Source organism: Panicum virgatum, chromosome 5N (assembly GCF_016808335.1).
Source record: "Panicum virgatum strain AP13 chromosome 5N, P.virgatum_v5, whole genome shotgun sequence".
Classification (NCBI taxonomy): Eukaryota; Viridiplantae; Streptophyta; class Magnoliopsida; order Poales; family Poaceae; genus Panicum; species Panicum virgatum.
The window spans coordinates 9240899-9308618 of record NC_053149.1 but is presented as its reverse complement, the minus strand read 5'-3'; the positions used below and the strand labels follow the sequence as shown (position 1 = coordinate 9308618).

At 50.5% G+C, this 67720-nt stretch overlaps 8 protein-coding genes, 1 long non-coding RNA gene and 1 other non-coding gene across 11 annotated transcripts in view; 4 read left to right on the top strand and 6 right to left on the bottom strand.

The window, feature by feature from the left end:
• The window catches only part of LOC120674092 (Bowman-Birk type wound-induced proteinase inhibitor WIP1-like), a 712-nt gene extending 626 nt beyond the window's left edge, over positions 1-86 (bottom strand). The window contains exon 1 of the mRNA XM_039955202.1: positions 1-86. This exon is cut by the window's left edge and continues 80 nt beyond it. Within this exon, the coding sequence (XP_039811136.1) occupies positions 1-5 (5 nt within the window). The 5' untranslated portion in view covers positions 6-86.
• A 20849-nt stretch (positions 87-20935) lies between these two features.
• Positions 20936-21813, bottom strand: LOC120675592 (translation initiation factor IF-2). The gene has a single exon (XM_039956791.1). It carries the CDS (start codon positions 21764-21766, stop codon positions 21017-21019), a length of 750 nt encoding a protein of 249 aa, XP_039812725.1. The 5' UTR covers positions 21767-21813; the 3' UTR covers positions 20936-21016.
• A 1990-nt stretch (positions 21814-23803) lies between these two features.
• On the bottom strand, positions 23804-27032 carry LOC120675187 (uncharacterized lipoprotein syc1174_c-like). The gene is made up of 8 exons (XM_039956292.1): positions 26708-27032; positions 26496-26612; positions 26244-26372; positions 25978-26154; positions 25407-25547; positions 24823-25011; positions 24552-24623; positions 23804-24450 (listed from the first exon to the last, which is right to left on the bottom strand). Exons 1-8 carry the CDS (start codon positions 26963-26965, stop codon positions 24235-24237), a joined length of 1299 nt encoding a protein of 432 aa, XP_039812226.1. The 5' UTR covers positions 26966-27032; the 3' UTR covers positions 23804-24234.
• A 116-nt stretch (positions 27033-27148) lies between these two features.
• Positions 27149-30028, top strand: LOC120673421 (protein ABCI7, chloroplastic-like). The gene is made up of 3 exons (XM_039954246.1): positions 27149-28080; positions 28593-28852; positions 29352-30028. The coding sequence occupies exons 1-3, from the start codon at positions 27235-27237 to the stop codon at positions 29686-29688; spliced, it is 1443 nt and encodes a 480-aa protein (XP_039810180.1). The 5' UTR covers positions 27149-27234; the 3' UTR covers positions 29689-30028.
• Positions 30029-30245: 217 nt separating this feature from the next.
• TRNAT-AGU lies at positions 30246-30319 on the top strand. Its single transcript has one exon. It is a non-coding gene; the product is annotated as a tRNA-Thr (tRNA).
• Positions 30320-30879: 560 nt separating this feature from the next.
• LOC120674522 lies at positions 30880-32272 on the bottom strand. Its single transcript, XM_039955690.1, has 3 exons — positions 32063-32272; positions 31841-31967; positions 30880-31751 (listed from the first exon to the last, which is right to left on the bottom strand). The coding sequence occupies exons 1-3, from the start codon at positions 32270-32272 to the stop codon at positions 30964-30966; spliced, it is 1125 nt and encodes a 374-aa protein (XP_039811624.1). The 3' UTR covers positions 30880-30963.
• A 3004-nt stretch (positions 32273-35276) lies between these two features.
• Positions 35277-35937, top strand: LOC120675502. Its single transcript, XR_005675374.1, has 2 exons — positions 35277-35459; positions 35539-35937. It is a non-coding gene; the product is annotated as an uncharacterized LOC120675502 (long non-coding RNA).
• Positions 35938-36524: 587 nt separating this feature from the next.
• LOC120674521 (putative zinc finger CCCH domain-containing protein 21) lies at positions 36525-52891 on the bottom strand. Its single transcript, XM_039955689.1, has 3 exons — positions 52838-52891; positions 37755-38451; positions 36525-36931 (listed from the first exon to the last, which is right to left on the bottom strand). Exons 1-3 carry the CDS (start codon positions 52889-52891, stop codon positions 36906-36908), a joined length of 777 nt encoding a protein of 258 aa, XP_039811623.1. The 3' UTR covers positions 36525-36905.
• Positions 52892-55045: 2154 nt separating this feature from the next.
• Positions 55046-56337, top strand: LOC120672070. Its single transcript, XM_039952361.1, has 2 exons — positions 55046-55824; positions 55925-56337. The coding sequence occupies exons 1-2, from the start codon at positions 55237-55239 to the stop codon at positions 55991-55993; spliced, it is 657 nt and encodes a 218-aa protein (XP_039808295.1). The 5' UTR covers positions 55046-55236; the 3' UTR covers positions 55994-56337.
• A 6214-nt stretch (positions 56338-62551) lies between these two features.
• LOC120676044 (mediator of RNA polymerase II transcription subunit 22a-like) lies at positions 62552-67592 on the bottom strand. 2 transcript variants are annotated; one of them, XR_005675623.1, is made up of 5 exons: positions 67352-67592; positions 67202-67267; positions 65105-65339; positions 64309-64515; positions 62995-63069 (listed from the first exon to the last, which is right to left on the bottom strand). XR_005675623.1 is itself a non-coding variant. In XM_039957260.1 (4 exons), exons 1-3 carry the CDS (start codon positions 67505-67507, stop codon positions 65106-65108), a joined length of 456 nt encoding a protein of 151 aa, XP_039813194.1. In that variant the 5' UTR covers positions 67508-67583; the 3' UTR covers positions 62552-62945; position 65105. The 2 variants fall into 2 exon arrangements, 1 of the variants encoding a protein (XP_039813194.1); XM_039957260.1 differs by lacking the exons at positions 62995-63069; positions 64309-64515 and adding an exon at positions 62552-62945 and having other exon boundaries at positions 67352-67583.
• Positions 67593-67720: the final 128 nt, after the last annotated feature.

The window sequence follows — 67720 nt, the reverse complement described above, 5'->3', positions numbered from 1 at the left end:
TTCATGGTCGCTTCGCTTGGCGCTTCAGCTACCTGCAGTTTCCTGTACAAGCTTTTGTGTCTTGTGTTCTAGCTTGTTGTGCTGCCAATAGCGCGATGGAGAGGGCTCTACTTATAGGCGTCCAGATCTGAAATGCCATGCCGCCGTAGCTCTCTCTCTCTCTCTCTCTCTCTCTCTCTCTCTCTCTCTCTCTCTCTCTCTCTCTCTCTCTCTCTCTCTCTCTCCATCCAGACGGATGGATGGATACTTCGCATTCATGCATTTTGTTAGGCCAAACTTTGACCATGGCTGCGCGAGTCGTATGCCGCATTTGTTTTTCATGATCATGTCCAACCATCCTCATCAGCTCCCGGGTCCAGAATGGACTATCATACCAGCATAATTTATGTTCTGGCTAAACAGAGCTTGCTACTGTATATACATTAGCTGTAAACTTGTTGACCTTGCATGCATGTATGTGTTGAAAGGAGCTGTAAAATGGGATGTTCTGCCTTCCCTGTAGAGCAACTAACCCCGGTTTAATTTAAAAGTTCTAGCACGTTATGATTAGTTTGAGGAATATAATAGGGTGATCCATCACATTTTCACTCTTATTTTCAGTTTGGTTTGGAAAATGAAATAGGTTGATCCATGATTGTAGTTTATTATGAGTAATGGGGTTTTATCCCACACAAATTTGTGGGGTTAAACTCATCCTGTCATGCATTCCATTCTAGATGAGGTGATTAACTTAAACCTCATAATAATGCATCTTGTCCAATCAGGCAGTGCATTTTATTTTGTTGGACTGGCTAACTACCACTTGGTGAAGAACGGCACGTCCTAGAAAAAAAGAGCAGGTGATCATTTCTTTAAAGCATCATCAATGATATAATGGTTAGTTAAATGCAAGCAGCTGTGGAAGTCATCTTTTATAGTGGTGGATGCGTGAGAATAATGAACTATTCCTTCATCTAAAATGATACTACTACATATCAGGATTTAAATTTGTACCAACGAATTTTGCAGCCACGAGTGTTTTTCGGTTGGGGACGCCGTAAAAGTTGTACGCTGGTTTTCCGATCCAATAATTTTTTGAAAGACGCCGATTTATAGCTAGTTAAATTGTATTTTTAGAGCAGCGGAAGAGAGGAAAATCCAGAAATATCCTTTGACTGCCAATTCTTTGGCTGCTGCCAAGCGCCGGCCGTCGTCGCGTCGGCGCAGCTGCTCGTTCCGCTATCAAAGCCAAAACGTTTCACACTGCCTCATGAATGCACGATTGAGTATATAAAAAAATGCATCCCAGCAGCATCTGCGTCTCGCCGCGTGGACCAGTCAGCCATTTCTGTCACGTTGTGGTGGCCCCGAAGGCCGGCGGCTATTGCCTACAAACGCCACCGGTTTGACGCCGACGTGTCGTGTGGCATGAGCGTGACTGATGCCTGTCTAGCTGCTAGTTTTTTTTAGGAAGTCTAGCTTTTTTTAGGAGGTGTGCCAACTTTACTCAAACAGCGTAGGTAGTACAAATTCCATCAAAAAAATCAAAAAACCAAATATGTCTTCCTAATGATTCATAAATCGAGCTTCTAGCTAAAGCATGGGCATCAGTGTTCGACGCCCTCCCTTCATGGACAATTTCTGCTCTTTCGAAATTCGCCATACCAGCCTTCATCTCTCTGATACATGGCCGTATCGACCCATTCCAGGCCCTGCCATGCTTCGGACAGCACAGGCGCAGTCTGTGGCAATCCGCACCCTCCTGATCATGAGGTCCGCTGCAAGGGCTAGGCCTTCACGGCACGCTAGCACTTCCGCCGTCTCCGGGTCGGATATGCCCTTCATCACTAGGGCCGACGCTCCCATGAAAGCGCCCGCCCCATCCCTCGCCACCGCCGCCATCGTCACAATATCAGAATTCTTCGAAAGTGCGGCGTCGACATTTACCTTCATCAGGCCTTGTGGGGGCGGAATCCATTTGGCATAGCCGTCTCCAAGTCTGCAATAAACCTCTCTATGAAGCTGTGAGTGGACAACGGGCTCTGAAAAATATTTTCATGAATTGCCTTCCTCCTCGCATGCCAAATTGCCCACAAAGTTACAACAAGTCTCACCAACTTATCATGAGCGAGACCTGCTATTGCTTCGTGGATCCACCCGCGTGCATTGTCATCTTGTGCCGTTCCCGTGTCGTGACCAGCATCCGGTAAGCCGATCTAACAGAGAAAACTCCGGACTTCTCGTAATGCCAGGCCCAAAAATCCTCCTACCTCCGCCCAGACAGCGGAATGCTTCTGATCAGCTCGCCATCCATCGGCAGGAAGTGTGTGTCCACCGCTTGTAAGTCCCATGTAAACGTCAGCGGGTTAATCAGTTCACTGACCTTTCCCGGCGGTGTGTCATTGATGCAGCATATTGGTCGTAGCTGCCCATCCCTCGGAAGCCAAATTGAGTGCCACACCTCTGTATCTTCCCTGGTTCCAATCCTACGAATTAAGCCTTGTTTGAGCACTTCTTTGCCATCGACAATAGCCCGCCAAACTCTAGATGGAGAGGGTCCCAGGTCTGCGTCCAAAAATAAGTTGCTCGGAAAGTACACTACTTTGAGAACCCTTGCGCTATGCGAATCAGGATCTTGCAGGATCCGCCACGCCTGTCGTGCCAGCAGTGCAAGGTTGAAAATCTCTATGTCTCGGAAACCCATGCCTCCCATGTATTTTGGTTTGGCCATCTCCTCCCATGCGACCCAGCATGTCTTCCTTTTACCCTCCTTGTTTCCCCACCAGAAACTCCGGAGTAGATTGTCAATGTGCTGGCATAGCCCCCGTGGTAGTCTGAAGCATGACATAGAAAAAGTTGGGATCGCTTGTGCTACAGACTTGATCAGGACTTCTTTTCCTCCAGATGAAAGAGTCTGTTCCATCCAGCCTTGAACTCGCTTCCACACCCTATCTTTTAGGTACTTGAATGCCCCATTTGTTGAGACACCAACATCCGAGGGCATGCCCAGATACTTCTCACTCAATGCAACATTATGGACCTGTAAGGAGTCCATGACAGCCTCACGAATGCTCCCACTAACACCTTTTGCAAAATGTATCGAAGATTTATCCATATTAATCCGCTGCACAGAGGCTTGGCAGTAGATGTGTAGCACATCCTTCACCTGATCCGCACTCTCCCGGTTTGCCTTAAAAAACAGCAAGCTGTCATCTGCGAACAGTAAGTGACTAACCATTGAAGCCGAGGCTGCCACTGTGATTCCCCTGAGGTTCGATGACTGGATTCTGGACTTCAAGAGGCACGAAAGGCCCTCTGCAGCTAGCAAGAACAAATAGGGTGAGACTAGATCCCCTAGCGGATCCCTCTAGAAGGTACAAACCTCTCCTGTCGCTCCCCATTAAAAAGAACAGAGAAAGAAACCGAGGTTACCAATCTCATAATGGTGTCGACCCACAAACGATGAAAGCCAAGCCGTAACATAATAGCCTGTAAATAGCTCCACTCTACCCGGTCATAGGCTTTTCTCATATCCAGCTTGAGGGCAGCGAACCTGCTGTCGCGGGCTCTCTTCTTCTTCATGAAATGCATACACTCATAAGCTGTAATTATATTGTCAGTAATCGAGCGCCCTAGCACAAAGGCTGACTGCTCATCTGAAATAAGATCAGGGACACCTTCTTCAGCCTATTGGCCATCACCTTGGAGGCAATTTTATACACCACGTTGCAAAGACTTATTGGCCGAAACTGGCCTAGCTCCTCTGGGCTATCGACTTTTGGAATGAGCACAATACAAGTGTTATTAAATATTGATGGATCATCCTCCCCCCTCAGTACTCTGAGGACAACCGCAGTTACCTCATCGCCGCATAATTCCCAATGGCGCTGGAAAAAATGTGTTGGCATGCCATCTGGCCTAGGCGCCTTGGTCGGAAACATTTGGAAAAGAGCTATTTTTACTTCCTCCTTCTCGAAGGGCGCCAACAGTCCCTCATTCATAGCCGTTGTCACCTTAACAGGGACTGTGTTCAAAACACGGTCCATATCAGTCGTGCCTTCTGATCGGTACAACGTCTTATAGAAATCTGTCGCCATAGCTCCCATCTCGTCCTCATTCTCAGTGAACTGACCATTTGATTTCTTGAGCTTTGAGATTTTATTTTTCCTCCTTCTTTGGCTGGCCCTAAGATGGAAGAATTGTGTGTTCGTGTCGCCCGCTGACAGCCACATTATTTTGGATCGCTGTTTCCACATAAGTTCCTCCCTGTAATTCAGCTCCATAATTCTCTCCACCACCTTGATCTCTGCATGCGACGGCCCCACGCGCGAAGGAACTGATCTCATACGGTCGAGTTCCTCATTTAGCGCCTTCAACTCCTGGAGGACATGGCCAAACATCTGTGTATCCCACAAACTGAGACTCCCAGCTAAAGATGTCAACTTGTCATGCAATTCTCTAAGAGTATGCGCCTTCCCAGCGCCCTACCAAGTTCGAGCCAACATGGCCTCAAACTCGTCGTGAGACTCCCACATCACTGTAACATCCCGAAAATCCACAAAATAAATCACGCGCTAAGTTATTTTCAAAATTATTTTTTTGTCGTTGAGCTTGAGATCCTCCTAAAGCCCTAAACCCTAGATTCCGGAAACTTTTCCCTGTCCCGAACACCCGATGTCCCATCTTCTTTTTCACGCTCCGCGCGACGCGCTGCGTGTCACCCGACAATGCGCGCGTGGCCGACCAGCCCGCGGTCGCCGCCGCGGATTTCGCTGGCACGCACATGATCTCTCTACTCTCTCCCTCTTTCCCTTTTTCTTTTCATTTTCCATTTTTCCTTTTTCTTTTCCATTTCCTCTTTTCTTTTCTTTTCTTTCTCCTCTCTCCTTCCTTCTCCCTCCCCCCTTCTGCTCTGTCCCGCTCCCCCCCCCCCCGAACGCTGCTCGCAGCCACGCCCGCTCGCCACCCCGGCCGCATCACGCTCCCGGCCTGCCCACGCACCGCGCACATGCGCGCGCACATGCACGTTGCGACGCCCAGCCCGGCCGCCTGCCCCGCGCAGACGCCCTGCCCTCACACCACCAAAGCGTGCACGCACGTGGCGCTCGGCGCACCGAGCCGAGACGCCCGCGCCACGCCGTGGCCGCCTGTAACACCCTAATTTAAATTTCAGTATTTATTAATAAATTTAATTGGCCTTATTTAATTTCCTAAGGTTTATTGTGTTTAGTTGGCATTTAATCTAATTTTTGTTCCTTAATTAATTAAAAATTTATCATAGGTTTAAATTTTTGTTGCATTCATGCTGGTGCATAATTTTATTTGAGTGTGGTTTGAATTCAAATTCAAATTTGAATTCAAACTTTGTTTGAATTAGATTAAGAAATGAGAAGAATAGGAAATAGGAAAGGAAAATAGAAAGCCCAAAACCCAGCCCAACCCCAAGGTCTGGCCCAACCCACTCCCCTCCTTTCCCCCCCCCCGCTCGGCCCAGTCCGGCCCGCGGCCCATCCCTCCGCAAGCCTGCTTCCCGCGGCCTGCCTCCGCTCCACGCGCCTCGCGCCCGGCCCGCCCGCGCTCCCCGCTCCGCTGCCCCTGCCACCGGGCCCCGCTCACAGCAGACCAGCGCTCCGCTCGCCCGACCCCGTCTCGCTGCAGCCCGGGCCCGCCTGCCAGCTCCCTCTCCCCCGTTCCTTCCTCCCCGCCGCGAAACAAAGCCCGAGATCACCAGCGAGGACGCCGGGATCCTTATCCCGCTGCGCCCCGCCGCGATCTCCGCCCGGCCCCTCTTTTTAGCCCGCAGCCGCACCCCTGCGACCTGCCTCCAACCCTAGCCGCCGCCTCCGCGCCGCTCTGCCCCGTCTCGCCAAGCTCCGCCGCGCAGAGCTCTGCGCCGCCGTAAATCCATCACCCCGCTGCATCCCAGCCACAGCCAACCCCCCCGCAGGAGCTCCGCCCCGTGCTCAAGATCCGCCCCGACCTCGCTTGCCCCGGTCCGAGCCACGTCCGCGCCAGATTTTCAACCCGCGACCGCCGCCGGTGAGTTGCTCCGCCGTGGCAATTTCACGCCGTCGGAGCACCCCGGACCACCCTGACCGTCGTGGCTTCCTTGTAGGCACCCCTGGAGCCGAACCGAGGAGCCTAGGAGCCCGGAGACGCCCCCCTTCGACCCATCCGCGCGCTCCGCCCGAGCGCCGCCCGCGACCCTCGCCGCCGTCGCCCCGCCGACGCGACCTCGACCACCCCGCGCCCTCGGTGAGCCCCCAGCGCCTCCCTTGTTGTTTTCACTAGATATCTTGGCCCGTAGACCGCTTTAGCGCCTAGGACGCCGCACGCCGGCGATGCGCCGCCGCGCCTTCCGCCCCTCGCCGTGGCGAGCCCCGCTCAAGCCCGGCCGAGCCATGCTTTCGCCTCCAGTGGCTTGCGCATGCCACGTGGATGCCAACCGACCCAAGCCCGGGTCAGATTGACCCCCGGAGCGCCGGTTTGGGCGTCTCCGACGAGCCCTCCGCCGCGGGAGCCCCCTCGCCGGCGACAAATCGCCGCCGCACCACGCCCAACCTCCCTGGGCCGCTCGATCCCAGAAGCACGGCTCAGATTAGATCGGCGCCGCATTAGATCTCGGCCGCCAGATCCAGATCCAGCGGTCTGGATCCACGCGTACCGGTCAACGTCAGTAGGTTTTGCAAAAGAGACCCTGGATTTCATAGAAATAAACCCGCCGTCCTTGGTAGTTGAAAAATAATTCCAAAACCACCCCTGTTTTTACGTTTTAGACCCTGAACTTCTTTTAAATGGAACCCGCAGTCCACCCGGCCATTGCCCTTGGTCTTTTTGCACGCTATCCCCCTGTGTTTAATGTTATTTACGTTTTAGTCCTCGGTTTTAGCAGAAAAGACCCTGGAATCCTGTTTTTCTTACAAATAAGCCCCTGAACCTTGTTTTTAGCCTAGAAAATGCGTTTTAGCTCCGTTTTTAGCGTTCTTTATATCCACGCGATCGTTGTAACGCGTAGAACAGTATTAGAGTAGTTTAGTGTGCTGTTTTTATGTATTGATGTATTGTTTCTTAGTTTTTGTTAGTGTTTGCTTGTATGCTTATTCCTGTGCATTGTTTTGGCCATGTGTTCGTGAGTAGACGCTGATCCAGTTGAGGAGCCCCAGTACCAGTACCCGGAGCAGCCGTCTTGCGAGCACTTTGAGCAGCAGCCAGAGCAGTACGAGGAAGGCAAGTATAACATGAACAACCTATCACTTTAAATACAATTTCATACTGCATTTTAATACTGTATGCCTATAAGGATTTCCTAGCCACTTTATATCCTTTATATATACCTTTGGGTTGCATTTTGGTTAGTTGTGCTAGGTTGCTGCGCTATAACACACTCTGGTCCTTTTTAATTAATTTGATTAATGTTTTACTTGAACTTAATTCTGAGAGTGGCACTCTGTGTGGCTTGAGTGGCTCACTTCTCGCTAAAAGATGTTTTTTTTAGAAACATGGTTTAGGGTGCCAGCACGGTGCTTAGTGCTTGGTTGGCCACTCTCCATAAGGACCGGTTCATAGAGCGACAACCTGGGACAACAGCGCTACCACAAGACTGGAATGGGACGGTCTTGGCTTACTAATTAGGCCATTTTGGTTCGGGAGTAACTTACCGACGGGGCATGGGGGGTGGTGAGCTTCAATGGTGGCCAGGCTACGAGGCTGGTCTGTGTGTCTTGTACCCCCTCGAGGTGGTTACCATCGTTGCGGAGCCTGATTCCTTAGCGGTTACACCTTACCAACGTGTCCTTTGTAACGGCCTCGTAGTGAGTCGCTAGTCATCTCACCTAAGGAAGTGTGATGAACAACTGGCGTAGCTCACGACTTGTGGGTAAAGTTGTGCAACCTCTGCAGAGTGTAAAACTGGTATACTAGCCGTGCTCACGGTTATGAGCGGCCCAGATCCTCCTTTTGATTAGTGAAGTTATCTCCTTCCGACGAGGGAGGTGCTTCTCGGGGTTTACCTTGGTGGCTTGGTTTCGGTTTGGTTCCCAGTAGTAACATGAATAAACTTGATTAATTACTATGTAACTGGGTTAATGGTAATTCATCAACTAGTAGTAAATAGCTTAAATAAAATCTGCCAACACTTAAAAGCTAATGCAGTTGAGTCAGCCAGCCTAGAGCCTCATAGTTTGTGTTATACTTGTTGAGTACAAGTTGTGTACTCACCCTTGCCTCTTCTCTACTTTTTCCTCTTGGCTACGCTACTGCTGCTCAGTTCCTGCCGACGCGAGGGAGTTCGCTCAGCGCTTCCAGGACTACGAGGACTTCTAGGTGCTTCGTCTCCCAGTCGACGTCCCTGTGGCGCCCCGCTTCAGCTTCGGAGAGCTTTTACCGTATTTTGTACTTCGCTTCCGCTGTATCAGACATTTTGTCATTAATGTAATAAATAACATTCGTATTCGCTTTATTATATCTTTTTACGTGATATGTGCTATGATATACTGTTCATTCTGTTGTATATACGTGTGACCTGATCCTGGCACGTATATGATTGCTCGGTTTATGTTCTTTTATAAACCGGGTGTTACAGAGTGGTATCAGAGCCATATCGACTGTAGGACGAAGCCTAGATAGAACTGGTCGAGTTTTAGGACTTCTTCTCTCTAATCCTTGTCTGCTGAAACTATTTTACTATTATACCCCTTGACTTCTATGACCTTTACCCTTCTTGCCTTGATTTCTCTCTCTGAAGAATAGTTTCGTAGATTTTGGCCTGAATCAGTCATCTGACCACCATGAGTAATGGCTAGGTGACCTTTTATAATAAAACGATAGCACGTTCTGCGACGCGTTGTGTTAGTCGAGTCTTTTGTTAAACTCGGCTAAGTTGTGAAAATTGTCTGCTTGTTATTATGCTACATGTTTGATTTGGATTTTTGAATGATTGCGTAGCTTAGTAGTTTAATTTTGCTTAAAGAAAAATCACTCAGATGTTAAAGCTAACTAAATTAATAAAATGAGTTAGATCGTTGGGGGTAAAACAGTCAACTCTATCCTGTCTACTTTATCATGGCTGAGTCTTTTTCCGCAAAGAGTTATCATATCCATCTGGGTTTATTCCTGCAATATCCTTACTCGTGAAATCTTTTGTTCAAATCAGATGGTGAACACCAGGAGCACCGGTTCAGGTTCTGGCCAGCAGCAGGGTCAGAACAACCAGGGTACTGGGATCCCGATGCCTCCGCCTTTGACTCCGGAGCAGTACTTCCTAGCTCCAGATGCAGATGATGGCTACCCTGAACAACACTGTTCAGGCTCTTCAGCACGCTCACGCTCAGCCTCCGCCTCCTCCACCGCCGCAGCCTCGCGACAGGCGTGCTGAGTTTCTGAGGGGTCACCCGCCGACGTTTTCTCACACGTCCGACCCTCTTCAGGCTGACGACTGGCTCCGTGCAGTGGAGCGTCAGCTGGACATCGCCCAGTGCGATGACCGTGAGCGCGTCTTGTACGCAGCAGGACAGCTGCGAGGTGCAGCTTTGGACTGGTGGGAGTCCCACCCAGTGCACGACCGCGAGTCTCTCACCTGGCTCCAGTTCAGGGAGCGTTTCCGCAGCCACAACGTCCCCGCGGGCGTTATGAAGATGAAACAGAAGGAGTTCCTTGCACTGAAGCAGGTAATCTTAAATATAATCATTCCGCGGTTTCTTTTGAGCTAATGCCCCTTGTTCTATCCTTATGAGTCTTGAGTTAATCTTCCGATATCTATCTGTCTTTGTGAATTCAGGGGACTATGTCGGTCACGGAGTATCGTGATCGCTTTCTTCAGCTGGCACGCTACGCCCCTGCCGAGGTTGCGGATGACCGCAAGAAGCAGGAGCACTTCATGGAGGGTCTTGAGGACTACCTCCAGTACGCGCTGCTCAACCTCCGCTTCGACGACTTCAACCATCTGGTTGACAGTGCGCTCAACACTGAGCGTAAGCACTTGGAGATGGAGGACAAGAAGAGGAAGGTTGTCCCCGTTGCTTCCGGCAGCAACACTCGTCCTCGACTCCAGCCGCCCCAGCATTACCAGCAGCAGTACCGGCCTCCTCAGCAGTACCAGCAGAGGCCACCGCAGCAGTACCCGCCTCGACAGCAGCAGGCAGGTCAGGGCCCGAGGTTACCGGCACCTCCGGCTCGTGCTGCTCTACCAGCTCCACCGGCACCGCAGGCTCCACGTCCGGCAGCTCCTACCGGACAGCAGACTCCAGCACCTCGCGTCTGCTATCACTGCGGCCAGCCGGGGCACTACGCCAACACTTGCTCCCGGAAGGCGCAGGCGGGACAGCAGGGGCGCCCAGCTCAGCCCAGGGCGCCAGCACAGGGCAGGGTGAACCACGTGACGGCCGAGTCAGCGGCCGAGGCTCCCAACGTGGTTATTGGTACGTTCATGGTCAACTCCCATCCAGCTTCAGTGCTTTTCGATACTGGTGCTACTCATTCTTTCATCACCAAGTCATTTGTTGAGGAGCATAGTTTCTTTACCACTGCATTAAAGAACTGTCTGCTAGTTTCTTCACCGGGAGGGGAGTTGAGATCCCATATTGTTTGCCCCCGAGTCAGTGTAGCCATAAGGGGGGCAATGTTCAGTGCTGATCTGAGGGTGCTAGACACCAAGGGTATCGATGTGATTCTGGGAATGGATACTCTTGCCAAGTGGGGAGTCAGAATTGATTGTGCTCATCGAGCAGTTCACCTGACAGCATCTGATGGCCAAGAGGTGACAGTTAGTGCTTCAGAGCCTTCTGGATTTCTTCACCATATGGAGGCTAGACCCACGGACGGTATTCGCGTGGTGTCTGAATTCCCGGATGTCTTTCCGGATGATCTGCCAGGTATGCCGCCTGAACGCGCCATTGAGTTTTGTATTGATCTCTTGCCTGGCACAGCTCCTATTGCAAAGCGGCCCTACCGCATGGCACCTATAGAGCATGAAGAGGTCAAGAAGACTATTGATGAGTTGCTAGCCAAGGGCTATATCCGTCGCAGCTTCTCTCCTTGGGCTTTTCCATTATTGCTGGTAGATAAGAAGGATGGCTCGAAGAGGATGTGTGTGGATTATCGTGAGCTGAATGCAGTTACTATCAAGAACAAGCATCCACTGCCCCGTATTGAGGATCTCTTCGATCTGCTTCGAGGTGCTCGTATATTCTCGAAGATTGATCTTCGTTCGGGTTATTTTCAGCTGAGGATCCGCCCTGGGGATATTCCGAAGACGGCATTCACCTGCAAGTACGGGCTATATGAGTATACAGTCATGTCCTTCGGCTTGACTAATGCCCCGGCTTTCTTCATGCATCTGATGAACATGGTCTTCATGGATTATCTGGATGTCTTCGTGGTGATTTTCATTGATGATATTCTGATCTTCTCCAAGACCGAAGAAGAGCATGAGGAGCATTTGAGGCTCGTGTTGCAGAGATTGAGAGAGCATCAGTTGTATGCCAAGTTCAGCAAGTGCGAGTTCTGGATTGACGAGGTTCCATTCCTCGGTCATGTTATCTCTCAGGGAGGCATTGCTGTTGATCCGAGTAAGGTGAAGGATGTGCTCGAGTGGGAGACACCGCAGACAGTGAAGGAAGTCAGATCTTTCTTGGGCTTAGCTGGATATTATCGGAGGTTCATCGAGAATTTCTCCAAGATCGCGAAGCCTTTGACTTCTTTGCTGGAGAAGAATGTGGCTTTTTTGTGGACTGATGAGCGTCAGATGGCCTTTGATGAGCTGAAGAAAAGGTTGACTACGGCGCCAGTCCTGACTCTGCCAGACCAAACGAAGAGGTTCACGGTATATTGTGATGCTTCGAAGGATGGTCTTGGGTGTGTTCTGATGCAGGAGGGACAGAGTGATAGCTTATGCTTCACGGCAGCTACGCCGGCATGAGCTGAATTATCCTACTCATGATCTTGAGTTAGCCGCTGTTGTGCATGCTCTGAAGATTTGGAGGCATTACTTGTATGGGCAGCGGTGTGATATCTACACTGATCACAAGAGCCTCAAGTACATTTTCACGCAGAATGAGCTGAACATGCGGCAGAGAAGATGGCTAGAGTTGGTCAAGGACTATGATCTGGAGATTCACTATCATCCGGGCAAGGCCAATGTTGTAGCAGATGCTTTGAGCAGAAGAAGTTATGTCAACATGGCCGTGGCTTTCCAGATGCCTCCAGAGTTATGCGAGGAGTTCGAGCAGTTGAGTCTGGGCTTCTTGCATCATACCTCCAGTGCAGCATTTGAGGCAGTACCGACTCTAGAGGCAGAGATCAGGCAGCATCAGAAAGATGATGAGAAGCTGCAGGAGATCCGTGAGTTGCTCAAGAAGGGCAAGGCTCCTCATTTCAGAGAGGATGATCAGGGTACCTTGTGGTACAAGAACCGGATCTGCGTGCCTGATGTGCATGATCTCCGGAAGTTGATTCTGAGTGAGGCCCATGATACAGCTTACTCTATTCATCCGGGCAGCACGAAGATGTATTATGATCTGAAGGAACGTTTCTGGTGGTATGGGATGAAGCGTTCAGTGGCAGAGTACGTGGCTATTTGTGACATCTGTCAGCGTGTCAAGGCTGAGCATCAGAGGCCAGCAGGTCTGTTACAGCCTTTGAAGATTCCAGAGTGGAAATGGGAGGAAATCACTATGGACTTCATTGTTGGATTGCCTCGTACTCAGAAAGGGTACAACTCCATTTGGGTAGTAGTGGATCGTCTGACGAAAGTTGCTCACTTCATTCCAGTGAACACTACCTACTCCGGTGCTAGACTTGCAGAGTTGTACATCTCTCGGATTGTCTGCTTGCATGGTGTGCCGAAGAAGATTATATCTGACAGGGGGTCTCAGTTCACTTCTCGGTTCTGGGAGCAGCTCCATGATTCTCTGGATACGAAGCTGCGTTTCAGTACAGCTTATCACCCTCAGACAGATGGGCAGACAGAGAGAACCAACCAAGTGTTGGAGGATATGCTGAGAGCTTGTGCTATTCAGTATGGTACTAGTTGGGATAAGTGCCTGTCATTTGCTGAGTTTTCATATAACAACAGCTATCAGGCCAGTCTGAAGAAGTCACCCTTCGAGGCATTGTATGGCAGAAAATGCAGGACTCCTCTCTATTGGGATCAGATCGGTGAGAAGCAGCTCTTTGGCCCTGAGATCATAGATGATGCAGAGCAGATGGTTCAGGCTGTGCGAGAAAATCTGAGGATTGCACAGAGCAGGCAGAAGAGCTATGCTGGATGGCAAACGGAGAGACCTGACTTTCAGTGTCGGTGATTATGTGTACCTGAAGGTGTCTCCGATGAGAGGGATCCGCAGATTTAATGTCAAAGGGAAGCTAGCACCTCGGTATGTGGGGCCATTCAAGGTGCTAGAGCGGAAAGGCGAAGTTGCTTATCGCCTGGAGTTACCTCTCAGTCTCTCAGGAGTTCATGATGTTTTCCATATATCTCAGCTGAAGAGATGTCTGCGAGTACCCGAGGAGCAGGCACCCCTGGATGGAGTCGATGTCCAGGAAGATCTGACTTATACTGAGCATCCGGTGAAGATTCTGGAGACATCAGAGAGGGTTACTCGGAACAAGCGCATCAAGATGTGCAGAGTTCAGTGGAGTCATCACAGTGAAGCTGAGGCTACTTGGGAGCGAGAAGATGAGTTGAAGAAGACATATCCAGATCTCTTTGCTAGCCAGCCCAGCTAAATCTCGGGGACGAGATTTCTTTAAGGGGGTAGGGTATGTAACACCCTAATTTAAATTTCAGTATTTATTAATAAATTTAATTGGCCTTATTTAATTTCCTAAGGTTTATTGTGTTTAGTTGGCATTTAATCTAATTTTTGTTCCTTAATTAATTAAAAATTTATCATAGGTTTAAATTTTTGTTGCATTCATGCTGGTGCATAATTTTATTTGAGTGTGGTTTGAATTCAAATTCAAATTTGAATTCAAACTTTGTTTGAATTAGATTAAGAAATGAGAAGAATAGGAAATAGGAAAGGAAAATAGAAAGCCCAAAACCCAGCCCAACCCCAAGGTCTGGCCCAACCCACTCCCCTCCTTTCCCCCCCCCCCCGCTCGGCCCAGTCCGGCCCGCGGCCCATCCCTCCGCAAGCCTGCTTCCCGCGGCCTGCCTCCGCTCCACGCGCCTCGCGCCCGGCCCGCCCGCGCTCCCCGCTCCGCTGCCCCTGCCACCGGGCCCCGCTCACAGCAGACCAGCGCTCCGCTCGCCCGACCCCGTCTCGCTGCAGCCCGGGCCCGCCTGCCAGCTCCCTCTCCCCCGTTCCTTCCTCCCCGCCGCGAAACAGAGCCCGAGATCACCGGCGAGGACGCCGGGATCCTTATCCCGCTGCGCCCCGCCGCGATCTCCGCCCGGCCCCTCTTTTTAGCCCGCAGCCGCACCCCTGCGACCTGCCTCCAACCCTAGCCGCCGCCTCCGCGCCGCTCTGCCCCGTCTCGCCAAGCTCCGCCGCGCAGAGCTCTGCGCCGCCGTAAATCCATCACCCCGCTGCATCCCAGCCACAGCCAACCCCCCCGCAGGAGCTCCGCCCCGTGCTCAAGATCCGCCCCGACCTCGCTTGCCCCGGTCCGAGCCACGTCCGCGCCAGATTTTCAACCCGCGACCGCCGCCGGTGAGTTGCTCCGCCGTGGCAATTTCACGCCGTCGGAGCACCCCGGACCACCCTGACCGTCGTGGCTTCCTTGTAGGCACCCCTGGAGCCGAACCGAGGAGCCTAGGAGCTCGGAGACGCCCCCCTTCGACCCATCCGCGCGCTCCGCCCGAGCGCCGCCCGCGACCCTCGCCGCCGTCGCCCCGCCGACGCGACCTCGACCACCCCGCGCCCTCGGTGAGCCCCCAGCGCCTCCCTTGTTGTTTTCACTAGATATCTTGGCCCGTAGACCGCTTTAGCGCCTAGGACGCCGCACGCCGGCGATGCAGCCGCCGCGCCTTCCGCCCCTCGCCGTGGCGAGCCCCGCTCAAGCCCGGCCGAGCCATGCTTTCGCCTCCAGTGGCTTGCGCATGCCACGTGGATGCCAACCGACCCAAGCCCGGGTCAGATTGACCCCCGGAGCGCCGGTTTGGGCGTCTCCGGCGAGCCCTCCGCCGCGGGAGCCCCCTCGCCGGCGACAAATCGCCGCCGCACCACGCCCAACCTCCCTGGGCCGCTCGATCCCAGAAGCACGGCTCAGATTAGATCGGCGCCGCATTAGATCTCGGCCGCCAGATCCAGATCCAGCGGTCTGGATCCACGCGTACCGGTCAACGTCAGTAGGTTTTGCAAAAGAGACCCTGGATTTCATAGAAATAAACCCGCCGTCCTTGGTAGTTGAAAAATAATTCCAAAACCACCCCTGTTTTTACGTTTTAGACCCTGAACTTCTTTTAAATGGAACCCGCAGTCCACCCGGCCATTGCCCTTGGTCTTTTTGCACGCTACCCCCCTGTGTTTAATGTTATTTACGTTTTAGTCCTCGGTTTTAGCAGAAAAGACCCTGGAATCCTGTTTTTCTTACAAATAAGCCCCTGAACCTTGTTTTTAGCCTAGAAAATGCGTTTTAGCTCCGTTTTTAGCGTTCTTTATATCCACGCGATCGTTGTAACGCGTAGAACAGTATTAGAGTAGTTTAGTGTGCTGTTTTTATGTATTGATGTATTGTTTCTTAGTTTTTGTTAGTGTTTGCTTGTATGCTTATTCCTGTGCATTGTTTTGGCCATGTGTTCGTGAGTAGACGCTGATCCAGTTGAGGAGCCCCAGTACCAGTACCCGGAGCAGCCGTCTTGCGAGCACTTTGAGCAGCAGCCAGAGCAGTACGAGGAAGGCAAGTATAACATGAACAACCTATCACTTTAAATACAATTTCATACTGCATTTTAATACTGTATGCCTATAAGGATTTCCTAGCCACTTTATATCCTTTATATATACCTTTGGGTTGCATTTTGGTTAGTTGTGCTAGGTTGCTGCGCTATAACACACTCTGGTCCTTTTTAATTAATTTGATTAATGTTTTACTTGAACTTAATTCTGAGAGTGGCACTCTGTGTGGCTTGAGTGGCTCACTTCTCGCTAAAAGATGTTTTTTTTAGAAACATGGTTTAGGGTGCCAGCACGGTGCTTAGTGCTTAGTGCCAGCACGCCGCCTAACCTTCTCCTCGCCACGCTCGCACGCGCCTGCACCCGGCCACCTCCACGCGCTCCACGCGCACGCCACCGGGCCGCCATCTCCGCAGCGCCGCCCGCCGCTGGCGCCCTGCCCTGCTACTGCTCCCACGTGCGGCGCCCCGCCACCACCGCTGCCACTTCCTGTGCTCGCACAGCGCCGCCTGCGCCGCTCGCCGCCTGCCTGAGGCGTCGCGTCACCAGTGCGCGCCTCGCCACCCACGCTGCTCCGCTCCGCGACGCCGAGCCCCATTAACACCGCCCCGCACCGCTCGCCGGCCTCCTCACCGACCAACACCGCTCCACCGCCTCATTTCGCCTATAAAAGGGCCACCCGCGTCGTCCTTCACCTCCACGACCGCCACTGCCGCTCCTAGCCTTCTTCCCGGCCCTGCAGCACCGCCGCCACACACACACCTCCGCCGCCGCCATCGGTCTCTGTGGCCAAGCCGCCCCACTACACCCCAGCTCGCGCTAGGTAGGGGAAACGGACCCTCTCCTCCTCCTCTCCCTCTTTCCCCCACTCTCTGGCCGCCGCCATGCTCCACAACGCCGCTGCCACAGCGCCGCCACTCGCCACCCGCCGGTCCCCGTGACGCCGCCGCCTCACTGTGCCCCGGCCCAAATCGTGGTGGGGGATCAATTCCCTACGCCGCCCTCCTCCTTCTCCCTCCCGCTGCGGCCGACGCCGGGGCTCGGACCGGCCGGATTGACCGCCGCCGATGCCCTAGCGCCCCCTCCCCTGTTTCCCGGTCGAAAGGAAGGGGATAAAGGGTTGTTTTGCCCTTAAGCCCCTCCCATTTCCTCTATTCAGTAAAGAGCCCCCACCATTTTAAGCCTTTTTGCAAAATAAGCCCCTCCTTGTGTTATAATTCAAAATAAATCCTTTCCCATATAAACATATTTCTAACTGAACCCCTGACCCTTTTTAGAATGACCCAAATAGTTTCTAAAATACAAACCAAGCCCCTGCCTTCTCAAATATAATTACAAACAAGTCCCTGGACCCTTATTTAACCCCTAAACCTGTATATAACCTATCATTTCATGCGCCAAACAACCTCCGATTAATCCGAAACTTTAACACGCCTTTCATAACATAGTTTTGACCGTGACATTAGGAAACCACCCAAAGATATTACTCCGGACTCCATAACTTAATTGTTTCCGATTCGAGCTCAACAATAAAACTTCTATTTCTGTTTCTTGATTGTGTGCATGTTTGTATGCGTCGTAGATCACGGTGTGAACGAGGGAGAACCCGTCGACGAGCAGTATTGTGAGCAGGCGAACGAGGACCAGTTTCACGACCCCGAACTCGAAGGATAGTGCTTCGATCAGGACCTCCCGGAAGGATTTGAAGACGGCAAGTTCCATCCCATCCTTTGATGCATGCTTTTGTCCTAGTTTTTATAAACACAACCTATTGGCCTGTTTTACAAAATTGCATATGTTTTGCCTGCTGAAAACACGGTTGGATAGCCACCCCTTGATTTGTTATAACCATTCCTTGACCACCTAGGTTAATGTCTGAATGTGTTGTTTGGACGTTAATCACTGCTAGAACGCTTAAAACCTCATACGCAATACAACTTGTTTTATAAAGAAAATGTGTGTGTGGGGGGGAAGGGATAAAAGTGGAAATTTTCGAAAGATGAGTCAAGACGAGATGGATGGCATTTCTGTGTGATTTGCCGTTTGGTGTGCTTGTGCCTGTGTGGCAGAGCAAGGAAGGGAGATATCCATCTTGTCACCACTAAGGACCGAGTTGGTGTGTTATCTCACCTAACTCCACTATCGTGCAAACCACTCGACCGTTGAATGGGCAACGGCTTAGCATAAACCCCACTAGTTAGTCTGATAGCCATCAGAAGAGCTGAGAGCAACGGGTGATCAAGGAGAAGGGATTAGCTCTGTATGACTTATGCCCCGATTACAACCTCTGTGATAGGTCAATGACCCCTTGGTGCATCCCGTGATGGATAGTCAGGTCTAGCTAAGGTGGGTAATGGCTTTGTTGGGATCTGCACCGACACTAAGGTGATCGAGTTGCGGTACCCCGCTTGTGGGTAAAGTTGCACACCTCTGCAGAGTTAAGAATCTATTCGAATAGCCATGCCCACGGTACTGGGCGAGTTACGGTGTGGTCACATAACTATGTTTATTTTGGGTTGGGTTGGAGTGAGTTGTTTCGGAAATGTGTCCGGCAGTTGTGCCGTGTGCTACGGCAGATGAGGAGTCCGGTAGCAGTTTAAAACTTGGATCCTGTGTGGATCAACCCTCCGTGTTACTCGGTACAAGAAAACTGGTTTTGGAAATGTCATTCTTCCAAATGAACCCTTGCATAAAATATTGCTTTCTGCAAAAGTAAACCTTAACCTTATCCTTAAATTACACTATGCATTATACTCTGTTTATTCCCCCTCCGTGGGTGTGGTTGGACTTGCTGAGTACGTTTGTACTCACCCCATTCTAAATTTTTACAGAGGAAGACCCCGACTTTGTTCCAGAGGACGTTGAGTAGGGTACTGTCCTGCACCCAGCCTTGCCTGTGGATTAGGGTCACCCGCAGGAGATACCGCATGGTGCAAGACTCTGATGACCCCCCCCTTTTTATATTTAATATTGTTGTGTGGGTGTGGGTTGTAATCCTCGCAATAGTGGCGCTTCTCTGCTTACTACCGCGTAGAGTTGTACGGTGATGAACCATCTGATGTAATAAATGTGTCATCAGCCTCCTGGGACTGATGTTTGTATCACATTTAAGTCTTCTCTCATGAGGGGACACTTCAATCACCTCATATCTAAACATCTTCTTCCTGTGTTTCCTTCTTCACCGCTCCACCTCCCTATCCCAGCGGAGGAGGATGGGGTCATGGTCTGAGGCAGCAGCAGTGAGGTGCGACACCTGTGCAAGAGGAAAACGAGAACATCAATCTGCAGTCGCTAGTGCTCTGTCCAGCCTCACGCGGCTGAAAGTTCCTCCTGCCACTTTCTTCTCGAAAGTCCACTTCCGACCCACAAAACCAAGGTTGTACAAACCACAAATGTCAACCATCTCCCGGAACCCCTCGATGTGCGCCCGGCTTCGTTCTTGCACCCCTGAGTGCTCATCTCTATGCAAGACCTCATTAAAATCGCCAATACAGACCCATGGTAAATTAGATGATGCCTTGATAAATTTCAACATATCCCATGTCTTATGGCGCTATGCAACCTGTGCCTCGCCATAAACACACGTCAACCTCCAGGGGTCATGCCCATTCTCCGTAACAATAGCATCAATATGGTACTGGGAGAACGGTAAGATCTCAACTCTAGTATTATTGTTCCAGTAGATACCGAGTCCACCACTGCGGCCAGCACTACTTACAGCAAAAGCATTATCATACCCTAGAGTATTCTTCGGACCTTCTACCCGTGCCTTGTGCACCTAAGTTTCGAGCACACACAGCACGGTCGGGGCAACCTTCTTCGCGAGATCGCGAAGTTCCTTCATCGTCGAGGCGTTGCCCAATCCTCGACAGTTCCAACTTAAGCAACTCATTGCTCCTGGCGGCGCTCCGACATGGAGCCCGCCTCATCGTGTGAAAATTCACCCCCCTGTGCTCGTCGTGCTCTTCTTCCTGTCTCTCGGCAAGACGTACACTGCAGCCATCCATTTGATCACCGGTAAAACCGCGCTGTCATCCTTCGTTAGCAACACCCCCTCTCGTTCCGTCTCACTGAGGCAGAGCTTCTGCTCCTCCACCTCGACGTACTGCTTCCCTATCTTCGTGCGCGAAAGTCCCGCCGCCATGGTCACTCTCATCCTCACAGATCGAAAACTGAAACCCACCAAAGCCGGGCAGCTGAGTCAGATCAGCCCCATGGTCAGCCGAGTAGGAACAGATCGAACCCAGGTGAGGAGGAGGTGCGGCGTCGGTGGAAAGTCCTTCGCCCGGCGGAGATCGCCGATGGAGTCGCCTGGAACCCTGGCGGCGGCGCAGCCAGTAATCTGTCTGATTGCTGAGGAAGTCTAGCTGCTAGCTAGCGCCGCGCCGTGTGTGGCTGGACCGGTGCACGAGCATCCTTGACAGGCCAAGCCGATTCATCGCGGCGGCAACGTTGGGCCCGGGACGTGCTATGCAGGCCGCCGAGGACCCCAAAGCCTGCATAGTTGTCTTTGGGCCGGTGACGGGGGAGGCTTTCTGAAAAAAAAAATTATTGCGAGAAGGCTTTCTGAATCTTTCCTCTCAAAAAAAAAAGAATCTTCCTTCGTGCCTTTGTTGTCTTGAGAGTTGAGACCAACCAACCGTTTCCAGGAATTTGCATCCATGATGGTCTGAAGAATGTTTGGTCTACAACTACAAGCTAGTAAGTACTTTGCAGTGTTAGTTTTATATGTTCGACTTGCCTGCTTTCAGCTTATTCCGCATTATTTTCTCACATATAGGTAGCTTCCCCCACAGACACATGGGCAAGCTTTCATCGCACTCCATGCCCATCCTCCAAGCAACCGGTAATCAACAACGACACAACCAAAAAGCACCTCCCGTGCCAAGCAAACAAAAGCCATCTTTCAAAGAAAAAGACCACTGCTCTATCTATCATTGCCATCTTTCCAGTTCACCCATATGTACCCTTCTCCCTAAGTTAAACCGACCACAATTTGTAGGCCAAGTTTTCATATTTGCACTCACAAGCACTCATAATTATTTAGCATGTTTGGAAGGAAAACGTAAATTCACAAGCTCTTTTTTGTGAATTTCATAGGAATTTTATTGTTCGGTTAATTTCCGGTGGAATGGAGAATGTTCATTCCGAATACACGCAGGACTAAATATACACAACTATTTGGTGGTACAACGTACAAGTTAACTATAGAACTCCCTACTCTTCTTGGTCTTGCTGCTGCAGTCACAGAGCAAGTAGCTCAGCACGTTGGCCACCCCCGTGCCGATGAATGGCATGTTAAGCACCGGGCTAACCCTAACTCCATGGCCGCTACCTTTCCTGCTACCACCATAGTAATAAGCTCTTGATGAACTGCCACCACCACCACCGTTACTAGCTGGCGACACTGTACCCCCGAACTTTTTGTAGTACCGAGGCCGATGGCTGGCGGCGGAGTCCGGTACGGAGGCGGCGCCCAGGCCACCGTCCCGCGCCACGGCGGCCGAGGCTGACCGGCTTCGCATCAGCGGGAACGGCGGGCACCCGAACCTCCCCGCGGACCGCGGCGCGCCCGTCTTCGCCGTCGTGGCGGAGTTCACGCTGCTGCTGCGCGAGAACGGGGACGCCCACGAGCCCGGCCGCTTCTGCGGGCACGTCTGCGCCTTGACAAGGATGCCGCCGCTTGGCTCTTGCTTGCACGGGCTGGGTTTGGGAGCGGGTGGCGGCAACGGCGGCATTGGCAGCAGCTTTCCGCCGGCGAAGAGGCGGTCGGCCGGGGCGACGTCATCGGCGGCCGCAGTGGCGTTGGCGAAGTCGAACTCCGGCTCCGGGAGCCGCGACGACGACGACACGAGTAGCGCCGCGTCGGACCGCCGCGGCTGTGCTGTGAAGTTGGCTAGATCATGGGAGAACGAGATCCTCGGGCTGATCAGCTCCGGGCCTTCCTCCATTGGCGGGAGTCTGGGAGAGATCACGAGCGAGCGAGGACAGTGAGAGGCCGGCCGGTGGAGTAGTTGGGAGGGGAGCGGCTAAATAGAGCCTGCCGAGAGCGCGGTCCCGGGCGCGCTGGGCCCGTGGTGTACAAATTTCGCACCCGAATTCGCGAGGTTGATTCGATGTCACTCGCGCCTGGCCCCTTGGCCGGTCACCTACCTTACTGAATGACACGTTCCTTTGCCGTTTTCTCGCCGATTCGACGTGAAACTTTGGCAAACAGCTCGGGCATTCCGGCGACAGCCAGCCTTGCTTGATCCACAGACCTGTCCAGGACCCCCGGCTTGCTTCACCGTGCAGTGAGTTGTAACTGCCTCTTGCCAGAAAGGCAGAAACATCTGGGAGGAGGAGCGGTGCTGCTGAGATCAAGTTTTCTAGTCTGAATGATGGAAACCTTTTGGCACTCCCAACCGAACTGCTCGACGCACGCGACGGCGATGTGATGGTGGGTTCAGCGCCGCAGTAGTACGAAGCTCCCTGCAGTCAACTAACTGCTTTGGGGTGAAAAGGAAGGCGCATTGCAATGCCGATGTTACATTGCGTGCATACCACTGTTCACGCTGCGTGGCGAGACGTCGACAGGGAAAGGGAGTTCAACACTTGCTGGGAGCAGAGTATGATGGGAGCGGTCTCTGAGGTCACTGTCTCCACCGATGGAAGGATGGAACCGGCGAGAACACGGGGGGATGGGAGCCCGATGTTGCCTCAATCTCATGAGCACTCCGATCAAGACCTCCAAATCATGGTACTCGTCGTCAGAGAGCAAGCACAGAAAGAGGATCGAGAAAGCAAGCTCTGCCCATTTCCCTTTCTGCTTCCGTCGCAGAAAAGGGGCGTCGTCCTGGCGTCCTGCGATGCGGGGCAAGAGGAGCACTCAACTGGAAATGGCGAAAAGGGCGCACCGAAAAACCTGCCCATCTTTTGCCCTACATACAGGTCAAAACTCGGCTAGGATCTTGATGGAAGAGCTGCCAATTCAGTAACGGAGCAGCTTCATCTTTCTGAACGTGACGTGTCGAAGAAATGTGCAACACCTCATCGTTGCTGCCTCATGGACGCACGCTCAATCATTCGTACGTGCCTTCCTTCGCTTTTTCTGCAGCGCTGGACCAGAACGGACTGCGAATTATTGTGCGCTGCAACTGCAAGTCACGCAGAATGATCTGCTCTGCAATTGATGTCGCCAGAAACTTTCTGCAGCCAGCCAGGGAGAATGCCTGGTGTAAATTCAGGTGATTTGCCAGCCAATCAGTCAGAGTTGACACACCTGGTACTGGTAGATAGGCTGGTACATGGATCAATCATGTAGCTACCATTCTGAATTCCCCATGGAGACAAGCTTGGCTCGGGTACCGAGCGGTAGCGGTCAGGGAGTAGGGGGCATCTGAAACAGCGCCACCCCTGAATTTCAGGTCACTATGGTGGCATCATGCATGATCTGAATGAAGAGATCAGCGAAGGGTTGGTCGTGTGGTGCAGTCATTAGGGCTCGTAGCCATACTGTTTCTGCTCAGTACAGTTCACTGTTCTACCTGGCTGGCGTATCTCGTCAGTGCCGGTTCTGATTGTGCTCGAGTACCTGTAGTTAAGGGGTCCGGTTCCTCAATCCATGGTGGTCTTTGGCACTTTGTAGCTTGTACACAATCTCTCACTGTTCAGCTGTTGTCTAGTAAGGAACAAAGTAGGGGCCGGGGATTGAGTGGATGGCAAATGATTCAAGAGTAAGTTCTGCAAACCATCTGGTCATAGTCATAGCAGATATTGCTGATGTATCATTCAGACAAACATAAAGCAACACCAGGGTTTCAGAAAAAATATGGCGCAGTTTGTAGGATTTGAATCACGTAAGGATTTTTTAAGTAATAGAATGTTTTGAACAAACAAATCGCACGAACAATTATTTTGCAGATACTATCAGCTAATGCAACTCTGATCGATCATATGTACTAAAGCAGATGCATATCAGCATGTCAGTCAGACAAACATGCAGCCAATGAGCTGAGACCGTTCATGTGATAAACCAGGTCACAACAGCTTGGCAGTTGAGCATAAACTTTCATGTTCAGTGGCAGGGAAACAAAACTGTACTACTGCTTCCATCCAACATACTAAAATAATGTAGGAAAAACTGATTACAAGCACTGGGTTTTCCTGCAACAAATGATGATGTAAATGATTGGTGAACCAACTGGAGATTGGAGGTTCGAGAAATACAAGGCCATGGAGGAAGATTCATGCATGCCACCAGCTAATGCTAGACTGGGTGGCAACAAAAATCGGTGTAGATGCTATGCCTAGGATTCCACTGCAGCACGGTCTCTGTGGAATATGTACCTGCGAGGCTGTGACTTCAAAATCTGGAAAGCTCCTGATAGCAATCTGTCTAAATTCATTTCTACTTCTACTGGTAGTGTTATTTCTACTACTAAATTTGTTTAGCTAGTCTACTCCTAATAGCAAACTTCTCGTGCACCGGAGGACGGGCAGATGGCAATGGCATAGGACCCGAAGAGTAAGCAGAGTATAATCGCCGAGGGTTCTTAAGGTGGTCAATTCCTTGTCTTCTAAGAGCGTTTGGGTTGACACCTGCCTTGTGAGCAGCGACAACTCCAATAGCTTCCCAGTAGTTCCGGACATTCAGCTGAGGAGAAAACATTCAAAGTTGCTAACAAATGCTAAGATATATGAGCTTATGAGAAAGAGACAGAATTTGGAGGATGATGAAAGACATAGGTTGCATACCGCTTCTATGCCAAACTTGTCTGGGGTATCATCAAGCACTGTCTCATTTTCCTCTACGGTAATGATTAAGGGCTGCAAAAAAAGAGGTGTGCAGTTTAGCTGACCGAGTTGATTGTGTTCTTAAAACTTTTTATGACTAGCTCCAATCATCATGCTAGCAGAAAGTGTGCTATTAACTTTAACCTATGTTTCAAGTGCATAACACACTGAAAATGCAGTCTAACTGGGTGCATACTTCATCTTTCATCACTAATTAATATAGACACTATACCTTATGCTTTCTTGAAGCTCGAGCAAAGGCTAGAGTACCCTCTCCTCCACAAGAGTCTTTTGGAAGAATAACACTGTCAACATCACCAGCCACAATACAATCACTGCCCAAGATTCCTTGCCTCCTCGTGACATACTGTGGAGCGTTGCTTAACCCAGCAAGCACACAAGGCAGAAAGGTATATCCAATCTGTTTGGTAAAGACATTAGGTATGAATAAACAAACGAAACATAAAAGTAATAAACAATCAGGCTACAAAGAAAAAAAGCTACTAAGTTTGACATGGAACAAGCACATGTCTGACATTAGGTATGAATGAATAAACAAACAAAACATAAAAGTAACAAGCAATCAGGTTACAAACAAAAGAAGCTACTAAGTTTGACATAGAGCAGCACATATCTCATATCTGTATATGACCAAAGAGGCAAAAAGGCTGCTGAAAACCTTAAAACCAGAAATTAACCCATTGCAGTAGCCTGATATATGTGTTGTATTGGTAGTAGGATTGTTATCATACCACCAGCATCAGTAATTACTTAACTCAGTTATGGTAACTGCACGAGTACAGGACATATATATACCTCTTCAGCAGCAGATCTAGGGGATACCAATGGGCTGAGTGGTGGGGGTAACACTGCAGGAGCGTGGGCAGCAGGGATTTTGAATTCTTTCACAATTAGATGACTGATAATTGCTTCAACTCCTGCCAACAGATCAACGCCCTGCAGTGACATATCAGTCAACAACATAAAGGACGAGAAGTATAAGAACATTATATTGCGCTAGCTGGGAAATGCAGAAAATGAAAGATATGCTTGCTTGCCAACAAGTGATAACTGCACCATATTCCGTTAATTGTTATAAAGTCAATAGAACTGAGATCCATGAATATACGCATCCAGTCTCATAAATGGCAATGACTTCCATATTCTAAGAGAACAGTGACATTAATTCTCTATTCACTAGTAACATTTATACCAGAATCCATTAGTTATCAGACTTCTAAAACTGAATTTCTTGAAACTTCCAAGTATTTCTCTTGATATTTCCGATCGCTACCAAAATACTCGATGCAAATGTCAATGGTAAAGGCCAAAACCATACGTATTTAAAAAAAAAAACTAGCTACTCGAGCAGGCAAGAGTTAGTTACCTTCCCTTCCCTGTAACAATCTGAATCTTCTGGATCATCGTCTGGAAAGCGTGCAACCACGGCAACCGCATTCACATCTGAATGGTTCACTAGTGTGTCAACAGCTCTCAGCAGAGAATCAGAGTTCCCAACACTTCCCGTCGATTTCCCACACTTAGGATCAAACCATGTCTTGATCTACACCAGACATTGGCAGGCCATAAGCAAACACCAAGACTTAATTACCCTTACAACTACACGTACTATTATCAAAACTGTATATGCACCTCCAGAGGAGCATCTGTGACAATGTACTCGACTACAGGCAGCCCAAGAGATGCCCTTGCGGCATCGGCAACCTGCAAGCGGCGTAGCCGGAGGTCCTCCTCTATTCCAGAATCCAACACCAAGCCTACCTAGGTTGGATCAGTTACAATGGGTCATTGATACGAAGGAAAACGCATCCTCTAGTAACAGTTGTGCCACCCTTGTGGTCCTTGTGGATGGCGAGTAATCCACTAATCCGCACAGCGCCTTACCTTGTTTTGGTGAACGGGTTGGAGAGCCCAAGATCCTTCCGCGAACCTATCAAGGGCGTATCCCTCCACGTAAAGCGTGTTGGGCATTGGCCAGTACAACATCGCAGCGTTCAGCACCTGCGATATGAAAGCTTTCCATCGCTCAGCGACCAAATTCAAATGGAGTAGCAAGTGAAGTACAGCAGCGTAAGTCTTCGGACGGTTGCAATTACGTTGGGGTGCGAGATGACGCAGTCGGAGACGGCGGCGAGGGTTCTAGCCACCGGGAGGGCGTCGCCGGCGAAGCCCCCTACGGCCGCGCCGACGCCCGTGGGGACAATTAGAACGGACGTGTAGGGCCTCCTGAAGCACGGGGTCCGCGCGTCTGCGGACGGCGAGAAGGGGCGGGCCCCGGTGCGCCGACGCGGCGCCGCCGCCTGCGACGGCGTGAAGCGCACGCCTGGGAAGGGAGGAGAGAGAGGGAGCGCCATTCGCCGGAGCCCGGGGCGAAGGGAGAGAGCGGGCAAGCGGATAAGGCTACTCGCAGCGGCACCGGGCCTGGCCCACATGCGTCAGCCCAATAGGGTGGGTACAAAGCCAGTCTTGACTGGGCTGGGCCATCCAGTTTTCCTTCCTGGCTCCACCTGTCAGTCAGTCTCTCCGATTTCCAGACCCAGCACGTTTACCCTCCTCCCTCTCCTCCCTCCGCAGACCGCAGACCGCAGCCACTGGGCAGACGAGGAGAAGCTTCGGGGACGCCATGTCGTCGCCGTCGCCGCTGTGCGCCGCCTCCTGGTCCACCGCTCCCCGCGCGCCACCGCCCCTCCTGCGCTTCCGCCGCTCGGCCGCCCCGGTCTCCGCCGCGGTGGCCCGCGCGGCGCCGGCGGTCTCCGACGACCTCGTCCTCCGCATCGCCGAGCAGCTCGAGGACTCGGTGACCTCCTCCTCCCCGCTCCTCGACCCCCTCCGCTCCGCCTCCGCGCTCTCCCTCCTCTCCACGCCCTGGCCCACCCGCCGCTCCAGCGAGGCCTTCCGCTTCACCGATATCTCCTACCTCCGCTCCTTCCCCATCTCCCTCCCCTCCGGGGCGCCCGACCTCGCGCCGCCCGCCTCCCCTTTCCCCTCCCACGTCCTCTTTTCAGACGGGCTCCTCGTGTCCGCCTCCGGCGTTCATGTCAGCGCCCTCGCCGATCTTCCCCCCGGCCGCGCGCGAGACCGCGCCGCCGCGGCGCTCGCCGCCTCCGCTGAATTCGCCCACAAGGACCTCTTCTACGACTTCAACGCCGTTGGGGCGAGGGATGTCGTGGTCGTGCACGTGCCCGAGGGGGTCAAGGCTGCCGACGACCCTGTTCACATCATGTTCGCTTATACCAATTGCGGTGTGGAGAGTATGCTGATGTCCAATCCGAGGATTCTGGTCGTGGCCGAGAAGGAAGCAGAGGTGGCCATAGTGGAGGAGCACTTTGGGGCTGGAGAAGAAGGTGGTCGTTATTGGGCCAATCCACTAGCGGAGATTATCGTCGATGCTGGCGCAAAGGTTGTTCATTCATACTTGCAGCGGCAATCGTTTGATGCAGCACATACTAAATGGACTGTCGTCCAGCAGGTGAGTCTGCATTTGAGATAAGTATTTTAAGATTCTTAAAATTGTAGTTATCAAGTTTGAATGTGATATACTCTTGAATTGGGATAGAATAGTGATGATGAGAGAACCCAATTCTGATTATTGTTATTGGAGACAGATTATCAGTATTACTAGATTGGGGGCATTGGTCATTCCAGGTTCTCATTGTTTGATCTACCTAATGCTCAAGATAGGTGCCTCCATATTGCTTGTTAATTGTGATTATGGGTATATTTGGGTACTTGTGCTTGTGGTAGTGGGTTGGACTGTGATAGTTCCATGCAGAGGCGAAGCTGCGTAAAAAATGACCCTGGTGCACACTCTACTGATTAGAAGAAAATTAGCTACTTTATTAGATGGTAAAATTGAGTTATCTCCAAGCAAAATTTTGTTTTACCATGGTAAGTGCACGTAGCTTCGCCCCAGGTTCCATGAAGCTTTGTTAAAAAGGGTAAATCAGTCTTATTTGTTGCAAAACATTATTTTTTTTGCAGGATACATCAAGTAAATATGAGTTTGTTGAGGTCAGCACTGGAGCAAAATTGAACAGGCATAATCTCCATATCCAGCAATTAGGTCCTGATACAGAGACAGAATTGTCAACACTTCACTTAACATCTCAGAATAAGCAGATACATGATCTCCGTAGCAAACTTATACTTGATCACCCCAGAGCTTTTTCACGACAGCTCCACAAGTGCATTGCTTGTGGCACAGGGAATAGCATATTTGATGGCAATATTAAGGTCAACAGGTATATTGTCATCTAAATTCTTGGATTGTTTTTTTTTTTGGTTCTTTCAGGAAACTTTCATCTATTATAACCATCTTTCTAGTATGCATTGTGGAGTTTTAGATTTATAGTTTCGTGCCTGTGCCATTCATGTTTCATTGTTCAATATCTCACAGTTTCTGAATGTAGGGTATCCTGATATTATCATATTTTTTGAAGGACAGCTTATGTTAACTGGAATATGATATAAGCTGCATAGACAGTAGTGCTGTATTCATGAAATAAATTGTTATTGATACAAATTCGGCACAAAGCCAGAAACATCTTTAGTTGTAGCAAATAGCTCTTCCCCTATATATAGATGTTGCAATTCGTTTCAGCTATTATATCATTTTTCTTTAATTGTCTAATTCTTAATGTGTCCCAAATGAGCAATGTCAGTATTTGAGTCATGACACAGTTTTTAATCCAGTTGCAATCTGTATTCCCACCCTAAAGTTTTGATGCTCTTAATTTACAGGTATGCACAACAAACTGATGCTGGGCAAGAAACCAAGTGTCTTATCCTATCACCAAAGGCGCTTGTTAATGTCAAGCCAAACCTTCAGATTATAGCAGATGACGTGAAGTGTACACATGGTGCTGCCATCAGTGGTGAGCTTGATCCAAATGAGCTCTTCTACTTCCAAGCGAGAGGCATCAATGCGCAAACTGCAACGGATGCCCTACTATACTTTTTCGGAGCCCATGTGATAAAGCGCATACCATTTAAGCCTATAAATGAGAAGGCATTAGCAGAGTTCAAAGAGTTGCTTGCTTCCTCCAGACAAACAGCAGATGAGGCCCTTCTTTCATGATCTTGTTTAACATAGTTCAACACATTTTTGTGAGCTGAGAAGAGTATGGGAGGTAGAAGTTTTTCAGCCAAACAAGTGAAGGCGGCACTATATTCTGGTTCATATGATGTAAAAAGTATCACTCTAGCTTGCAAATGCAGTTTATTTGCAAATGGCTTGTTCCTCTGATCCTCTCTACTAAGAGGAAGATGCCATGAGCTTCAAAGTAGTCGTTTTTTTCACATGATACATTAATAACTAGAGTCGACTCTGTACTTGAAAAGTATTCTGTAAAGAAATACCACGGAGCAGCTCCCTGGAACAAATAAAGCTCTTCTTCTCTAACCAAATGTTTTATTTATACATACAGAAGTCAGAAGGTTTACTACTTCTTATCGGGTTCCAGTTGTTACCATGTACAAATTTTCTGCAACAGCTTGGTTCAACACGATTTTCATCGTGTGTGTGCTTCTTTATGACTGGCTTCTAAATACTCTACCAACCACAGTTCATGCTGAGTTGGAAGACAGAGAAGAGATGTTACGAATAATTAGCTTCTAAAAAATTCTTAGTCACATGCTTTCGTAGCTCAGTTGGTTAGAGCACCCGTTTAGTAAGCGGGAGGTCTTGAGTTCGACTCTCAACGAAAGCAATTCATGGTTTTTTATTGTCAGCCTCACCAAGATTTCATATTTTGCCATTCAGCCTGCCGTTTTTCTTTTTTTGTTCATCCTGACTCTAGCATCGAATTTAGAATTTCTGATCATGAAGCTGCAAGCTGGGGTACGAGGAACGCCTGTCGTCTAAAGTTTTGCTCGCATCAATACTTGATGTGCACATGCTTAACAGTATTCAAAAACTGTAAAGCTATGAGAAATGAGCATTGCAGAGTCATTCTGAACTTGTATACATGAAATTGCGGAGTTTTATGTAAATTATTGTATGTTGCTACAATCTTAAATGCGGTTTTGCGGTATGCAATAGCCATTCAATTACAATGGTTCAGTTCCACAAACATATCACAGCAAACAACTTCCATAACAGCAACTACAGTGCCAACAACCATCCCCACTACTATTACAGATACAGAACTCCAAAGATTTCAACGCTTCGGAACAACTCCGCATGAATTGCAACCCTTATTAAGCTATGCTTTCGCTGAACTCTGATGTCGAATCTTTTGGATCGCTCACTGAAGAACAAGCTGGCTGAAGTTGAACCATTCGGATCGCTCACTGAAGAACAGACAGATTCAAGTAAGAGCCCAGAATTCAGCAACTGGCCAGCACTGAATCATCACAAAAACGAGACGCTTACCTTCTTGTGCGAGTCGGACGGCCCGGGAGGGTCTGTTTGCTGGCCGGCGATGTAGAAGAGCAGGCAAGAGGCCGCGCTGAGCGCCAGAGAAGCGCCGAGAATGGCAAGGATGGCGAGAATCCTTGGGCTCCCGTCAGTCTCTCCTGGTCCGCCAACCTGTGACGTGAGGAACCTGTCCAGAGCAGCATTGCTCCGGTGAGCCTTGGCGCGGGCTGCGGCCACGGCTTCCTCGGAGTCGGAGGTGAAGTGCTCGGGGCGGCGCTGCTTCCTGCTGCGAGAAGGTAGGCGGCATGATGAGGACGCCGCCGCCGCGTCCTTCGCGTTGGTGCCGCTCTTGCGATCGCCGGAACTCGGCTTCGCGACGGCGGCGTCCATCCCTGGCGCACGCCTCGTTCCGATCAGATGAAATGGGGAAAGTGGCAATATGGCATCCAAGAACGAGCCATAGGCCATACCAGAGCGTGTCGCCGTCGAGCCCAGTGCTTCATTCCTGGCGCCATGGCTGGCATTGACCATCGCAAAAGGACCGGCGGATCGCAGCGTCGCCGGCGCTGAGGCGAAGCCGGCGGAAGGCGGTGGACCGCCTGCTGCTGCTTCTGAGTACGTGCCAGGATCATGAGCATTGGCGCCGCCCGACCCTGCGCCTCCCTTGTCGGTCAAGCGAGTCGGATTGTACCGCTTCCTGCTTCGGAGCGGCATGTGGCGGTAGGACGACGGCGGCATAGCGCGCATGATCGCGCGCCTGGCGGGTCGAAACCCTCGAAGCTCTGACGACTCATGGTTAGAGACTCAGAATCAACAAGACAAACAAGAACAGGGTGAGCACGTCGGGCTGATTTGGAATTGGAAACCGTACCGAAGTGATCAGTCGCCGCAGGGTTCTCCTCCGGCACCTCATGGTCCTCGTTCCGGGCGCTCCTGGAGTCTACCCCACGACCGGCATTGCCCGCCGGAGCGACCGCCACCGACTCCTCCGTCAGAGCCTGCAGCTCCGATGAACAGAGAAAGAAGAGTCAAGAACGGGGCATTTCGGAATTCAGAACCGTCGCTTCGCGTCGCCGGAGAAATCGAAGATCACCTCATTTTCCTCCTCGTCGTCGCTCTCCGACTCGGCCGCGCCATGGCCGCCTGCATTACCCGTCCCCGAGATATCCTCGTGCTCCGAGGAAGCGGCCTCGCGCGCCATGCCGCCCTCGGCACCGGCCACCGCGCCCGGCACCGGGACCTCGCCTCCCTGCTCCTCTTCCCCCTCGCGCTGGCCAGCAACCGCGCGCTCGTATCGCTCCATGTCGATCGCGCCTTCTTTGGTTGTGGAGCGTGGAGGGGAGGGAGGAGTTCGAACGAACCCGAGCGGGGGCGGAAGAAGTGGTGGTCGCGGTGGCGGAGGGACAGGGCGCGAAGCGAGCGGTTATGAATTCTGATGAAGCGGCGGAGACTGCAGCGGTTGCTTTTTTTTTTTTTTTTTGAAGATTAACTGCAGCGGTTGCTGGCTGCGGCATGTATGGGGAAGCACGGTGGACCCAGTTGGCAGGATGAGAATGTGGGCGCCCCGCTTGATTCGTGTGAACGCGCGTGGGAAATGTTAATGTCTGCGCGATTTCGTGCTCTGACTATATATATATGTCAAAAAAATCTTTATTTCCGCTATTCTACTCAAAAGAATCTAGGTTTCTACGATTTTGTAAGTTTAATTAAAACCTTATGATTTTTTGAAGAAACAATTAAAACCTTATGATTTCTATTCTTGTCTTATGATTTTACAATTATGATAACCTTTCTCCTAAGATCCGACAAGATTAACGACCACAACCGACGTAGGGAGTACTATAACACAACACGTAGCGAAGTAATAAAAAATACACACACCATTTTCTAACCAGGATCCTAAAAGAGAAATGAGATTTGTGGATACAGTCGAATAGTGATGAACATTGTTGCGAGTTCGGGTCGTCAAATGTAGCCATTATAAGTATAAATAATACAAGAGTTTTGCTTCGGTGGTCCTTTTTATAAAATTACATGAACATTAAAGCACAGATGTAATTAATAAATATTTTATATTATTTTAAGTTCGGGTCTCATATGGGCCCGGCCCTATCCATGTCCAGATAGAGCCCAGCCATGCCCATGGGACAGATTGGTCCGTTTCTCCCGGTGGTCATGCAGATCAGATCCGTTTGTTGGAGTCTCATTCACCGCGTGCCGGGCTCGCTACGTCATGAGATTGAAGATCACGCCGGCAATGGTGTTGCGGCACATCATCTCTGCTCTTGATCCGTCCTCTCCTCTCCATTCCATTCTACCTTGGCGCTAGCCCCATTGCAATGCTGCCGAGAGTTCTTTGCAAAACGTTGCCGCCGGATGGTACAGTCGTGACTCCTTGCTCCTGCATGCCAGTCAAGTCCACGCGCTAGATTCAGAGAACAGATATATGTGAGGAAGATAAGCTGTGAGGAAGATCAAGTAGATAAGATAAATGTGTTCTCTAATTGCTGCATTTTTGTCAAACAGATATAGATAGGGTTCTCTATATCTCAATTTCCTTGTTGGCAAATAGCTACAAACCTAGTACACTTCTCAAATTTATTGATTTAAAACTCTGTTTTTCTAGGATCCACCTTCTTTATTCAAATGTTTTGCGTACAGAACTAAATAATTCCACTAAACGTGCCTACAGTTTCAGAAATTGCCTATGTGAAGATGTAATACTAGATGCAAGGTTGCTCCAATTGAATATCCAGGGCAGTTCTCTGAGAGCGATGTTGCTGCTGATCACAATCTGATTCGAGGGAACATGCTGCTTCTTCCTGCATATATTCCAACGATTATTTTTTCTGCTTCCTATCAGATCTGAACTTTATTTTTGTCTTCATGCAAGTGAATTTGAGAACACTGCATGTTGATTGGAGCAGCAAAGCCGGCCATGACGCTAATAGTGCTTGGAGCTACTAGTTTCCCTCTTCACATATTAAAAAAATGGTCAGAGGTCTTTAAGCGAAGTGCACAAATACAGTTTAATTATTTGAATATATTTTAAACAAAAAAGACCAAACACAATGGAATTGACGCGTCCAAATAAATTAGAAAACAGTGGATACTGTAGTTTACATGGTTACAAAACCAGTGAAATTGTAATGTTAGAATTCACAACTGATTAATTTTGGCACAACAAAGATCAAATTGGGTACACAACCAAGTAGTCATTTCTCAAATATCAGGTACTGTTTGCAAGCATAATATCTGCCAAACTACCATCACCTAAACATGATATTTATCCCCAAACTTGTGTTCGGTGTGTTCCATCAATGGAGTGCTCCTTGTATTAATCTGTAGAACAGGAGAACCAATATAATGTTGTTCGGTGTGCTCCATCAGTGGACCACTACTCATATCAATCGGAGCAAAATAACCTGCGAACACGTAGACAACACTTTGATCATCAAGAACTCATAACAATGCTACCTTGATTGTAGTTGCTCACCCAGTTCAGCGAGTACCCCAAAATAAAATCTGTCACATGGAGGAAGCACCCCCACGGTGTGAATCAGGGCAGCAGGAGGGTGACAAAGTTATTAGGATGGGGAACGGGTTACCTTTGCCGGCCTTGTGTCTTCTCAGTGTTCTCTCTCGCCATGGAGCTCTGCCTGTCCTCATCCACACAGAAATGCGCCTTTGCTGCCAACAAAACCGGATCGGGGAGGAGATAGGGTGCGGCATCGCTAGCCGCGATCCAGGGTGCGCTCAAACTAGCGGATCAAGATAGAGATCAAACCGCAAGGCACGGGACGGCCTGACAGCAAGACCTGCCGCCGAGCACCATGGTCGATGGCGGCTGGCGCCGCCGTTGTTCATCCGTTCGACACAACCGCACGAGTGAAAGAGTAAACATGAAACGAAATGCTCGTCAATCCCAGGATAAGACATAAACCAATCTGAATTGGGTATGGTCGAGGCTCCAATTGGATATGGGTAGACCGGCCCAAAACATAATCCACAATAAAATTAATTAAAGTAATTATTTGCTTGCTTTAAGATTCGTGTAATTTTATGGAAGGGACCACCGGAACAAAACTCATAATACAATACTGCTGCAATCTATAACGGTTCATGGATCTTTAATCGCTCTGTTCGGCTTACTGTGGCTGATGGCTGATGCTTTTTTTTGTTATGAAAGAAAAATACTGCTGGCTGGCAGAGGCGGATCCAGTAGGTGGGCCGGGTATGCCATAGCATACCTAAATTTCTGGCCCACCCAGTAAAGAAAAATTACCATCTCAATTGCTAAGCCCAAGCCCAGGAACGTGAACCGAGCGCTCCCCTCCGACTCCCTCACTCCCCTCCCGTCGCCTCCCTCGATCCCTCCAAACGCCGCCCGACCTGCGCCCTCCGCCGGCGCCTGCTCCGGCCTCCGCGCGACCCCGCCGTCGGGAGGGGCCTCCTGGCCCTCGCCTTCCTCTCCGGCGACGCCTCCCCCGGTTTGTCCTCCCCATCCGGCCATGGCACCTCTCTAGCTCTTCGCAGATCTGATGCTGCCCCTCCTGCAAGACCCCGCAGGCCATCGTTGCCCCCTTCCTGCAGGCCGGAACTGGAGCTGGTCCCTGGAGGCTAGAGGTTGGCGCCCCCTGCTCCCTGGAGGATGGCGCCCCCTAGCCCCTACTCCCTGTCCCTGATGTTAGCTTAGTTAGCTCAGCAAGTATATTACATTATATGTATTCTAATTTCTATTCTATATGGTACATGATTCAGTAAGTATATCACATTATTGATGCACTTTCATACTTTGTCTGTACTATGTAGAATAATTGAACTATGAAGAGGAATGAGTATTGTTTCTCTTTTTAGGATTTAACTGTCGAATTTAAAATTTTGAATGTAATTTATGTTCTTGATAACTGAATTTCTTGGTGAAATTTAAATTTTATTACCGAATTGTATATGGATTATACCGAATTGCAAGTGGAGAAAAAAATATCGTGACATACCCTCTCTCAAATTCTAGGTTCGCCACTGCTGTGTGGCTTGTGGTTGGTGGTAATTTGTTATGAAAGAAAAATACTGCTGGCTGTATAATGCGAACAGAGCGAATATGATCCGCATACTATACTATGATCCCATGCGACAAATTTATCAGCATGCAAATTTTGGATTACATCTGGAATGGGTTGCCACTCACTATTTCTCGTATGGTACGCGACTGTTGAGCCCGGACGGTCGGGTCTCGTGCTCGCGATACGGCAAGCAAGGAGCACGTCCCGTCGATGCACGCAGACCACGGACGAATCTACAGGCGCGCGAATCAAACACTCGGACGGTCGGGTCGCGTCGCGAAAAGCTCCCTCCCCCCTTCTGCCTGTGTCTGCGTCGCATGGAGCCAGCCGGTCAGGCCCCACATGGCAGCCACGCAGTCGCGAGCAGGAGCAAGTCACAGCCCACAGCGACGACTCGTCCGGCGGGCGGCGGGGACTGGGAGCGAGCGGTCACGTGAACGCCGCAGGCTCGCAGCACCCCGTTCCCCTGTGAGGCCCTGTTTGGTTACGAAGTGAAAAAAAATTCATGAAAACATTTCCATATGTTTGGTAAAACCAAGTTCATAGAAAGTCAATAAATACTACATGCACACACCTATGTGTACCTGAAATGTGAAATTGATAAGTTCACATAAACATGTCCGCAAACATTCCAACACAGCATACATAACTTTGTGCCTTTGTGCCAAAAAAAACATCTGTCAGCATACATAAATTCACACACACATGCCTTTGTGCCAAAAATCATGCATATGCAATTTCATCGCGGACCGCATTTATGTTCACATTGTCTTCAACTTCATAGGCCTCACACGTGTTCGCGTCATCCTCATAGCAATTCCCACTTGTTGCACAGCTCCGTCTTCATAGCACCATGCCCTCTCCACCTCCCCGTCATCTTTCTCCTTGCCCCCTGTGTCCTGTGATCGCCATTCCCAGTGACAAGGTCCGTCAAACATAGAATCCGTGTAACAAAAAATAAGTTCAGAATTGGTTTGCCGAATTAAGCCATATCAATGCCCTATCAGCTAACAGAGACAGATAATCAGTTTGTAACCATCAAACATAGAATTCGTGTAAATAAATATTGAGTTCAGAATTGGTTTGCCGAATTAAGCCAAATCATCAACGCCCTATCAGCTATAACAGACTGCTAATCAGTTTGTAACCAAAATGAAAAAAGTTACGAATTGATGAATTAAGGCCATTTTACTGAACCTGCTACTTCAGCTTTTTTAGGATAAATTTTGCTTATTCAGATTGACCAAAACCAAGCAAACCATAACATCACCACACCTTTTCCGGCATTCCCAAAATTAAAGATCATATCTCAACATCCAGTTGCAGCATAGGCAGATGCAAAACATGAGTAAAAAATTTGAGGTGTAATTCCAACTTGTCGAATTCAGCAATGCCTGCCTTGTGTAACCATGAGCTGAATGCTTTCGAAATTTCAGTACACTATTCTGAATTAAATCCATTCAACATATCCTGACCATTTATGCAGTTGTAAATGCCTGATGATTCCAACCGAGAATTACCAGTGCTCGTGTGATTCTGGAAGCTAGTGTTGAGTTCTCCCCCAATTTAATTGTAGCATAAGCCAAACTGCTCCCGATTATTACCAAATTTCAGGAACTAGTGATTTGTTATGTGCAAATTCTAGCGAGAGGAACATTGAACAGGCAAGGTTCTGGGCGATGTGAAATTGCTGCTATCCAATAGTGAGATTTGGGGTCTAACCTCCTTCGCCAGGGACGCGCTGTGGTTGGATCTCGCGCAGTGGCTGCTGTGGCGAGATGAAGCACTTCGAGCGTATGGAGATGCTCTTCGGGGCGCATCCGGATGCTGCTTCAGCTTGCACGGGCTTCAGCGGCGGTGCCAGAGCCACCGCGGACGCCAGATTGCTCTGCTCGGCGACCACGAGCTCCTCGACGAGGAGGAAGAGGTGCAGGTTCTCGACGTGGAGGTAGTGCAGGCGTCGAGGAGGCCGACGGCAGCGTGAATGAATCGGGATGCACTGGGGAGGAGGTGTGAGGCGAAGAGGCGGAGCCCGGAGGTGGCCGCGCTCGGGAAACGGGGCGGCAGGGCGGATGTGGCCGGACGGTGGCCGCGGCAAGGAAGGATGGCGGACGGCGGCCGGGGAGGGATGCGCGGCGGGACGCTGGATCCCGCAGAAGCCTGGCGCAGAACGTGCAGCGGGGGAAGGCAGGAGGCCGGCCTGCGCACCGGATGAAGGCAGGCGGAGGTGGCTGAAAATGGGGCACCCAACCTTGGGCGGCGTAGGTCTTCCACGGGAGGGGACGGTGCCGCGGCCGAGAAGGACGACGATTGGGGCCGACGGCGGCGGATCCGATGGCCTGCGCGGCGGAGGAGGGGCCGAACACGGGGCGGCGGCCGCCGGTCCGGCCCCGACCTTGAGGCGCCGTTGCTGCGCCTCCTACGATGGCGGTAGGTCCGCCGACCGCAGATCCGGTGTGTGGTGGGTAGCGGCCACCGGATCTGTGGAATGGACGGCAATACGGCGGCCGGCGGCGGCACGTGTAGGGGAAGCGGAAGAGTCCTGGGGGAGGGGGGAGGCGGGCGCATCGTTGCGCTGGGGCAGGCGACGGGTGCGCGTAACGCAAGCGGCCGTGGGCCCCACCTATGGCCCCATCCCCTGGGCCCAAATTCCCGACTGTTGCAACTAAACACATGGATTTGAAAACCAGAAATTTTTTTCTCTTTCCCCAACCAAACAAGACCTGAACATTCGAACCAGAGCCGAGACATTTTGATCTTCCAGACCAGCACTGTAACATCCCGAAAATTGACTAAAATAAAACATGCGCTAATGTTGTGTTTCGTCGTTGAGCTCGAGATCATTCTGAAAACCTAGAACCCTAATTCCCGGAAACCTTTCCTGTCCCGAACCCCTCTCTTTTTCCTCACCACCGTCCTGTTCCGCGTCGCACGATCGCTTGTCGCCCATACGCGACTGCCTGTCGTGATCGTCGCCGCGAATCTCTCTCCCTCTCTTTTTCTCTCCTCCTTTCTCCCTCTCCTTCTCTGCCGAGCACGCTTGGGTCACTGCCACATGGACCCCACTCGTGCAGGCCCACACGCAGTGACTCAACTGCACGGCGGCCAACTGCAGCGGAGCCTCGTCCGGTTGTGCCTGGCGCGCGCTCGCAGATGGATCCGCTCGCGCTCGCGCTCGCCTCGCGTTGCGTGTGGCAGGCGGCCAACTCAGCTAGCGCCGGCCAGGCCATTTTCCCCTTCCCCCCTTTTGCTCCTCGCATACCCCGGCCGGGGCTTCTTTGCGTACAAGACCGCACGGTGCTTTCCGAACAATCATCAGGGAATCCCCTCGGGGGCATGTCGCTTTCCGTGATCATACCACGCACGCGCCCCTCTATCTTGCAATCGTCTAGGGCTGGTGCTGCAAGAACAAGCCCGTTGCTCGAAATCTTGTGGTTTCCATGGGAATCTAATACTGGCAACACATGTACTGTTCGATAGCACATCGTCCATTCCAATGTTTGAATTTTGATGTGCTATGTCGGTATGCTAGGCTTGCGCACGGCACGCTGCGACGCGACGCCGCGACACGAAGCGACTGCCGTTGACGCTGCACAGCGGCGGCGACTTCGGCACAGCGCCGCCTGCGCCGGCCGCAGCCGCAGCGTCGTGTCCCATCGCCATGCGCGCCCGCCCCGTTGACGCCCGCACAGATCCTCGCCGCCCACGCCATTAAGGGCCGTTCTCGGAGCTTCCCCGCCGGCCACCTACCCCGGCGTCGCCACCGCCTATCTCGCCCTATAAAAAGGCCACTCACGCCGCCCGTTCGCTCTACAACTGCCTACTGCCACCTTCCGCCCTTCTCTCCCACTCCGCAGCACCGCCGCCGCACGCTCTGCAGGCCGCCGCCGCCGCTTCCGTCGCCCCGCCTCCTCGCGTCGCCTCGGCCCAAGGTAGGGGGCGCGCGGAGTTCCTCCCTTCCCCCTATTCCTCTACCCCCGCCAACCCGTCCCGAGCCGCCCTGCTCACGCCACCCAGGGCCGCAGAGCGCCCGCCGCGGCCATGGCCGCCGCTCTCCCCCCCCTGCAGGCCCCTTCTCCGAAATTGGAAAAGGGAATCGAGCCTCCAGGGCCCCAGTACCCTTTCCCCCGTGATCCCGGCCGCCCTCGAGCCCCGGACCGCCGGCCCGAGACCGCTGCCGGCGTACCCCCCTCCCCTGTTTCCAGCGCGGGGGAGGAAGAGGACAGGGCGTTTTTGCCCTTAACCCCTCCCCTTTCTTATATTTCCTTAAGAGCCCTTCCACCTCTTGATACTTTTGCAATTAAAACCCCCCTTTTTGTTATATTCCCAAAATAAACCCCCACCATATAAAGTTATTTACAACTAAGCCCCTGACTCTTTCAGATTAACCCAAGAAGCTTCTAAAATATAAACCAAGCCCCTGCCTACTTAATCTTAATTACAATTAGGTCCCTGGACCCCTGTTTAGGGCCTAAACGCTTCCCTGACCTATCATTTTATGTGCTTAATGACCCCGGCTTAACCTAAAATTTTACCCCGCCTCTCCTAACTCAGTTCTGGCCATACCATTCAGAAACCATTCAAAAATAACAATCTATGCTCTATATTTCATGTGTTCCCGTTTCGAGCTCGACGACAAATCTTTATTTTCTGTGTTTTGATTGTGTGCCTGTTTGTGTGCGCTGTAGACCACGGAGTGAACGAAGGAGAACCCGTTGACGAGCAGTGCTGTGAGCAGGTGAACGAGGACCCGTTCCGCGACCCCGAGCCCGAAGGACAGGACTTCCCCGAAGGCTTTGAAGACGGCAAGTTCAATCCCATCCTTTGATGCATGTTTCTGTCCTAGTTTTTATGAACACAACCCAATGGCCTGTTTTATAAAGTTGCATATGTTTTACTTGCATGAAAACACGGTTGGATAGCCACCCCTTGATTTGTGATGACCATTCCTTGACCACCTAGATTAATGTCTGATTTTGCTTGGACGTTAATCGATATTAGAAACGCTTAGGACTTTACCCTTAATATGATTTATTTGATAAAGAAAATGTGTGCGTGTGGGAAGGGATAAAATGTGGATTTTCGAAAGATGAGTATGGGCGAGATGGACGGCATTTCTGTGTGATTTGCCGATTGGTGTGCTTGTGCCTGCGTGGCAGAGCGAGAAGGGAGACATCCATCTTGTCGTGTCTAAGGACCGAGTTGGTGTGTCATCTCACCTAACTCCACTATCGTGCAAACCACTCGACCGTTGAATGGGCAACGGCGTAGCATAAATCCCACTAGTTGGTGTGGTAGCCATCAGGAGAGCTGAGAGCAACGGGTGACTAAGGAAAAGGGATAAGCCCCGAGTGACTTATGCCCGGTTATACCTAAGTGAACGGTCAATGACCCCTTGGTGTATCCCGTGATGGCTAGTCAGGCTTAGCTATGGTGGGTAATGGCTATGTTGGGATCTACACCAACACGACGGTGTTCGAGTTGTGGTATCCTACTTGTGGGTAAAGTTGCACACCTCTGCAGAGTTAAGAATCTATTCGAATAGTCCGTGCCCACGGTATTGGGCGAGTTACGGTGTGGTCACATAACTAGTGTTTCATTGGGATGGGCTGGTGTGAGTTGTTTTGGAGTTGGTTCCGGCAGTTGTGCCGTGTGCTACGACGGACGGGGAGTCCGGTAGCAGTTTTAAGACCTGATCTCTGTGTTACTGCAAAAACTGATTTCTAAAAGGTTTTTCGTAAAATAAACCCCTGCATAAAATGTCATTTTTCTGCAAATTAAACCGTAACCTTATCCTTGATTTACCTATGCATATTATTCTGTTATAACCCCCCTCCGTGGGTGTGGTTGGACTTGCTGAGTACGTTTGTACTCACCCCACTCTTACTTTTTACAGAAGAAGACCCGGACTTCGTACCAGACGACGCCGAGTAGAGTTATCGTTCTACACCCAACCTTGCCTGTGGAACCGGCCCTGTTGAGATGCCTCCGCTGTCGCAGTACTCTGAGCCCGTAGTAGACCCTATGTGGTTCGCGGTCTGGTGTTATGTCGTAGCTTGGTTAATTATTATTATCATCTGTATCGAGTGTCCGCCAAGGTTTGTAAGGTTTTGAACCATCTGATGTAATAAATGTGGCATCAGCCTCTTGGGACTGATGTTTTGTATCACATTTAAGTCTTCTCTTATGAGGGGACGCTTCAGGTGGTATCAGAGCCGTAGGTTGGCCATAGGACGTGACCCTAGGAGCGAAACCCTTTTTCAGGACCTTTCACCTTAGGACTTTTCTATCCTTAATCCTTTCCTCACACAAATACTTACCTTTGGTTCTTGCCCTGTTCCAGATGGCTGACAATGGATGGATCGGCGGAATCTGTTTCGCAGAGCCCGGCCTTCCAAAGTTGTTGATACTCAGCCTGGAACGCATTGGAGTTGTGGATCCGCCAGAGTTTCTTTACCGGGAGTACGACTCCAAGGGCACTCTTCGGTGTGACCTGATGATCTTCATAGCAAGAAGCACCCGCTATCCTGATGTGGACCCTTGGTTCATCTCCACCACTGGATTCCGTTTCCCGGATACCTATCGGAAAGCCGCCCGCAAAGCCCTGCGGCGTCTGCGTGTGATCTACAGGCATCACCTCCAGCGTACTCCTATGGGATTTTACCCGCCGACCGAAGGAAGAGGACGCACGTGGATTGCCAGGATGAGAGGACTTGGAAGAGAAGAAGAAGACCTGGAAGACACGGTCTCTCACTTATCCATCTATCTCACCGGCCTGGATGAGCTCTATCGCGAGCAAGCAGCACAACTGAAACAGCAGGTCCACAGAGCAGAAAAAGCAACCCAGGAGATGGAGGAACAACGGTCGAGGACTTTCCATGCCGAGTATTCCCTAGCCGCCCTCCAAGTCCAAATGGATGAAAAAGAGGAAGAATTGGAAGAACAGCGGGCAAGAGCCACACGCGCCGAGGACTCGCTAGCCGCTTTCCAAGCTCGTATGCGGAGGTATGAGGCTCGTTGGGGAATAGGTGGATGGATAGAAGAAGACGAAGAAGAAGAACCCGAAGAGGCTCAATGGGATGTAGGCATTCAGGCCGAAGAGGAGGAGCCCATGGAAACCCATTGGGATGTTGGAACTCAAACTGAAGAAGAAGAACCTGAAGAGACCCACTGGGATAAAGGAACTCAGACCGAGGATGACATGATGGATCAGTATCTCCCACTGAAGAAGCGCCCTCTTAGGATCGAGGAAGAGTCTCCATGATAGGAGTTGTCTCCAAGCTAGAACCTTTAATAATAATCATGTACCCACGAAGTTGTACCTCACCATGACGCCATAAATAAAAATCATCTACCCCTTTGTGTACCTCAAATAATTGTGCAAGTTTTTCACCATATCTGTGTTTTCAGATGGCTGAGGAAGGATGGACCCAGGGCGATTGCCAAGCTGCACCTGGCTTCCCCAGCCTCTTGATCAACGCCCTGGAGAGCCTTGGCGTCACGGAACGCCCAAGGTACTACAGCAGAGAGTACGAGCATCATGGCACTCTCCGCTGCAGGGTGATCCTAGTCGTCGCCAGAAGTGACCGCTACCCCGACATTCTGTCATGGCGAGTGACTGCTACAGGGTTTAGGCACCAGGACACCTATCCCCTAGCCGGCAGGAAAGCACTTCGTTATCTGTGCCGGATTTTCGAAAGACACCTCACCCCCACACCAATGAGGTTCTTCCCACCAGCCATCAGAACTCCAGTTTGGGAAGCCCGAATGAGAAGCCTGGAACGGCGTCGCCATGAAGAAGTTCTCCTGTACCAAGTGGCTACCTACCTAGCCTCCCTGGATCAGCTCTTTGATGAGCAAGCCAACCTGCTGAGGGAACAGACCCATCGAGCCGAGCAAGCAGAGCTCGCGCTAAGATTGCAGCAGATCCGAGCAGTCCAAGCCGAGGCAAGAGCCGCAGCCGCGGTCAGCAGTGAAGCAGTTGCTCAGGAGAGCCTCAGGCAAGCCCGAGACCGGCGTATGCAAGAATGGGCTAATGGTGGGACCCCAGTCCCGGCAATAGGAGAAGACCATGTTCTGCTCGGAACGCCCGTCATAGGATGGGGACCACTCGTTGGAAACCCACTAGCCCCACCCGAGAATCTTGGGAGGTCTACGGCCACCGCCGCAAGAGAAGCCGCAACGCAACCCCGGGAAAACGGAGGTCTAGAGGATGGCGAACCGGGACCACTCGTTTCCCCGGAGGTCGTGAGTTCCTTTCCGAGGGAGGAACCCACACAAGCCAATGAGTCTGCCTGAAGCGCGAGCAACCGACAAGGAATGAAGCCGTGTGGTCCGAAGAAGATCAGTGCCCCTTTTCTTTTGTTGTTGTGTACCCGGTCGTGTAGTACGCGTTGACCTTGCCCCTTGTTGTACCCCCCCTTTTGCAGTAATAAAGTTGTTGTGCTTGTTGTTTGATTTGTTGTGTGCTTGTGTGCTTTTCTGCAGTAGAAAGATGCTGCCTTTTCAAAAATACGAATTAACCAACTTAAACATCACCTAATCTTAGTCCCAATCCACTCGTTCTGCAGATGGTTTCCCGGAGCATCACAAGGGCCTCCCGCGTCAGGGACCCTGCAGCCGCTGATGCAGGAATACACCCTGACGGGCAAAACCATCCTCAGGAAGAACAAGAAGTGAGTCAGGGCAGAGGAGAAAATCATGGTGCCCAGCTGCCACCACCACCACCACCTTTCGTGGACCTGGCACAAGTAATCCATAACCAGACTCTCATACTGGAGACACTGGCCAATGCTCTAGTGAACAGGCAGCCACGAGAGCAGACCTTTAATGACAAGCTGACAGCTTTTCTGAGGGCCAAGCCACCCACTTTTGCCGGATCCAGCAACCCCTTGGATGCAGATGACTGGCTCCGCGTGATCCAAAGGAAGCTCGAGCCATTTGGGTGCCAGGATTGAGATAAAGTTCTTCTGGCTGCACATCAACTCACCGGGACTGCCTTAGCCTGGTGGGAGAATTACTGCGCTGCTGCCAGAGATGCCTCCATCATCACCTGGAATGAATTCGTGAGGGAGTTCCGCCGTTATCACATCCCCTCGGCCACCATGAAGCGCAAGGCGGATGAATTCCGCGCACTTCAGTAGGGGAGTATGTCGGTGGAAGAATATACTCACCAGTTTATGGAGCTGTCTCGATATGCACCAGACGAAGTGAACGACGACGAGAAGAAGCAGGACATGTTCAAGGAGGGACTAAACCCAGAACTCAGGACCCTGCTCACTCCTCAGATCTACCCTGATTTCAACACCTTGATGAACAAGGCAATCCTCACCGAGAGGGCTAAGATTGAGGAAAGAAAAGAGAACAAGCGCAAGTTCCTGGAGAGTAAGTCACGCCAGCAGGATCGTTTCCAGAAAACCAGAAGTCTCAACTACAACGCGCCAAGGTCCCAAGCCCCAATGCAGTACAAAACTCAGTCTCAAGTGACAGGACCACGGACCCCTAACACACAGCCCAGAAGCCAGAACACCATGAGGGCCTCACAGAATAATGCGAGCCAGGTCACCAACAACAACAGCAATGTGAGGGCCTGTTTCAACTGCCGAGAGACAGGGCATTTCATCGCCGACTGCCCCTATGCCAAGAACAAGCCTGCTACTTCGGCTTTCTCCAACACAGTAAACGGACCCAAGCCAGTGCTGACCGGTGCCAACCGAGTGCCCCTCCGTGGCAACAGCAACAACAACAACAACCAGCAGAGGCAATCCCAGCAGTCTTTTGGACGAGCCCGTGTCAACCACATCGACGCACAGGAAGCTCAAGGAGCCCAGGGCGTAGTACTCGGTGAGTACCTAGTCAGCTCAACTCTTGCAACAGTACTGTTTGATTCTGGAGCATCACACTCATTCATATCCTCGAGCTTTGTGGAGAAACATAAAATACCTACGGTACTACTAAAAACACCCCTAATAACCCGGACGCCCGGAGGAGACATCAGGTGTCAACTGGGTTGTCTACGGGTAAGGATCAATTTAAGTGGGGTAGAGTTTCTAGCAGACCTAGTAGTACTTAAGTCAGAAGGGATAGATGTGATCCTTGGAATGGATTGGCTGAGCAAACACAATGGCCTCATAGGTTGTACGGACAAAGTAGTCCATCTAACAAACCCGGAGGGAGTCCGAGTGACCTGTCATACCCGGGAATGTGGAGCAAACCCGATGGTATTCAGCATGGAAGCCAAGTCCTTGGAAGAAGTCCCAGTAGTGAATGAATATCCCGATGTCTTTCCCGAAGAACTTCCCGGTATGCCCCCAGATAGGGACATAGAATTTGTCATTGATCTTGTTCCTGGAACCGCCCCCATAGCCAAAAGACCCTATAGGATGGCAGCCTCTGAGTTGGCAGAGTTAAAGAAACAGCTAGAGGAGTTACAGCGAATTGGCTTCATCAGGCCAAGTTCGTCACCTTGGGGAGCCCCGGTCCTATTTGTCAAGAAGAAAGATGGAAGTATGAGGTTGTGCGTTGATTATCGAGCACTGAACGAGGTCACTATCAAAAACAAGTACCCCCTTCCCAGGATCGATGACCTTTTCGATCAATTAAAAGGAGCTAAGTACTTTTCCAAGATTGACCTAAGGTCCGGATATTTTCAGCTCAAGATTAGGGAAAGCGACATCCCGAAGACAGCCTTTGTCACCCGATACGGACAATTTGAGTTCACAGTGATGTCTTTTGGACTAACAAATGCACCTGCTTATTTCATGAACCTCATGAATAAGGTTTTTATGGACGAGCTAGATAAGTTTGTCGTAGTCTTCATTGACGACATACTTATTTACTCGAAGAGCATTCAGGAGCACGAGCAGCACCTGAGGGTAGTTTTGGAAGAACTGAGAGTGCATAGGCTATACGCCAAGTTCAGCAAGTGTGAATTTTGGCTGGAGAAAGTAGCCTTCCTTGGTCATATTTTGACCGCAGAAGGAGTGGCAGTAGACCCCGAGAAGGTCGAAGCAGTATCCAACTGGCAGCCGCCGACCAATGTGAGTGAGATCAGGAGTTTTCTTGGATTAGCTGGGTATTATCGGAGATTCATTGAAGGGTTTTCTAAAATAGCCCGGCCCATGACAGAGCTGCTCAAGAAAGAAAAGAAGTTCACCTGGACGGAATCGTGTGAGAGGAGCTTCCAGGAGTTGAAGCGAAGATTGACGACAGCCCCAGTGCTAATCCTGCCGGATATTCATCGGGATTTTGTCATCTATTGTGATGCGTCCCGACAAGGATTGGGTTGTGTACTGATGCAAGATGGAAAAGTCGTTGCATATGCTTCCCGTCAGCTCAGGACTCATGAGCAAAATTACCCGACCCATGACTTAGAACTTGCAGCCGTAGTGCACGCACTTAAGATCTGGAGACATTATTTAATTGGAAATAAGTGTGAAATCTTCACCGACCACAAAAGTCTGAAGTATATCTTCACCCAGCCGGACTTGAACTTGAGGCAAAGAAGATGGTTAGAATTAGTCAAAGATTATAATTTGGAAATTCAATATCACCCAGGGAAAGCAAATGTAGTAGCTGATGCTCTAAGTCGGAAATCTTACGGGCCTAAGAATGACCATTTACAAGAAGAAATGGCGCGACTAAATGTGCACATTGTCCCTCGAGGCTCCAGCCAAGTGCTGAACGTTCAATCCACTCTGGAGGAAAGAATCAGGAAAGCCCAAAGATCGGACAAAGGACTGATGGAAATCCGGAGGCAAACCGGAGAAAATAAGGCCCCAGACTTTCGAGTTGATAATAAGGGAACGTTGTGGTATAAAGACAGGATTTGTGTGCCCCAGAAAGGAGATTTCAGGCAGATGATCATGGATGAAGCCCATAACTCGGCCTACTCAATTCACCCAGGATCCACCAAAATGTACATGGACATAAAACAGAAGTATTGGTGGAATGGGATGAAGGCAGATATTGCACGATTTGTCGCCCGTTGTGATACTTGCCAGAGAATCAAAGCTGAACACCAGAAGCCGGCAGGATTACTGCAACCCCTACCCATCCCGGTGTGGAAATGGGATGAAGTAGGAATGGACTTTGTGGTGGGCTTGCCCAGAACCCAGAAAGGACATGACTCCATATGGGTAATAGTGGATCGCCTTACTAAATCAGCTCACTTCATACCCGTACGGACCAACTATGACGGGGAGAAGCTAGCTAAGCTCTATATAGAGAACATAGTGAAATTGCATGGTGTGCCCAGCCGAATCGTTTCAGATAGAGGGACCCAGTTCACCTCAAGATTTTGGAAGAGCTTGCATAAAGCTATGGGCACCAAGCTAGACTTTAGTTCTGCTTATCACCCGCAGACTGATGGTCAGACAGAAAGGGTAAATCAGATTTTGGAAGATATGTTGAGAGCATGTGTTCTCACTTACGGCAAAGATTGGGAACAGAGTCTACCCTATGCCGAGTTCTCATACAACAATGGGTATCAAGCAAGCCTGGGCATGTCGCCGTTCGAAGCTCTGTACGGGAGAAAATGCAGGACCCCTCTGATGTGGTCAGAAGTCGGAGAACGTGCCCTAGTCGGGCCCGCACTCATAAAAGAAGCAGAAGAAAGAGTCGCCGAGATCAGGAAAAAGATAAAGGCGGCCCAGTCTCGGCAGAAGAATTACGCCGACAAGAAAAGACGGGAAGTAAATTTCAACCCAGGAGATTTCGTGTATCTCAAGGTGTCACCCATTCGAGGAACCCGAAGATTTCAGGTACAGGGAAAGCTGGCTCCCCGATACATTGGACCATATCAGGTTCTAAAGAAAGTTGGGACAGTAGCATACCGTCTGGAGTTACCAGAAGAAATGTCAGATATACATCCAGTGTTCCACGTCTCGCAGCTAAGGAGATGTTTGAGGGTACCCGAGGCAGAACACGTGCCAGTAGAAACAATAGATTTACAGCCAGATCTACGGTACCAGGAGATACCGATCAAGATCCTAGATACTGTTACTAGAAGAACTAGAAACTCTGAAGTGCGAATCTGCAGAGTCCAGTGGAGCAGACACGGTGTGGAAGAAGCGACCTGGGAACGCGAGGACGCTCTAAGGAAGGAATTTCCCCACTTATTTAGGAACCAGTCGAATCTCGAGGACGAGATTCATTTTAAGTGGGGTAGGTTTGTAACATCCCGAAAATTGACTAAAATAAAACATGCACTAATGTTGTGTTTCGTCGTTGAGCTCGAGATCATTCTGAAAACCTAGAACCCTAATTCCCGGAAACCTTTCCTGTCCCGAACCCCTCTCTTTTTCCTCACCACCGTCCTGTTCCGCGTCGCACGATCGCTTGTATCCCATACGCGACTGCCTGTCGCGATCGTCGCCGCGAATCTCTCTCCCTCTCTTTTTCTCTCCCTCCTTTCTCCCTCTCCTTCTCTGCCGAGCACGCTCGGCCCGGCCCCTCCCTTCCTGCCGCACGTGGCCGCCCCGCCACCCTGCTCGACGTGCCTCACCTTCCCTGGCCCGCGCACGCGCGACCGACACCGCGGGTGGCCGACCGCGGCCGCAGTCGCCGCCGGGCGCACTCACTCTCCCTCTTCCCTCTTCCTCCATTTTTACTTTCCCTTCTCTATTCTTTTTTTCTCTTCTTTTCTTTTTCTCCATCTTTTCTTTTCCCCTTTTTCTTTTTTTTTCTCCCCTCTCCTTCCTTTCCTCCCTCCTTTCCCGAGCGCGGCCGCACGCCCCCTGGACCCTGATCCCGGCCGCTGCCCCGCACGGCTCGGCCGCGCCACCCTCGCCCCAGCTCCCTCCCCGGGCCGCTTCCCGCTCTCGGCACTGCCCCTGCCGCGCGCGCCCACGCTGCAGGGCAGCCCCGCGCCCCGGTCACCTGCCGCCGCCGCGCGCTCACCACCCCCGGGCCGTGCCCACGCGTACGCACACGCGCGCGCAGGCACAGGCTCGCCACGGCGCCGACCGCACCACGCCACCGCTCCCCACCCCGACCTGTCCAGGCCGCGCGCACCGCCTCCGGGCCGCCCGTGCACGCTCACGCGCACGGCACGCTGCGACGCGACGCCGCGACACGAAGCGACTGCCGTTGACACTGCACAGCGGCGGCGACTTCGGCACAGCGCCGCCTGCGCCGGCCGCAGCCGCAGCGTCGTGTCCCATCGCCATGCGCGCCCGCCCCGTTGACGCCCGCACAGATCCTCGCCGCCCACGCCATTAAGGGCCGTTCTCGGAGCTTCCCCGCCGGCCACCTACCCCGGCGTCGCCACCGCCTATCTCGCCCTATAAAAAGGCCACTCACGCCGCCCGTTCGCTCTACAACTGCCTACTGCCACCTTCCGCCCTTCTCTCCCACTCCGCAGCACCGCCGCCGCACGCTCTGCAGGCCGCCGCCGCCGCTTCCGTCGCCCCGCCTCCTCGCGTCGCCTCGGCCCAAGGTAGGGGGCGCGCGGAGTTCCTCCCTTCCCCCTATTCCTCTACCCCCGCCAACCCGTCCCGAGCCGCCCTGCTCACGCCACCCAGGGCCGCAGAGCGCCCGCCGCGGCCATGGCCGCCGCTCTCCCCCCCCTGCAGGCCCCTTCTCCGAAATTGGAAAAGGGAATCGAGCCTCCAGGGCCCCAGTACCCTTTCCCCCGTGATCCCGGCCGCCCTCGAGCCCCGGACCGCCGGCCCGAGACCGCCGCCGGCGTACCCCCCTCCCCTGTTTCCAGCGCGGGGGAGGAAGAGGACAGGGCGTTTTTGCCCTTAACCCCTCCCCTTTCTTATATTTCCTTAAGAGCCCTTCCACCTCTTGATACTTTTGCAATTAAAACCCCCCTTTTTGTTATATTCCCAAAATAAACCCCCACCATATAAAGTTATTTACAACTAAGCCCCTGACTCTTTCAGATTAACCCAAGAAGCTTCTAAAATATAAACCAAGCCCCTGCCTACTTAATCTTAATTACAATTAGGTCCCTGGACCCCTGTTTGGGGCCTAAACGCTTCCCTGACCTATCATTTTATGTGCTTAATGACCCCGGCTTAACCTAAAATTTTACCCCGCCTCTCCTAACTCAGTTCTGGCCATACCATTCAGAAACCATTCAAAAATAACAATCTATGCTCTATATTTCATGTGTTCCCGTTTCGAGCTCGACGACAAATCTTTATTTTCTGTGTTTTGATTGTGTGCCTGTTTGTGTGCGCTGTAGACCACGGAGTGAACGAAGGAGAACCCGTTGACGAGCAGTGCTGTGAGCAGGTGAACGAGGACCCGTTCCGCGACCCCGAGCCCGAAGGACAGGACTTCCCCGAAGGCTTTGAAGACGGCAAGTTCAATCCCATCCTTTGATGCATGTTTCTGTCCTAGTTTTTATGAACACAACCCAATGGCCTGTTTTATAAAGTTGCATATGTTTTACTTGCATGAAAACACGGTTGGATAGCCACCCCTTGATTTGTGATGACCATTCCTTGACCACCTAGATTAATGTCTGATTTTGCTTGGACGTTAATCGATATTAGAAACGCTTAGGACTTTACCCTTAATATGATTTATTTGATAAAGAAAATGTGTGCGTGTGGGAAGGGATAAAATGTGGATTTTCGAAAGATGAGTATGGGCGAGATGGACGGCATTTCTGTGTGATTTGCCGATTGGTGTGCTTGTGCCTGCGTGGCAGAGCGAGAAGGGAGACATCCATCTTGTCGTGTCTAAGGACCGAGTTGGTGTGTCATCTCACCTAACTCCACTATCGTGCAAACCACTCGACCGTTGAATGGGCAACGGCGTAGCATAAATCCCACTAGTTGGTGTGGTAGCCATCAGGAGAGCTGAGAGCAACGGGTGACTAAGGAAAAGGGATAAGCCCCGAGTGACTTATGCCCGGTTATACCTAAGTGAACGGTCAATGACCCCTTGGTGTATCCCGTGATGGCTAGTCAGGCTTAGCTATGGTGGGTAATGGCTATGTTGGGATCTACACCAACACGACGGTGTTCGAGTTGTGGTATCCTACTTGTGGGTAAAGTTGCACACCTCTGCAGAGTTAAGAATCTATTCGAATAGTCCGTGCCCACGGTATTGGGCGAGTTACGGTGTGGTCACATAACTAGTGTTTCATTGGGATGGGCTGGTGTGAGTTGTTTTGGAGTTGGTTCCGGCAGTTGTGCCGTGTGCTACGACGGACGGGGAGTCCGGTAGCAGTTTTAAGACCTGATCTCTGTGTTACTGCAAAAACTGATTTCTAAAAGGTTTTTCGTAAAATAAACCCCTGCATAAAATGTCATTTTTCTGCAAATTAAACCGTAACCTTATCCTTGATTTACCTATGCATATTATTCTGTTATAACCCCCCTCCGTGGGTGTGGTTGGACTTGCTGAGTACGTTTGTACTCACCCCACTCTTACTTTTTACAGAAGAAGACCCGGACTTCGTACCAGACGACGCCGAGTAGAGTTATCGTTCTACACCCAACCTTGCCTGTGGAACCGGCCCTGTTGAGATGCCTCCGCTGTCGCAGTACTCTGAGCCCGTAGTAGACCCTATGTGGTTCGCGGTCTGGTGTTATGTCGTAGCTTGGTTAATTATTATTATCATCTGTATCGAGTGTCCGCCAAGGTTTGTAAGGTTTTGAACCATCTGATGTAATAAATGTGGCATCAGCCTCTTGCGACTGATGTTTTGTATCACATTTAAGTCTTCTCTTATGAGGGGACGCTTCAAGCACGCTCCACACCGACGTGCGGGTCCCACCTCCACGGGCCCATCCGTCAGTAGCCTCACCCGCACCGTACGCCCCAACCCGTGGCCTCTCTCTCACCTTGTGCGAGGGCGACAGAAACGGAAAGGCGGCGTAGAAAAACCACACCGACATGTGGGGCCGCTCGGGGCGGCCGTTCCCGTGGCCCGCATGTCATCCCGTCGGTCGGGGGCCGGGACGTCCGGACGCCGCAGGTGGTTGTGCCTGGCGCGCGCTCGCAGATGGATCCGCTCGCGCTCGCGCTCGCCTCGCGTTGCGTGTGGCAGGCGGCCAACTCAGCCAGCGCCGGCCAGGCCATTTTCCCCTTTCCCCCTTTTGCTCCTCGCATACCCCGGCCGGGGCTTCTTTGCGTACAAGACCGCACGGTGCTTTCCGAACAATCATCAGGGAATCCCCCTCGGGAGCATGTCGCTTTCCGTGATCATACCACGCACGCGCCCCTCTTTATCTTGCAATCGTCTAGGGCTGGTGCTGCAAGAACAAGCCGCCGTTGCTCGAAATCTTGTGGTTTCCATGGGAATCTAATACTGGCAACACATGTACTGTTCGGTAGCACATCGTCCATTCCAATGTTTTGAATTTTGATGTGCTATGTCGGTATGCTAGGCTTGCGCACGGTAAGTGATGATAGGAGTAAGACATAAGAGGTGCTACGATTGTACTAAACTTTTATGGGTGTGGCCACACTTTTATTTGTGATTTCTTGAAAACAAATCGATATTATAATAACAAACGACGAAAATGGGGGAAAGAGGGAAGATAGCAAATGTTAAACATCTACACACATAAGAACTAAGAACAGAACGAATCCAAACTATCTCAGCGTAATGCCAGCTTCGTGTGTTGTTATGATCTCCACTCCCATCTCCTACGCTATTTGTTGTTATCGCCACCGAGCTAACGGGCTTCTAAGATGTTCGCCGTAAGATGAGAAGGCCTCCTAATTTTCTAGATGCATATCTCAAACTTAACAAAGAGTATTTCCCAAAAAAAAACATAGCAAAGTTGATAGCGTGAAGTGAGCCATGAAGTACATTAATTTTATAAAAATTCAATCCCCATATAAATACGAAGGTCAAGAGTATGCAAAAACACATCTCTGTATTGCCTCTCTTAAAAGGAACCGAATAGCCCAAATGGTGTTGCATGCAAATTCCACACAACACTCGGTCCGTGCGGCTGCAGTTGCTGAATGCAATTCACCAATCCACATCAACACCAACACCAGCACAGCAGTAGCAGGGGCGTAGCGGGGGTGGGGACTGGCCCTCTCCCAATTTTGCATTATAAATTTGAAATTTAATTAAATTTTTATATAAATTAATATGGTTGGTCCTTCTAATAATGAAAATAACAAATTCCTGGCTCCTCCCCGGGGCAGTAGCACACTCATCTAAAATCCCAGACGCAAAAAAAAACGAAATGAAAACACTGAAATACCCATCAAGCCCTCAATGCACACGCCCCCAATATTTATTGGAAAAAGTCTACTTAACCCCCTGAAGTATCAACATGTGTCTAACCTACACCACCAACTATAAAACCAGCTAATGAACACATTAAACTTTACAAAACCAGGCAGAGAACCCCCTCGGGCGGTTTGGGAGGCTGGTTTTGCCTACGTGGACAGACAGCGTGGCAAGCTTCTGATGTGGAGGGCTGGATTGACTGGGTTGACGGTGGGACCCACCTGTCAGGCTCCCTCCCCCACATAACAGCCGAAGCCTCCTCTGTTTCTCTCCCTCCGATTTTGCTCGCCCTCTCCGTTCGTTCTCGTCCCCGGCAGCGGAGTTCCCGAATAGCTAGGGTTTCGGCGGGTTCTCTCCGCCCCTCTTTCCCCGCGTTTTGTTGCCGTCTCCGGCTTGTCGGATTTGCGGGGAAAGAGGGGCGGAGAGAACCCGCCGGAACCCTAGCTATTCGGGAACTCCGCTGCCGGGGACGAGAACGAACGGAGAGGGCGAGCAAAATCGGAGGGAGAGAAACAGAGGAGGCTTCGGCTGTTATGTGGGGGAGGGAGCCTGACAGGTGGGTCCCACCGTCAACCCAGTCAATCCAGCCCTCCACATCAGAAGCTTGCCATGCTGTCTGTCCACGTAGGCAAAACCAGCCTCCCAAACCGCCCGAGGGGGTTCTCTGACTGGTTTTGTAAAGTTTAATGTGTTCATTAGCTAGTTTTATAGTTGGTGGTGTAGGTTAGACACATGTTGATACTTCAGAGGGTTAAGTAGACTTTTTCCAATATTTATTCGTCCCCAACACCCACTATTCCATCTATTTTTCCTTTCCGCCCACACTTCCATCACCGAGGCCTGCTCTTCTCGTCTCCTCGCCCTCTCCCTTCTCGCTTCTCCCTCACCACGTCCCGTGCGCTCCTCTCAACGCTGCCGTCGCCGCCGCCCTCCGAGCCGCCTAGGGTTTCTCCCGGCCCCGGGCGCGCCGCAGCCACGTCGCCCACGACCATGGTGATCCCGGCCGAGCCACCCCCGCCGCCTGCTACCCCGGATCCCGCCGCCGACGCCGCGGCGGTGGTGGAGGCGGCGGCCGCGGCAGCGTCGAGCGCGCGCCAGGCCGCCGCCGCCTTCTCCTCGTTCCCGTCGCTCAAGACATGGGGGAGCCACCGCGTGCTGCGCTGCGCGGCCCACGTCAACCGCGCCGACGCTGCCGCCAGGCGCTCCCCGGGGAAGGTCGACGCGGACGCGGAGAAGAAGGTCCCGCGCCACCCGAACGGGGTGGAAGCAGGGAGCAGCGACGCCGTCGGCTCGGGCCACCACTTGGCGGCGGCCGCGGAGGACGCGGAGCCTGCCGCCGCCTCGCGGCCGTGGAAGCTGCGCACCCGGCGGCGCCCCAAGTTGCCGGCGCCGTCCGCGAGCGCGTCGCCGCCGCCCGAGCGGAGGCCGTCGCGGGCCCGCGCGGAGCCCCTCGACCGGGCGCGGTTCTCCGTGACGCTCACGGCCGAGGAGATCGAGGAGGACGTCTACGCCGTCACCGGCGCCCGCCCGCGCCGCCGCCCTAGGCGGCGGCCCCGCCCCGTGCAGAAGCAGCTCGATGTGAGTCCCCTGCTCCTCCACCTCCTCCCGTCCTCCGTCCCTTCACCCCCCTGCACTCCCAGGGATCCGCTCGTAATTTCGTAAAACCTCCCGTCCCCAGATGCTATTCCCCGGCTCGTGGCTGTCGGAGATCACCGCCGAGTCCTACCGGGTGCCGGACGACCGGTGAGTGGCGCGGACCCCGTCGAGCACCCCCGAGCCGTCGGCGAGGACGCAACGCAAGGCAAGCGAATTCGCCAATCGGAACCCGGTGTTGTTAATTCTTTCTTTAGCCTCCGCCCGTCTCCTGCCGGTGATGTTACCGTGATCTAATCAGCTACCAGTAATTCTAATTATTATTAATTGATCGAAATGGAATGCTAGTAGCAGTAGCAGCAAGTGACTCGTATCAAGTTGTTATCTTTAGCGAAAGTACGTGAGGGATAGTTTGGTCTGGTGCGTGCTGGTGTTGGCCGTGTTGGCCCTTGATGGTACATTTCTTATTAATAGTTCATTACTTTAGTACGTTTATTAGTTGGTTTTTTTTCTGAAAAATATGATCTAGGCACAGGCAGTGAAGATCACAGCACAATTATTTCACAGCTGTATTTTTTCTAGTAGGAATGATCGACATCAGACTATGAGAGTGGAGCTTTTTACCGGCAACGGCTAGGGTCTGACTAGGGCGGTATGGTTGGTGCACTGCCGGGGCCACATGGTCAAGACCCCTTTGGGCACGAGCACGGCTGTTCGGCTGACATGCGGGCCCGGCCGGCGCCGGAACCGAACAGTTTGGAGAAGGAAACACCCCTCTCTGCCTGGCGCCCGCTCTCGCCCGGTGGCAGGGCCTTTTCGTTGCCTGTTTTAGCGCCCAGTGAGGGCCCGCCTGTCAGTGGAGGGGGGGGCATAGTTGGTTGACACATACTCGGGTGGTCCCGGCCCGTGGACCGTCCAAGGCTTGGTTTCTGGTGACGCCGCGCCGGCTTGTTTGTCCGCTTGCTCGGTCCGTGCTGCGGTGGCCTGGCCGGTCCATGGGCCCGGTCCACGCGCGCCCCATGCGGTGGCGGTTATTAGGCTCTCTGGTGGCCACGGCTTGAAACCAAAATCTGCTCGCAAGCTTTGGTTATTGATGGTGACTGGTGAGGAGTGGAAACCCTTACAAATCATAAATGGCCTCTCATCCTCCGCCGCCGTCTGATCGGCGTCGCACGGCTGCGGTCGTACGGCGCACCCAACCGCCCGAGTGTGACGTCCTCACGTTTCCGTAGTTATTGTTTTATATCAAGTTATTTCAGTTGGTTTCTAATGAAAATCTTCCTCATGTCATATTTTTTTCCGCAGCTGTCATTTATTTTATGTAAATTCTAAATTTAAAGCTGTTTTATAAATATTTATGTCATTATCTATTTTGTGAAATTATATTATGCTGGTACCGTCTGTGCTCGCCGTTGCGCGAGACTTCTGGTGTGTTTCGATCGGCCTGTGGGTTGGAAACAGAATGTCAGGTTACACTTAATTAAGCTAATGCGCCTGATGTGTTTAAATGATGACAATTACGCTTAATTAAACCGTTTAACTTGGCGGTTCTGTCACACCGAGAGAGGCTCCAAACAAGTTGCACGCAAATGTGGTTGGTGCCTTGGGCCCTTGGAGCACCATGCCTGATGCTTAGGCGTGTATTTAGGGAGGATCCATGTTACCCTGCAGGTGCAAGGCAGCCCCACTCCTTGCTAATCCCTGAAGAAAAAAAAGCCCCACTTCTTGCTCCTTCCGGGAGCGCTGGGCCTGTGCTTCCTTCGCAAGGCTCACCGGTCTTGCGGTATTGCAGAAATTCAGCGACACCAACAGAGGACGCACAGAAGTCTACCGGGTAGCCGGCCTGTCAGGTTGCTGGGATGCACAGGCGACGGAAATTTTTTACTGCGGCGGTGAAATTCGCCGTCAAAGGAGGGGTGGTACGACCGCAGAGCGCGCGGTTGACTTTTCGGCACGCGAATACAGTAGTGGATTTAGGCCCTGTTTACTTTCCACCCTATAAATCTCGTAAACACAAAAAAAAACCGTCACATCGAATGTTTCAACATATACATGGAGTACTAAATGAAGTCTATTTACAAAATTTTTTGCATAAATGGGATGTAAATCGTGAGACGAATATAATGAACCTACTTAATCCATGATTTGCAACAGTGATACTATAGTAACCATCCGCTAATTATTGATTAACTATGGATTAATTAGCATCATTAGGTTCGTCTCGCGATTTACAACCTATCTGTACAAAAAAATTTGTAAATGGACTTCATTTATTACTTCAAATTAATAAGATTCCAACACAAAAAAAATTTGCGCTGGAACTAAACAGGGCCTTACTTGACCCTTGTGTAGAGACGGTTAAGGACTCAAGGTCGAGCGTGCACGTAGAAAGCCGTATTTTTAACCCAACATTGTCTGGCTTAATGACCTCAGAGACGACGGCACGTGCTAAACAACGCCGTCCCGCTCTACCGTGGGCCGTGGCGGCGGCGGGCTGACAAGTTTACACGTTGATTGGATCGGAGAGAGTAGAGTAATCAAGTGGTCATGGTCAACACGCCGGGTCGGGTCGGGTCGGGTCGGGTCGCAGTTCAGGCATACGGTACCGGGACCTAGCCCAGCACCGGTTACGGGTCATGCGTGGAAGTAGTAGGAAACACAGTTGTTGCTGGTGTGCTTTCCCTGCTCGGCCAGACCGGCAGGCAGGGGCATCGTCCGCGCGTGTACGCTGGGTTCCACACGGATCACATACCCAACACACATTCTTAGCTACTAACGTACTACGTGATCGAACTCGCAGCGGTTTTCTCTAGTAAAATGCACTAGAAATTCGATCGGCCAGAGGCAATGTTTGATGCCTCCCCGAATTGTCATAGGCATCGACGGATATGGTGTGCAGGCTGTCGTGGTCCTGCTCGTAGTCGTAGCTGGTTTTGTCAATGTGGCGTCATTATTCAAATGGGCTATTTTCCATTTTCGTGGTATCAAGCCACAAGTACCTTTTTTCGTTTCAAGATTTTTTTTTGAACGAACGGGTGGGTACGAGATTGTGCCTATTTCATTGATAAAGAAGAAGAGTACATCCTGCTAACCGGAAAGAAAAGCAAAAAAAAGATTACTCTCTCCGTATTAGTAACTCCATATGTTTAGCTCCAGCGATAGCCCAAGTTGCAGCCTCATTCTTTATTTTGGAGAAAAGCCCCGGGGCTGACATTTCCTGCTTCCTAAAAATTATGGTGTTTCTCTCACACCAGATCTCCCAGATAATCAAAAGGGAAAGAAACGCTTGAAGATCGTTTCGAGATCTTATATTTTGTTCTCGCAGTATTGGCCTAGACCGTACTGTTTTTCTTTTGAGGGGGAGATAAACAGCACGTAGAGTTATATGACCCACCATGGCACCATCAGTGTATTCAGTACCTCCTAGCACAGTCACATGGAACGTGATACGGTACCTACGTTCCTGTATCGGGAACGCGGTCGTCGATCCCGTATCGGGAACGCGGGTACATTTTCATTTCAATAATGTTAAAATCACTCTTAAACAACGTACCATATATCATATACCACGTTCCTCAATCCATCGATCCGAAAACTTTTGTGACTGTGCCTCCTAGCTAGTACAGTTTAGTAGCTGAGGAGGAAAAGAAATGTTTCAGAGACACGTCAGGCGTTTTTCCAACATAAAAATAAAATGTGAACGATTGTGCGTTACATCCACAGGAATTCCATCCGCAGAGACCACACCGACCATAGCAGATCTCGAGCGAGGCGACTTTGTAAAATAGAGAGCCAGGTGAGCACGGACGCTCTATAACAGTAACACTAGAGAGCCACTAGAGAGGCTAGGGCCTGTTTGGTTCCCTCTAGCGCAAATTGCGATACGAGGAATCTTGTATGCATGGGGTACTAAAAGAAGTCTATTTACAAATTCTTTTTACGGATGAGTGTAACTTTTCGTGACGAATCTAATAACAGTAATTAATCTATAATTGGCTACATTAATGCTACAGTGCCATCCTTTAATTATACGGTCAAATGCCCCATTAGATTCGTCTCGCGAAGTAGCGCAGAAATTGTGAATTTAGTTTTATAAATTGTTTTTATTTAATACTTCTAATTAATGGTTAATATTTGCTACATATAGCTCTACTAAACCAAAAAAGACCTAGGTCCGGCGCAGCAGGCAATTGTCTGCAGCGGCTCCACGCACGCGCGGACCATATCGCCTGCACATAAGATTCCTCGTAAGTAACAGTTAGTGTTCTACCAGCCCTGCATAGCTGAGTTGATTTGCTCAACGGGCAGGTTGCACCGTTCATTGAGGGGCGGATCCTGGACCCGTGCCGGTCTAGTTTATCTCAAGTGAAGTAAATGTATGCATGATTTTTGCTTTGTATTCCCTCCGTTTCAAATTATAAGTCATTCCAAGAATATTAGAGAGTCATCTTAAAATTTGACTAAAATTATAAAGAGAAACATAAAAATTTATGATATCAAACAGGTATAGTGTAAAAATATAGCTAACAAAAAATCTAATGATACTTAATTGGCATCATAAATGTTATTACCTTATTATATAAATTTGGTCAAATTTGAGAAACTTTAATTCTTCAAGATTTTTGGAATGACTTATAATTTGGAACGGAGGGAGTACCTAAAACTGTTAGAATTCTGCTAAAATTCAGCAAACCCAGCATATATGCCCATAGGCCCAGCCCTGGTTGCAAGTCATTTCCGGCTCCGCCCCTTGCATTGCAGGCAGACTCCACTCTCCACTGGAATGAATTTGGGGATCAAGAAAGAGCGAAGTAATCAGGGTGGTATGCTTGGGGCAGGGGCGAAGCAAGAGTGTTAGGCCACCAGGGTCACACTTCTAACACCATGGTTTATTAGTTACTTGGAAGGGTAATTTGTTAGGCTGTGTTTAAATCCTGTAAACGCAAAACACAAATTTTTTTGTAAATCGTTTGCATGGTATACTAAATATAGTCAAAAAATAAACCGCATTATAAAAATGGACTGTAAATCGCGAGACGAATCTAATGAGCCTAATTAGGACGTGATTAGACACTAAATTGCTACAGTAATACTACAGTAAACATGCTCTAACGATCCTCTAATTAGGCTCAATAGATTCGTCTCTAGTTTACAGATGAGATATGTAATTAGTTTTGTAATTAGTCTACATTTAATACTTCAAATATTAAAGATTCCCTTGCAAAAAAGCAAAAACGCAAAATACAAAGTGAACTAAACACACTCTTAGCTTGAAAAAAAAGGAACTTGCAGTGGAGTTTAAAAAGGTCATGGGGATGATCTGACCTCGACGAATACACGTAGCCCCCGCCCCCTGATTGGAAGATGACAGACACACTACTATTAGCAACTCTGATGGAATCTCAGAGTGGCGTGTGGAATCAAGGGAAATGCTTCTTTTCTGGCCGAGATGACCTCGCTGTCCTCTTTTCCGTTTCCCTTCCCTTGCTCTGCTTTCCGTGTGCAAGCGAGAGGCGTGGTGGTGCATCCCCAAGGCCAATGCTACTACGCCTTTGTGGAGCCTTGACGCCTTTCAGCAGTGCAAGTTGGTGTCCCGTCACGCGCGGTGGGAAAATTATCGAGGCCGCACGTGCCATTTCGTTTGCGAGAGAACAGTGAGGCGTTGCATGGGTTTCAGACTCTCAACGGTGCTCCTCCCGTTCCAAACTATAAATCATTTAAAAATCTTAAATAGTCAAACCATCTCAAAGTTTGACCAAAATTATAGAGTAAAACACAAAGATTTATGACATCAAATAGGTGTACTATGAAAGTATAGCTAACAAAAAATCTAATGATACTTAACTAATATCATAAATATTATTATTTTGTTATATAAATTTAATTAAATTTAAAAAAATTTGACTCTTCAAAATTTTTAGAATGATTTATAATTTGGAACATAGGAAGTAGCTAGCTATTGGGCTCCGGTGCTAGGCGTAGTGGCGAAGCTACAGCTAGCTATTGGAGTCCGCCGACCCAACGAAATTTTGATAATCCTATGTAAAGATACTGTTTATCACTGTTTTTAGTGTTAATGACCCCGTTAAACAATAATGATGACCCCGGTGGCCATAATTTCTGGCTTCGCCCCTGGCCAGGCGTCGTCGGGTCGCAGAATCGGAATCAGTGTTCGGAATTCAGAAACCACGAATCCAAGGTTGGACGATCGGAATTGGCACCAGTAACCCTCCACACGTTTTTCCACTCCTGGGTACCTGATGTGCGCATTGGACGGGGACGTTGCATCCTTTTGGTCCAGCATCCACCCCGAGGGCACAAAGGCTTGGGAGACAAGTTTCAGATTTTTTTTTCCTGTCACAGTACACTAGGCCACTGGCAAAGTCCCTAGTGCCGAACCTAGGTACTAGCCGTCTGCTGTAAAGAATACTTTGGGCCCAAAAAATTTCCAATAAAATCCGTTCGAATACATGCATAAAACATAAAATGCAGTTAAAAATAACTAATTATACAGTTCGGGTCACGTTTAATTTCCAAAAAATATTTACAGTACTCGTCACATCGAATCATCGGACACGTGCATGCATTGAGCATTAAATGCAATTGAAAAAATAACTAATTACACATTTTAACTATTTTATACGAGATGAGTATTTTAAATCTAATTAGTCTATGATTGATTATTAATTGTTAAATAACAACAAAATATGTGACAATGTCAAAATCTAAACTTTTTGTGAACTAAATACAGTATTCACATGAGAGTGAAAACAAGAAGAGCGCTCAAACAAGAAACGTGCCAAAGGGTTGTTTGTATAAACGACACGTCACCATGTACTACGTACTTCATCCGGATCATATCCCCGTCACAGTGCATAGACCGGTAGCACTACCCTGTTGACAAGTGACAGGACGAGGACGACAGCGTCAAAAGGCTTTCCATTGGCGTAGAATTGATCCTTTTTCCAGAGAAGCCTTTTCCAACAGCAACAGGGGTTTTTGCTGTTTGATGAGAAATAGTGTCACAAAGTGCTAAAAGGGAATTGCTGTCCCCGGTGGATATTCTATCCCAGCTCGGCATGGGAAATGTGAAAGATCAGTTCAACCTGGATCTCAAACGAAATTTAGCATGTTTATCAGTTTTGAAATAACAAGGAATCCAACAGCTTTAATTAAAGGCTACATGCAATTTACAGCTCAAGGTAACGATTGATGGTGGACCAGCAATGACTAGTACTCTATATACTATAGGACGTGGAGAGGAAGGGCCGGGGGCAACCGAGCACTCCCCCAGCGACACGTGTCCCAGAAGAAGCCCGATGCGGACCATGGAATTGGCGTCCGGTCCTTCTCCCATAGCGCCGCGCCTTTGTTTCAAAAAAAAAAACGCCGCGGCTTGCTCCTCCGACCCACCCGCACGCACGGAGCTTGGAGCTCGTGCCGCTCGAATCCGACCTCCGCCATGGTAGGGCGCGGGAGGAGGGAGAGGGGGTGGAGGGCTGGCCGCCGCAGCCCGCAGATCCGCTCACGAAGCCGCGAGGAGCTGCCGTGGAAGGGAGGGAAGGCAAAGAGGAAGGGGAGGAGACGAGAGGGAGGGGCGATCCGACCGCCGCCATGGCTCGGATTCGGCCGCCCGGCCGCGCCGCACTCGCCTGGCCGCCGCAGACGCTACTGGACTTCAAGACCGCCATCACCGCGGACCCGGCCGGGGTGCTCGCGACGTCGGCATCACCTGCGGCTCGGCCTCCGGGGCCGTGCAGCGCCTACGCATCCACGGCGCGAGCCTTGCTGGCGCGCTCGCGCCCTCCCTCGCGCGCCTCCCCGCGCTCGAGCCCATCTCGCTCTTCGGCAACCGCCTCGCCGGCGGCGTCCCGCCCACCTTCCGCGCGCTCGCGCCCACGCTCCGCAAGCTCAACCTTAGCCGGAATGTGGGGAGGGACGAGAGCTTGGCGCAGAGCTCCGCCGCCAGGCTCGCCGCTCGCCGGCTCGAGATGTAGGCGCGCATATCCGGGGAGCTCGCCTGTCGTAGCCTCCATCGAGGGCGTCGACGATCGCCATGGCGCGGCACTCGACGCCGCCCGCCATGGCGCGCGGCGGAGCTCGGGGCGGCCCGCCATGGCGCGCGGCGTAGCTCGACACGCCCCGCCATGGCATGTTGCGGAGCTCAACGCAGCCCGCCATGGCGTGTCGCGGAGCTCGAGGAGGCCTGCCATGGCGCGTGCGCTCGAGGAGGGAGGGAGGGAGGCGGCGCCGGGTACAGAGGCGGAGGCGGGGCGCCGGGGAAGGAGGAGGCGACCGGCACTTCCGAGGTGGACGGGGGAGCGCCGCTGCGCCGGCCTGTTTTTTTTTGCTTTTTTCTCTCTCTAGTTTTTCTCTTCTTTTCCGCCCTCTTTTGTATGCTTTTCCCCTCTTCTTCTTTTTTATCTTTGTGCTTTTTTTTTCTTCACGCGGCGGAGCGCGTGGTTCTACCTAGTGTAAGTACATGGGAGCTAACATTCTACCATAAGAATAGCAACACACACATCAGGAAAGTACAACCATCAAAGAGTAGTACAACAGCCTTCAGAAATGATTATAGCTGTTCTATAATCGATAGCTCAAAGTGATTTCTACACAATATCAATTAAACAAGTTATTGTGCTGTTCCAAATCAAGGCCCTACCAGCTGAGGCAACCCTGAAACAAAGAAGAACAAAAGAAATTGATTTAACTATAATCTCCATATTTAATATTCAAGATCACTATAGTCGACATCTAAAGATCAAAACAGAGTATTAAGAAAGGCTCGCTGCATTGGTACAGCTTCCATTGTTTTGGTAGGTAAAATTGTTCTGAATTCTGGGAACGTATTTATCCTAGTTCATGGAGTCGAACCAAAACAAAGGTTTACATTCATCAGTTATGTTCATGAGTCAAGACGATCAATATGATAGCTATGAAGCCACTATCCGAGGTTCCATCATTTATGCTTCCCATGTAAAAGCCATGATAAAATACCCATTCATTTCTCTTTATTCAGTATATAAAACTAGTCTATAGCTTTACCATTACTCACAACATCCATATAAATATTTTCTTTGAAAAGGAAGATGGGAGTACTCTGTTAAACCACCCCACCAAGCATTAACCCTGCTACAACTTAGTGGTACATTAGCTAGTACAACAGGTCAATAATCCCTGTCAAAACCATCTACAGAAAGTCCATACCCCCAATTCAGAAGCTCAATAATGCACCCACAATTTAACTTGGGCAGACAATACTCACCTTAATCGTAGGACGGAGACCGCACAACGGATGAGTAGTAGTTGGCCTCTAACTCCTTGAGGCTTGCTGCCGCCTCCTGCCCAATTCTCTCCAGCATTCTCTCTGTTCCCTCCGCCTGCTGACCAAGCACCTCAATCCTCCTATCAACATTCTCATTCAACGAAGCAAGCCCGGAAAAGATGGCTGTTCTCTTAAGTTCCGACACCAATTTCAACAGAGTGTCTGCTGAATGTACCTGATCAGAAGACATAACACATAAGACAATATTAGAAATTTAAAGTCAGAACTGACACATGGCACTTATTGCCAATTTTGTCATATCTAGAATTCATCCTTTCTTTTAAAATAAACACATTGGGTAAATAAGTTACTTCGCATGTATGACATAAAGTTTTGCAGAAAATCACCTTTCCTCTATAGCATATGGAAGGGAAAAAGATTATTCACCTGGCTACGAGGATCGCTACAGTTATAGCGTAAGCTCTTCTTGTCATTCTATTAGTTGTGTTTACCATGGAACATCAATCTTCTACATGTGTGACATTGAAGTGCCATCCAAGTTCTCATGCTATGGAAATGCCATCCAGGTTGCCATGTGCCAAAACCTTATTAACCCTCACACTCTAAACATCTACAAGTGTTCAACATAAATCATATTTCTATGTTTTCACTCAAGTAAAATCGCATACTCATTTTGTTCTCATGGAAGGTCTCACATAATCAATATTATTAAGTTGTCGAATTAGTCGTGACTAATCTGTCCCTGGATCATCATCAGGCACTTTGAGGAGATTAGCTCGACTAGAAACCTAGCCATCCACAATTTAGTCCGACTAAGTTGTGGACGACTAGTCTAGAAAGGGAGGAAAAGGTGAGTTGGGCCTAGGCAATCGGGCTAGGTTTTGGCCCATTAGGTTACAGGTATATAACGAATTAGTGTGTGTCCCTGCATCTGGAGTCCAGCCCGTGCCCCTCCAGCCATTGCCTGCAGGAGAAAGAGAGGGGGAGAAGCTGCTGCCCACGATAAATCATTACTGCTGGTATCCTTCCTCAATCCGCCACCAGCTCTGTCATTACCCCCTCAAGCTGCCACAGTTGGATTCCTCTCTTTGACGCTCACGTTCAATCACTGTGCTGAACTCAAAGATCCACAGGATTATGAAGTTGATCCACTCCTAGTCCTCCTCCAACTATATTGGGTAGCAGAGTAGGAAAGCAGGACAACTATACTGCCGACTAGCCAAATACTGAACCTAATCGACGACTATCACAATCTGTCACCTAGTCAGTACACTTACAACTAGGCTTGACTAGGCGATTTGAAAACATTGCACCTAATAGACCACATCTTTGTACTTCATATCACCAAGTGGGATCCGAATATCCAACTCAATTTTACACATATATTTAAGCTTGCAGCCTCAGCATATGTATTATAGGTGCCTTATACCAGACATTATGATTCTTGGATCATTAGGGGTAAACACTGCCAAGAGCAGGTGGTGTCGGCTATCAGGGGAGGGCCAGACCATTGGAAAGACTCACTAAATATTTGTTTCTTCACTGGTTGATTGCTTGATTGTCTGCTTACAGGGCATTAGAGCTGGCCTAACAAGAGATGCTAGCAACCTTTTAGTAGCTAACAGCCTTCCTCTTATCTAGCTGACAACCATATATCAAGTAATACTATCTGTTTGGTGCACAGGAGGCTGGCTAATCTCTGGCCCTGATTCACACTAATAACAATATCCCTGCTGCATAACCTGGTTATCTCAAGCTAAAAGGTTAAGACTATAGCTCTTGATGATTCTGTTATTGTATATGCCATAAACTGATTACGACATATTTACTGGGACAATGGATAAATCTAACTCCTCATTTAATGATCTAATTTAAAGGGGACCAAGTTGAGACTGTCAAAACACAGAACCTGGAAGAACATTTATGTCTTGATTTGTAGCATATGTTTCAAAATGTACAAAATTTAGAAAAAAAAAGCTCATGCATTCAGAAAATTAACTAGGGCATGCTTAATTGAAACAAAAGTTCTAGAATCGAATGGGCTAATGGTTGGGGGGCAGCGAGGCTGGTCCATACCATGCGGGCTGCGCGCATCTCCATCTGGAAGGCCTCCTGCGAGTTTCGCACGGGTGGGTCGTTGACCTGACCATGCCATCACGAACTAGGGTTAGTCAGAGTGCTTCGAGGCTGCCGGATGTAAAGGGAAAGTAGGGCGCGGGGACGTACGCGGGCGATGTTGATGAGGTTGGAGAAGTTGTCGACGAGGCTGGAGACGTCGGCATCGGCCTTCTGCAGCAGCAACTTCTGCTTCTGCGCCGCGGCAGCGGCGGCAGCAGCCGTCGGGCCCGGGGCCGAGCCGGCGGCGCCGCCGGCTTTGCTCATCGCACGCGTTCGAGGAAGAGAGAGAGGCCGAGACCTGTTTTGGGCGGATGGGTTCCGGCCGAGCGTGGGCCAGAGAGAAAGTGGCCTGCTTGCCAGAACTGAGCAGTTTTCATGGCCTAAATGGTGGTGGCTGGGCCTTGGAGACGGCGTTCCATTTCAGGCGGTTTTTTTTTTATTTCCGTTTTTTACAAAAATATATTTTCGATTAGGAAA

Excerpts from the sequence above, each read along its gene's own strand:
- LOC120673421 (XM_039954246.1), top strand. The coding sequence starts at position 27,235 with ATGTCGTCGCCGTCGCCGCTGTGCGCCGCCTCCTGGTCCACCGCTCCC. Across the intron at positions 28,081-28,592 it reads AATGGACTGTCGTCCAGCAG|GATACATCAAGTAAATATGA; the intron begins GTGAGTCTGCAT and ends TTTTTTTTGCAG. Across the intron at positions 28,853-29,351 it reads GGCAATATTAAGGTCAACAG|GTATGCACAACAAACTGATG; the intron begins GTATATTGTCAT and ends CTTAATTTACAG.
- LOC120674521 (XM_039955689.1), bottom strand. The coding sequence starts at position 52,891 with ATGTCGGTGTGGTTTTTCTACGCCGCCTTTCCGTTTCTGTCGCCCTCG. Across the intron at positions 38,452-52,837 it reads TTCTGTCGCCCTCGCACAAG|GAGGCGCAGCAACGGCGCCT; the intron begins GTGAGAGAGAGG and ends CCGCCATCGTAG. Across the intron at positions 36,932-37,754 it reads GCGCGTCCCTGGCGAAGGAG|GACACAGGGGGCAAGGAGAA; the intron begins GTTAGACCCCAA and ends TGGCGATCACAG.
- LOC120672070 (XM_039952361.1), top strand. The coding sequence starts at position 55,237 with ATGGTGATCCCGGCCGAGCCACCCCCGCCGCCTGCTACCCCGGATCCC. Across the intron at positions 55,825-55,924 it reads CCGTGCAGAAGCAGCTCGAT|ATGCTATTCCCCGGCTCGTG; the intron begins GTGAGTCCCCTG and ends TCCCGTCCCCAG.
- LOC120675187 (XM_039956292.1), bottom strand. The coding sequence starts at position 26,965 with ATGGCGCTCCCTCTCTCTCCTCCCTTCCCAGGCGTGCGCTTCACGCCG. Across the intron at positions 25,548-25,977 it reads ATTGTTACAGGGAAGGGAAG|GGCGTTGATCTGTTGGCAGG; the intron begins GTAACTAACTCT and ends ATGTCACTGCAG. Across the intron at positions 24,451-24,551 it reads ACAAGTTTGGCATAGAAGCG|CTGAATGTCCGGAACTACTG; the intron begins GTATGCAACCTA and ends TTTTCTCCTCAG.
- LOC120676044 (XM_039957260.1), bottom strand. The coding sequence starts at position 67,507 with ATGAGCAAAGCCGGCGGCGCCGCCGGCTCGGCCCCGGGCCCGACGGCT. Across the intron at positions 67,268-67,351 it reads ACCTCATCAACATCGCCCGC|GTCAACGACCCACCCGTGCG; the intron begins GTACGTCCCCGC and ends TGGCATGGTCAG. Across the intron at positions 65,340-67,201 it reads AGATGCGCGCAGCCCGCATG|GTACATTCAGCAGACACTCT; the intron begins GTATGGACCAGC and ends TCTTCTGATCAG.
- LOC120675592 (XM_039956791.1), bottom strand. The coding sequence starts at position 21,766 with ATGGAGGAAGGCCCGGAGCTGATCAGCCCGAGGATCTCGTTCTCCCAT.
- LOC120674522 (XM_039955690.1), bottom strand. The coding sequence starts at position 32,272 with ATGGAGCGATACGAGCGCGCGGTTGCTGGCCAGCGCGAGGGGGAAGAG. Across the intron at positions 31,968-32,062 it reads ACGACGAGGAGGAAAATGAG|GCTCTGACGGAGGAGTCGGT; the intron begins GTGATCTTCGAT and ends TCGGAGCTGCAG. Across the intron at positions 31,752-31,840 it reads TGCGGCGACTGATCACTTCG|AGCTTCGAGGGTTTCGACCC; the intron begins GTACGGTTTCCA and ends ATGAGTCGTCAG.